This window comes from Nicotiana tomentosiformis, chromosome 1, assembly GCF_000390325.3.
Source record: "Nicotiana tomentosiformis chromosome 1, ASM39032v3, whole genome shotgun sequence".
NCBI classification, from domain to species: domain Eukaryota; kingdom Viridiplantae; phylum Streptophyta; class Magnoliopsida; order Solanales; family Solanaceae; genus Nicotiana; species Nicotiana tomentosiformis.
In genome coordinates, this window is record NC_090812.1 from 52708530 (window position 1) to 52769477 (window position 60948).

Sequence of the window (60948 nt, forward strand, 5' to 3'; positions counted from 1 at the left end):
AGTTACTTAGATTTTTATCTTTATTTTCTTCAAATATCATAATAAGTAGCTAGATTTTTACTAGGGTTGTGACCCAACCCTAGTGTGTAAACCTTACGGGTGATTAATTTTATGCTTGTTTATGATTGGGTGTTGATTATTTAGCTTAGTTCATACTTCAATTTTAGAATTAATGGTTACAAACATTGATTCATGCCTATTTGACTTAGTCTCTACTTGAGAAAGAGGGACCTAGTCTGGTATAACTAGGCTAACAAGGAATTGGGTCAATTGAGAGATTGATTAACCCAATTAAAGGGTTCAACCTAGAGATAATAATAACCCGACTTGAGCTCTTATCAACTGTTTTGGGTAATACCCTTTTGGTCTTGAGAAAGCCAAATTGGGCAAAACCATTCTCTGACCGAGATGTAGTGAGTGGGTAATTTAGATTTGAGAGCTATAATATACCCCAATCGACAAAACAAACATTAAAGTCTTTATCCCATTAGGCAGAAACCTAGCTCAAGGTCACAACCCTAGGCCTTTTATCCATTTGGAAAAACCTTAAAAATAATTATCTCTAGTCTTCTTTCTTTATTTTGCAATCATTAGTGTAACAGTAGAAATACAAAACAAATCCTTATTGTGGAAGTGAAATCTAGATAATCCAATTGCTCAAATTGAAATATATACCCCTAACTCCTATCTTAGCTCCATGTGGATTTGACCTTGGCTCTTAGTTGGGTTTCTATTATTGCATACGACTGTTTTATACCTCTTTTGAGTATGCATTAGACGTCATCAACAATCTCACCCCTGAGAGCCTCCACCTGGAATAAGCACCCTTCTAACTAGAATTGCAGTTGGACTACTTGAGCTTGAAGGTTGCTATATTGGGCCTCCACGCCAGCCCTTACTGAGCTCAAGCTCCTCTTCTTTGCTCCTAAACATTCCCTCGAGGACGTTGCACTTTTCCACGGCCACCATCAGCTCCTCATCCCTCTTCTTCAAATCTTCTCTCAAGGCTAGCACATCAACTCCCTCACGAAGGTAACTTCAGAAATCCTGGTACTTTCCACGGTACTCGGTATACTTTCCTTTCATCTTCAAGAAAATCTCTTTATGCCTTTTCTCCCTCAGAGCACTCTCAATTTCCAAAATGACCATCTATAAATCAAAGAAAAGAGGTTAGAACTTAAAAAAGCCAAGGCATAAGGAGAAGGGCGGATAACAGTCATACTTACCCTGAGAGAGAGACCAATGATACTCTTCGACAAAGTATTGTGGATTATCTTCTTGAGGGTCTCACCCTCGATGTCAAACAGAGAGGACCGAGGGCAGAGACTACCTCCTCGGTATTTACAAGCAAATCACGATACATTGGGATCGTGATGGTCCTAGAACCTCCCTCCAACCTCACCTCGAGTTAGGTGAGCCCCTCATCGATCATCATCAGATCATCCAAGTCAATGTCGAAACTCGACTCATCACCATCCTCATCGACGGCTTTCCCTCTATCACCGGCTGGAAAAAGTAATATCTATTGATTCCCGAAAGAATGAAGCCTCTTCTCGCCTCGAAAGTACGGGGCCTCCATCAAATGCCCCCTCATCGATCAGCTCCCCCTCGGGACGTACCAGTACGGCCACATCTGCCTCTTCCAGTTATGGGGCCTCGGAGGTCGCCCCAGTACCTTCATCAATATATATTGATGTCATTTCCCAAAGAGCAAAGTCGTCCTCCAATGAGTCAACGGCCACCAGGATTTCCCCCCGGTGTCTAAAGCTCTCCTCTTACGAAGCCTTAGATCCCCATCACTGGGGGAAAATTCATTATCTTCATTGACTAACGAGAATAGCTGAGGAGCAGAAGCTGTAGTTGGGATGGTGGTAGATTCAGAGGCCGCAACAGTCAAGACGGGTGCAAGTATAGGAGACTCACCAGCCACGACGAGGGCGAAAATCGAATGCATAGCGGCCCCTCTCTTAAAAGATGGCACAGGCACCCTGCTCCTTCTAGAAGACCCTCTAACTGGACCTATGAAAGGAAGAAACATAAAAGTTAACAAAAGCAAGCCAACATACAACGAAGAGAAGCAACGATCGCGGTCAAAAAGAGAAATCACTTATGGAAGGGAGAGCCGGTATGAACTTCTTAAAGAAGCTCGGCCAGTCATGAAACACTACGGGAGGACAGTTGTTGGCTGCAAGGAAGGAAGAATCACTTAACTAGCCCGAAATAGGCGAAGAGATGCAAAAGATGAAAAACGAAAACTGGACATTTACGTGTATAATTCCAAGCCTCAGGGAAGCCGTCGGTGTTAGCCATGACGTCCTCAGTTCTGACATAAAAGAAATCAAGCCAGAATTGGTGACTGGCCTTGTCGTCCATCTTCACCACCAAGCACTTGCCTCCATAGTGGCGAAGGTTCAACATCGTCCCCCTATAGAAGCTAGGGGCGAATAGGTGCACGAAATGCTGCACTGTCACCTCGACCCCGGCGAGCTCAAAAAACTTGGTCAACATCTTGATGACCTTGTAAACGTAAGGGGCGAGCTGAGTGGGGAAAATGCCATAGTGGCGGCAAAACTCCTCCACCAGCGGGAGAAGAGGAAATGAGTAATCGATAGTGAACAGGTAAGCATACAAAGTGCAGTATCCGGGGCGGTGAACATGTACTTCATCCCCCTTAGCATGGATCAGTTCGATATGGTTAGGGAGGCCGAACTTGGCTTTAAATTCAGCCAACTATTTAGGCGCCATTGTCGACATAAATTTCCAAACACCGCGTACGGTGATCATTAGAAATTGGGCCTGGCTTCAGGGTTGCGGGGGATAATCTCCTCCACCGATGGAAAAGTTTCATCCTCCACGATGGCAGCTGCATTCTCCCCGTGAGCAGGGAACACCACCTCCAATGGAACGGTGGGAATCCCTTCACCAATATCAGATGGTAAATTCGACATATTTATGAGAAAGTGAAGAAGAATACTGGAAAGTGAGTTGAGGATGCGGTATAGAGCAACGAAGCAGAAAAGTGAGGTTCAGAGAGGAAGTTTGAAGTCTCAAAGTTGGGAAGAATAAAAGTTTCAAATTTAGGTTTGGCCATTACTATTTGTAGAGATTAAAGAGGTACCGAATCTGAAATGGTTCGTCATGATAGGCACCAAACCCGAAACGGCTCATCATAATTGGCACCGAAATCAAAACAGAAGATCCAATCATAGGTTATGCGTAAATCGACGTAATGCATCGGGAAAAAGCATAATCATGATGCATGATGTCATGACGCCACTCCCTCTCTTGGACTAGATGGTTCCAACAAATCACCCAGAAAATTTAAAGGACTTGAAATATGCGCCCCAGAGAGAGCCACGTCGCATGCTCGATACAAAACCACGACCCATATTATCTGTTCGGCAAGCTCGACCACGAGGATGACCATGAATGACATTATCCACTCATTGACCTCGCCTGTAAAGAGGACCTCAACAAGCGAAGAGACTAACTATATGGGCCAAAATTATCCTAGTTATATTTATGCCACATTAGCACTGGGAGAGTCTTCGAAGGCTGCCACATGTCATCAGTATGATTTCAATGAAAGAGGGATTTAAGGCCAAAGTGATCTGACAAAAGATAGGGGCTAGGTCGAGGAGTTAATAGATATCGAGGTCAAGGACGAGTACTCTTCTCAACGGAGCAGTAACGGCTAGTTTTGTTGATCTGACTTTAATGTTATTTACTTCGTATTTATGCCATTAAGTGTTGTTGTAACATTTTGTCACGGCACTAGTTAAATAATCTAGTATATGTTGTTGGCTAAGATTAACCCTATCTTGTTAAGAAAATCTAATTGTTTAAACCTAGATCTAAATTTGGTCCAACACTACGGGCCTGCAATATTTTGGGGCCAAACACATTGATATTTTGGGAGTGACAGTGATACTCAAAGCCACGAAGCGAGAAAATCTTAACCAATTTGATACTATGTTGAAATATTTATTGTTAGTATTCTGTATTCGAAAATATATTCAAAAAATTGAAACAATGTAAAACCAGAAATGCAGAAGAACAGAATTAATCCGAGCGATGACGATAACGGCGCGAGGCTTGCCTTCTTCTCAACTCTTTAAGAGCTAGAAGAGGAGCAATTGTTTATATACCCATCAAAAGTTTTTTCCTCCTCCAATATGGGACAATGTTCCTTTGTCAAGGAGGGAAAATCAAATTTTCAATCTTCCCTCCATTTCCCATTGACCCTCTTTTAAGCTCTAAGAAGCTTAAACCCAACAATCTCCCACATGAATGGGGAATGGCTATATCACGGAAATATGCATGAAAAATGTGTGATTTACAAGCAAGGATTAATCGCATCTGGATAAGTAGGTTTCCCTTTAAACTTTCCGTAGTGAACTTATGTCGGATATACTCGATCAATCGGTAGATTTGATATCTTTGAACCGTCAAAATTTGGTGTATACTTAGACAACCATAAGTCACACAACCAATCCTTAACCATCTCTGGTTCTCATTGTTGTGTTCGTTTCAGCCATGAACACCGCCTGGTTTCATAAGTGCGTAGAGAACTGGCCTTGCAAAATTCTCCTTGAAGCGGCTAACACTTCTCACTTACATAGGTGATTCCTAAACGTGTCATCCCATAGATACACTTTTTGATATACCCCGTATCAAATTTAGAAACCATTAAAAATCCTTAATGTTTTATCCTTGGTACTGAACATTGTCTCATCACGAGAATGGACCAAAAACTTTAGTTAACAATGTTGAACCAATTAATGATTTTGTTTGATCTCCTTAAACCTAGATCTTGGGATCTCCAGTCTTCTAGGTAGAGTTGCCGCCACAATGACTTATCCTCAGCCATAGTCCCATTCCCCTTGATGATCTTTCAACTACCTCTCTAGTTAGGCCTTTTGTAAGTGGATCCGACACATTGTTGCTTGACTTTACGTAGTCAATTGTGATGATCCCTATGGAGAGTAGCTGCCTAACAGTTTTATGTCTTCGTCATATATGACGAGATTTACCGTTATACATAATGCTCCCATCCCTTCCAATTGCCGCTTGACTATCGCAATGTATGCATATTGGTGCCAACGGTTTGGGATAAAATGGAATATCTTCCAAGAAATTTTGGAACCATTCAGCTTCTTCACCAGGTTTATCTAACGCTTTAAATTCAGCCTCCATTTAGAGCGGGCAATACACGTTTGTTTGGATGACTTCCAAGATACCGCTCCTCCACTAATAGTGAATACATATCCACTTGTGGACTTAGAATCAGTTGAATCGGTGATCCAATTTGTATCACAGTATCCCTCAATCACCGCAGGATAATTACTATAGTGCAAAGCAAAGTCTTGGGTATGTTTTAAATATCCCAAAACTCGCTTCATCCCCATCCAATGAGAGTGACCTATATTACTCGTGTATCGACTCAATTTATTTATAGCACAAGCTATATCTGGTCGAGTACAATTTATGATATACATTAAACATCCCAGCACATGAGCATAATCCAATTATGATATGCTTTGGCCTTTGTTCTTTGCAAGTGCAAGATTCACGTCAATTGGGTCTTTGCAACTTTAAAATCTAAGTACTTGAATTTTTCAAGTACTGTTTTAATGTAATAAGATTACGACAATGCCAGACCTTGAGGAGTCTTATGGATCTTAATACCCAGAATTAAATCGGTAACTCCCAAGTCTTTCATATCAAACTTGCTAGTTAGCATTAATAAGTGGGGATTTTGACTACTTATTAGCGCCTTTTAACTTTTGTTTTAGACTAAAAGCATTGAATTATGCTCCCGGAACTAATGAAATTGTACAAAATTGCATGAATGCTGGAAGATGGGTTCTCGAGATGAAATCCGACTCAAAGAGGAGTAGTCCAAGCACAAGGCAACAAAGGGCACAGAGGCACACAATGTACAGTCCGCAGAAGGAATTCTGCAACCGCAGAAGAAATTGCAGACTGTAGAATTCCACCTGCGGCCGCAAACAAAGAAGGAAAACTCAGCAGACATTTGGGCAAATTGTGGACCGCACATGAATTGTGCGGCCGCAAGAGCTGGGCTAGGATTCAAAATCAGAGAGTATGCAAATTTCCAAGTCCCGAGTCTCTGTGAATTGCGGACCGCACAAGAATTGTGCGGCCGTAGAAGAAGTGCCTTGCGGCCGTAGACCTAATTATGCGGACCGCAGAAGATTGGCTTGCAACCGCAGACCTAATTGTGTGGACCGCAGAAAACTGCCTCGCGGACACAGTTCAGAAATATGCGGCTGCAAAACTCCACTTCCTGCCAAGATGAAGAAATCTGCGGACCGCGCATGGAATTGTGCTACCGCAGAACCTCCCGAGGGGCATTTTTGCTCGAGATTTTTAAACTTGTATAAATAGAAGAGTTTCACGAAATTAGGTCAAGTTTGAGCCTCTGTAAACATTGTAGCCAATTTTTCTTTGCCATTTTTGGAAGTTTGCTTTGCTTTGGTGTAATTTACAATATATTTAGCTATTTTAATCTTTTATTATGAGTTTAGTTAGTCTTTCTTCTTCATTGTTTTCAAACCCAAGTATGAGTAGCTAGATTTTCACTAGGGTTGTGATCCAACCCTAGTGTGTTAACCTTATAGGTAATTCCATTAGAGCTTATTTATGATTGAGTATTTACTATTTAGCCTAGTTCATGCTTTAATTTGAGGAATTAATGGTTGCAAACATTAGTTCATGCCTATTTGACTTAGTCTCTTCTTGAGAAAGAGAGACCTAGTCTAGGATAACTTTGCTAACAAGAAATTGGACCAATTGAGAGATTGATTCACCTAATTAAAGGGTTCAACCTAGAGATAGTAATAACCTGACTTGAGCTTTTATCAACTTTTTTGTGTGATACCCGTTTGGTCTTGAGAAAGCCAAATTAGGCAAAACTACTCTCTGACTAAGAGGTATTGAGTGGGTAATTTAGAGTTGATAGTTATAATACACCCCAGTCATTAGAACAAGCATTAAAGTCTTTATCCCATTAGGCAAACTCCTAAGAAATAGTCACATCCCTAGTCTTTTAATCAATTTGGAAAAAACCCCAAAAAGAGTTATCTCTAGTCTTCTTTCTTTAATTTGCAATCAATAGAGTAAAATTAGAAATAAAAAACCAATCTTTTTGTGGAAGTGAAATCTCGATAATTCAATCACGCGCATTAAGATATATAACCCTTACTCCCATCTTAACTCCCTGTGGATTCGACCCCGACTCTTAGTTGGATTTCTATAATTGCAAATGACCGCTTCATATCTCTATTAAGGTGTGCAATTGGACGCGATCAATTTTTGGCACCATTGTCGAAAAGTTAAAAACGGTGTTAGCTATATATTTGGGACTTTTTTTGTAGTATCCTTTTTTCCTTCCGTACTACTAACTTGTTTGAGTAATCATAGGTAAAACCATGGCCAATAATGATCTTGGAAATATTGCTTTGGGGGATGTGGACATTGAGGATGACCAAGTAGATAAGGTTCCTCTTGAACCTCAAGCCAATAAAAGAGGTCGAGTGCCCCATGACAATATGCTCGTTCCACCCCCACCTCCACCATGAGCGGCTGCACACCAGGTGTAACCCAATGAAGGATATGCAAGTGAAATAAACCATCCCCGTATTAGGGCGGACAACTTTCAAATCACCAACGTGATGCTCACTTTGCTAGAGAAATGAGGTTTCTTTACCGGTGCTCCAAGTCAAAATGCTTACAAACATTTGAAGGGGTTTGTGGACACTTGTTGGGGGAGCAAACAAACAAATGTCTCCGAGGATGCTTTGAGGCTAAGGCTTTTTCCTTTCTCTCTATGGCGGAAAGCTTTAGATTGGTTGGAATGTTTGTCGAACCATTCCATTCACACTTGGGATGAATTGGCGGAAAAGTTTATTTATAAGTTCTTATCTCCGGGGCATATGGCTACACTTCGGGATGAGATTCTAGCATTCAAGCAAGATCCCAATGAACTACTACACGAGATATGGGAGCGTTCTAGAACAATGGTCAAGGAATGTCCCAATAACGATATGACGGAAAACATGATTCAACAAACCTTCTATCGTGGGATTAACACGACCAACCAATGTGTGGTGAATCAACTTGCCAGTGGAAATTTTTTGACTACGCCTTATGGGAGGCATGTGAAATTCTAGATGTAATGACAGAGGGAGTAAACAATGCCATGGAGGGAGTGAACAATGTGATGAACAAAAGAAGAACAAAGGGTCCACAACTGCAACATCAGGTGGATAATTTTGAGTAAGAGGGTAGTAGTTTTGATCAAGATGACTCTTACAATGATCAAGAAGAGGAGGTCCAATATGTGAACAACTTTCTATTGCGACGAAATAATTTCCAAGGCCTAAATCAACAACAATGGCGACCTCAAAACAATCAAGGAAATTGGAATTCTAATAACAAAGGTAATTGGAGTGGTGGAAACATTTAAGAGAATTGGCATAACAACAACAATCAAGGAAATTGGAATGGAAATAATCAAAGAAATTAGTAAGGTAACAATCAAGGCGGATGGAACCATAATTAAGGCAATCGGGGGTCGGGTTTTCAAAGGCCCTCGATGTATCAACAACCGAACAACTCGCCTCCCTGTCCTTCCCATGGTAATAGTTCTTCAACCAATGAGATGGGGCGTATTGAGTATACGTTCAAGCAAATGATGGAATAAATGTTGATTCGGATGCCCAACTTGCCTCACACAACACATCGATCTGCAACTTAGAAGTGCAAATGGGGCAAATCTCTCAAGCTCTCAATTCTCGTCCTAAGGGGGCACTACCAAGTGACACGGTGGTGAACCCAAAGGGTGGGAACAACACGGGGCATGCCATGGCCATTACTACAAGAAGTGGAAGAGGTGGGAATGCACCCACCTCAAGTCAAAGGCAACTTGTGGATGATGATCAAGTGGTACAAGAAGAAGAGGTCCCGAACGATGTGGTGCAAACAAATGATGAAGTTCGGATTAATATTGATGTAGTTTGGAAGAGACTCAAGAGGAGGTGAAACCGTCTAGGGATCACGTTATTGACATACTGGAATCGGTAGTGCAAAAGGCTAAGGCACCATTTCCTAAGACTCCAGCTCCATATCCTCAAAGGCTTGCCAAACAAAATGGCGAGAATCAATTCAAAAAGTTCATTCAAATGATGAAGAGTCTCCCAATCAATGTGCCATTATTTGAAGTTTTGGAACAAATGCACGGTTATGAAAAGTTTATGAAGGATCTTGTGACAAAGAAGCGGTCAATGAATTTTGAAACTATCAAGGTCACTCATCAAGTGAGTGAAATTGTGCACTCAATGGCTCCTAAATTGGAAGATCCTGGTGCTTTCACAATTTCTTATACAATTTAAAGTGCCGAGTTTTCTAAAGCTCTTTATGATCTTGGGGAAGTATCAATTTGATGCCATATTCGGTTTTCAAGACCTTTAGAATTGGGAAACCAAGGCTCACCTCTATGAGATTGCAAATGGCTGATCGTACCATGAAGAGACCTTTGAGAGTGATTGAAGATGTCTTGGTTCGTGTTGATAAATTCATTCTTCCGACGGATTTTGTCATTCTAGATTGTGAAGTTCATTATGAGCTGCCAATTATTCTTGGAAGACCTTTCCTTGATACGGGGAAGGCTCTTTGTGATGTTGAAGCGGGAGAACTCAGCTTCCGAGTGGGAGATAAAAAAGTGGTATTCCATGTGTGCAAGTCCATGCGGAAACCAATTAGCAACGAGGTATGTTCTTTTGTGGACTTGGTGACCGATGTTATTGTTGATGATACAAGTGCCATAATCAATGTTGGTGATATGTTGGAGGTCGTCTTGCTCAACTTTGATGATGGTGAGATGGATGGCTTCTTGGAATGTGTGAACTCTTTGCAAGGAATGGGGTTGTACAATTATGCACCCCGAAAACTATCTTGGATCTTGAAAATAGGAAAACTCCTCCTACAAAGCCTTTCATTGAAGAGCCTCCTACCTTGGAGTTGAAGCCATTGCCTCCACATCTTCGGTATGAATTTCTTGGCCCTTGTTCTACTTTACCGGTTATTCTTTCCTCTTGTTTGACTAACGTGCAGGTAGATTCTACATTGGTGGTGCTACAAAAAAGGAAGAAGGCTATTGGGTGGACATTGGCGGATATTCGGGGAATAAGCCCCTCATTTTTCATGCATAAGATCAACTTGGAGGAAGGTGCCAAACCATCTATTGAACATCAAAGGAGACTAAATGAGGCTATGCAAGAAGTTGTCAAAAAGGAGATTATCAAATGGTAGGATGCCAGGGTTGTCTACCCCATTTCCGATAGTTCATGGACTTCTCCGGTTCAATGTGTCCCAAAGAAGGGGGGCATGACGGTGATCACCAATGACAATAATGAATTGATTCCTACAAGAATGGTGACCGGTTGGAGAGTGTGTATGGACTATCGTGAGCTCAACAAAGTCACAAGGAAGGATCATTTTCCACTTCCCTTCCTTGACCAAATGCTTGATAGGTTGGTCGGTCATGCTTTCTATTGCTTTATTGACGGGTATTCGGGCTACAACCAAATCCTTATTGCTCCGGAGGATCAAGAGAAAACAAACTTTACATGTCCCTATGGTACTTTCTCCTCCAAGAGGATGCCATTTGGTTTGTGTAATGCACCGGTGACTTTTCAAAGGTGTATGATGGCGATCTTCACGGACATGGTGGAGGATTACCTTGAAGTTTTCATGGATAAATTTTCGGTGATTGGCGATTCCTTTGATAATTGTCTTGCAAATTTAGATAAAATGTTGGCAAGATCTGAAGAAACGAATTTGGTGCTCAATTGGGAGAAGTGTCATTTCATGGTCGAGGAAGGCATTGTCCTTGGCCACAAAATCTCAAAGAATGGAATTGAAGTTGACAAGGCAAAGATTGAGGTGATTTATAAACTTCCACCTCCAACTTCGGTGAAAGGTGTGCGGAGTTTCTTAGGCCACGCGGGGATTTTGTCACGAACCAGAATCACGCCACAGACGTCGTGATGGCACCTAGTCTCTAAGACTAGGTTAGCCGATTTCAATTTTATTTTTGAAGCCATTTTTTTTAATAAGAGATAAATATGTAATCATAACCAACAGCAGAATAAATATGAATATACAACATCCCAAGACTGGTAGTACTGAGTCATGAACTCTAACTGAATACATGGAATGATCACGAGGACCGAATATACAATATTGTTTGATTAAAAATTAACAGTACAATGAAATGAAAAGACTCCAAGGGACTGCGACGACCAAGCAGCTCTACCTTGAATCCTTACGATCCCGCTTTAACTCTGCTCAAGTCCGATATCTCCAATACCTGGCTCTGCACAAAAATGTGCAAAAGTGTAGTATGAGTACACCACGGTCAGTACCCAGTAAGTATCAAGACTAACCTCAGGGGAGTAGAGACGAGGTACAGTCAAGACACTCACTAGTTTAATAGCCTGTGCAATATAATATGAAACAAATAACAATAAGGGCATCATAAAACAACCAGTGATATGCACAGCAAGAAAACAAGAACACCATTAATAAATACAATTACACCCAATTAAACCAAGTCCTTCAAATAAAATATCTTTCGCATAAAATTCTTACGAATAAAACTCTTTTCCAAATATAATTTCCTCAAATAAACATCTTTCGAATATAAAATTCTTTCACTAAATCTCTTCAAATATAATTTCTTTCATATAATTCTTCTTGAAAAAAATCCTTCCAAATAAATATTTTGAATATAATTCTTTCAATTTAAAATCACCGTGTGACACCTCATTTCAAAATCATAAAAAAAATATGGGTCTCAGCCTATTTTCATATTTTTCGTAAACACGGGTCTCAGCTCATTTTCATATTTCTACGGCACTTCGTGCCCATAATTAAATCATCATATTTCTCCGGCACCTCGTGCCCACTTTTCATATCACAGCTGCACGGACAGTTCACGTGCCAATATTATTATCAATTAATCACAGCACCTCGTGCCCACATTTCATATCACAACTGCACGGACAATTCATGTGCCAATATTTCCATTATTTACTCACGGCACCTCGTGCCCACATTTCATTTTATAATCCGCCTGGCAATAGACACAAGCTCTCAATTTCAATATAAATCAGATTGTTATCAATTTACCAACAACAAGACAAATTACACAAGGTATAAAATAAATACAAGAAAATCACAACATCACATGAAAATCACCAACACCACAACTCCACATCATCACATATCGTAACTGATAATAGACGCCCTTATCGCTCCTATTGCCACCCTTATCGCTCCTATAGCCACCCTTATCGCTCCGTCCAGACAATATCAATAGCCACCCTTATTGCTTCTATTACCACCCTTATTGCTCCGCCCAAACAATATTCCAACAAATAAAATAATAGTGAAATGCCACCCTTATACCCACATAATATCAATGGTGAAATGTCGCCCTTATCTCCCCCAAAATAATAACTCACACAACACAACAATTTATACGGAAAATTATCATGGCATCATAACAAAATCAATTCATATCACAATTTGCCCAATAGCCACAACCAAAGTTCCAAAGATACAACCAAATCAATTAATTTCACAACAAATAGCCGAAGGCTCCACACAATATGTATATCACCACAAAAATAATCAACCGGGATAGAAATTATTCAACATAAAGTAAAGCCTTCATTAATCTAAATTTAGATAATTATATTAACACATCTTCTTAAGCCTGCTTAATTAATTATTTGCGGAGGGAAAATCCATAATGAGATTAAATTCCAAGAAATATCAAACCGACAAACTCATGGAATTACATAAATATTCAAATAACAATCATATCAAATTGTCATATAAAAACAAGTTCAACCAACAAGGATTTAGGCATAGCAAATAGATGATTAAATAAATGCCAACAATTATCCAATTTACTACACAATATGCCTAAGACTTAAACCCAATATATTTTGCACATATAAGCCCGAGTACGTACTCGTCACCTCGCATACACGACTTTTCACATTTCTCAAACGGCACATAAGACTCGATGCCTAAGGGGTAATTCCCCCACTCGAGGTTAAGTAAGACACTTACCTTTTTCAAGTTATGTCGATATTCCAAAATCGGCTTCTTGCTTGAATTGACCTCCGGACAACTCAAATCTATCCAAATTAATTGCATAACTTCATTAAAATTCATCGAAAACAATTCCGGATAATAATACGTCGACTTAAAAATTTATTCAATAAGGTCAACAAAAGTCAACGCGGGGCTCGCCCTCAGAACCCGACATAATTTTCATGAAATCCGAACGTCATTTCGATACGAGTTCAACCATAACAATTTTATCTAATTCCAATAACAACTCGACCTCCAAATCTTAAATTTTTATTTTTGGAAGATTTTACAAAATTTTGATTTTTTTCTCCATTTAAATCTGAATTAAATGATGGATTCAAAGGCATAATCATGGAAATTAATCAAAATTGGATAAGAATCACTTACCCCAAACACCCACACAAGAATCTCTCCAAATATCGCCTTCTACCGAGCTCCCAATTTGATTTTTGTGTTATGAACTCAAAACCCCCATTTTTGGGACTTTTAATTCTGCCCAGGCGTCAAAGCATCACGATCGCGGAACATCAAACGCGATCGCGAAGAAGGAAAAGAGTGTTGCCCAGATTGTGCTTCGCGAACGCAGAGAAGAAAAGTCTGATGGCTCACGACTGACCTACGCGAACGCGAGAAATAGTACGCGAACGCGAAGAATGGGATGGCATACCTTCGCGAACGTGGAATGAAGGACGCGAACGCGAAGAGGATGTAGTCACCAGTGCCCAGCTCCTATTTTCTTCTACGCGAACGCGAAGAGAGAGCTGCAAACGTGAAGAAGGGAAAGGCAGAAGTACGCGATCACGGAAGTAAGCTCACGAACACAAAGAACAAATAATTCCCCTTCCAAAATAACACTACGCGAACGCGGACTGGGAGACGCGAACGCGATGAAGGAAATGTTACTGCCATCCAAATGCACTACGCGTTCGCGACACTTGCCACGCGAATGCGATGAATGATTGAGGCACAAGATATCAGCAGAATACAGCAGTGGAAAATGAAGGGAAAATGGTCCGAAATCAATCCGAAATACGCCCGAGCCCCTCGGGACCTCAACCAAACCTAAAGACAAGTCTTAATACATCATATGAACTTAGTCGAATTCTCAAATCACATCAAACCACATCAAAAACGACGAATCGCACCTCAAATCAAAATCTATGAACTTTGAACTTTCAAATTTTATATCTTGTACCGAAACACATCAAATCAATTCAGAATGACTTTAAATTTTTCACACAAGTCATAAATGACATAACGGAGGTATTCAAATTTTCAGAATCGGATTCCGATTCCGATATCAAAAAGTCAACCCCCGGTCAAACTTCCCAAAAGTTCATCTTTCGCCATTTCAAGCCAAAATCTTTTACAAACCTCCAAATAATTTTCCGGACACGCTCCTAAGTCCAAAATCACCATACGGAGCCATTGACATCATCAAAATTCCATTCCGGAGTCGTTTGCTCAAAAGTCAACTCTCCGATCAAATCTTTCCATTTAAGCTTCTAAATAAGGATTGTTCTTTTAATTTAATTCTGAATCTTCAGTAAATCAAACTCGACCACACCCGCGGGTCATAATACATATTGCGAAGCTGCTCGAGACCTCAAGTCAATGAGCGGGGCATTAATTCTTAAAATGACAAGTCGGGTCGTTACATTCTCCACCTCTTAGACAAATGTTCGTCCTCGAACATGCTAAGAATTATTCTGAGGTTACCAAATTGATGATTTTTACTTGTACACATATACTCGCGGTTGATCCCACGTTACTGCATTTGAGATAAGTCCGACAACACCAACTCATTTGAGATTATTTCTTTTATCTATATTTGTAAACTTTAAGACCAATTTCTTACACTCCAAATATTTTCAAAAGGCCTGATTTTCACAATAACGCACGGTATTAGTCTCAACTAGCTATAGCAGCTCATGCCTACGCACACATCAACTTTCTTGATAGTGTGGAAGTACTTCAAAATTTTTCTGAGGTGTTATATTCTTCCCCGCTTAGGATCATTAGCCCTTAAACACATAACATAATTTATCTCTTCTTTTACATATATCAATCTCCCAAAATTTTTCTAGCTCCCAAAATTTTTTATTTTTTTTTAGAAATTTCGGAAGAGTCTCCCCTGTAATTGGGCCTAACCACCTGCCAGAGTAACACCAAAACAACTCCTAACAACACATCCACAACCCAACAAAACACCACAAGGTATATATCAATAACACTAATCTCAGCATTACAAGCACTTCATTATCACAATGATATCAGGACATGAAGCACACCATATGTATGTTCATCACCACATCTCTGGTCTTAAAAGTTGTTCATAATTAATTTCAGCATCATCAATTAATCTCATATTAACCAACACCTCGTTTCGAATTTTTACAACATTGATGACAGAATATGAGGCATGAAGACCTCATAACTATTTACCCGAATTAACGTGTCACATTTAACGCCACCTGGGCACTCATCTCATAGGCTAAAATTCAATGTTTACAGCACGAAAATGGCTGAATATACACAGAAAATATACAAGAATTATCAAATAAGCCTAACAGGCATGACTCCCTATTAATATTATTGTACAAATTTAAATTTCACACAGGGAGAATTTTAAACTCATAAATATTTCACCACAAAGACCTCGTCCTTATATAACTTCAACCGCAGCTCGTAGCCCAGTTTAAATATTTCATCTTATATAAAAAAAATACGAGGATCTCGTCCTCAACTCCGAATCACAAGTATTTTGCACATTGTGCCAACTGAAATTTCAATTTCCTTTCTTTCTTCTTTTCAATATATTTCATAAACAGTTTTCACAACACATAATGAACCCTCATACCGGTAGGGCATATAATTCATAAATATTGGAATCAATTATTCCAAAATACATTAAACCCGCTGTAATGAATAATAATAATTACTTTTGAACTTATAGCCCTCAATGGTGTACAAAAATAAAATGACAGACACGACTCACATCTTCAAATCTCCAAGAGGGATAAACATGTAAGTGGGTCACAAAATTACGAAGCTCACCCATAAGCGGAGCATAATAGGAGGACTCACCTCAATATTCAGAACGAATCAAATTAAAGGAAAATATCCTTTTATAACAGAATCAGGATCGTACCTGTAACGACACCATCTGGTGTATCGGCCTCAGCTAAATCATATCGATTATATCAACGGGTCAGGCCTCCACCTCTTAGGCGCCCACTACCCGCATGTTCTCCACCTCTAATTGACTGTGCACGTGGAGTATTAACTGGAATAAAGCTTGTAGCAGGAGTGCTCTGAAGAAATCCACCCCTCCCGAGTCTGGGACAATCTCTCATGATGTTCCTAATGTCACCACACTCATAACAACCCCTCTGAGATCGTGATTGCTCGAACTGGGTCTGTGTCGAATAACTGAAATAGTCATTATAGAAATCTCGTCATGGTGGTGCGTTGTAAGGACTTACTTGAGCACTCTGAGTAATCTGATGTGCAGACTGAGTTGGCCGACTGCTCGAGCCTCTGCTATAATAGGTCCTAGCTGAAGAGTAAAATTCACTGAACCCTCCAGGTTTTCGAGACATTTTGGCCATCTTAGACTCCCTTTCCTCGCCTAAAACACCCTCAATCTTTCTCGTAATCTCCACTACTTGTTGAAATGGAGTATCAGTTTGCAATTCTTGAGCCATGCATATTTTAATATCATAATCGAGCCCCTCAATCAATCTGTGGACCCGCTCTGTGATTGTAGGAACCAAGATAGGTGCGTGACGGGCTAACTCACTGAACCTAATAGCATATTCTGACAATGTCATAGTGCCCTGACGTAACCGTTCAAAATCTATGCGCCACGCATCTCTGAGAGTCTAGGGAACAAACTCTTTCAAGAACATTTCCAAAAATTGAGCCCAAGTTGGTGGTGTTGCATCGGCTGGTCTACCTTCTTCATAGATTTTTCACCACCGATACGCTGCGCCTAACAGTTGAAATGTAGTAAAGGCAACTCCGCTCACTTCCACAATACCCATGGTGTAGAGAATACAGTGACAATTTTTTAGAAATCCTTGGGCATCCTCTATAGTTGTACCACTGAAAGTAGGTGGACTATACCTCTTAAACCTTTTAAGTCTCTTTTGTTCTTCTTCTGATGCCTCTGGCCTGACCTCAGGCCAAACCGAAATAACAGGTTGTACCAGTATTACACCCGAAACCTGACCAACGTGAACCTGCTGCTCTGGAGTTGTGGTAGGAGTCTGAGCTACTCCCCCAATATGCAAAATATTTGGTGCAACAGAGATCAATCCCGCTTGAGTTAATGTACCAAACATACTCAAGAACTGTGCTAAAGTATCCTGAAGTTCGGGGGTAACAACAGGTGCTTCTGGTACCTGTCCCCCAACTGGAGCTACTGGCGGCTCCTCAACTGTTGTTCTGACAGGTGCTCTAGTCGCGACACGTGCCCTTCCTCGACCTCTACCTCGGCCCCGGCCTCTTGCAGCCCTAGAAGTATGTGCGGATGCCTACTCTGCTAACCCAATAGTGCGTGTCCTCACCATCTGTGAGAGAATAGAGATACAAAGGCTCAAATTCTACAATCAACAAATTCGCCCGACAGGAATAAAAGAAGTGGAAATTTCCTAACAGTTCTGTAGCCTCTCGAAGATAAGTACAGACGTCTCCGTACCGATCCGCAAGACTCTACTAGACTCGTTTGTGACTCGTAGAACCTATGAACCTAGAGCTCTGATACCAACTTGTCACAACCCAAAATCCCGCCACAGGCGTCGTGATGGCACCTAGTCTCTAAGACTAGGTAAGCCGATTTCAATTACATTTTTGAAGCCATTTTTTTTAGTAAGAGATAAATAGGTAATCATAACCAACAGCGGAACAAATATGAATATACAACCTTCCAAGACTGGTAGTACTGAGTCATGAACTCTAAGTGAATATATGGAATGATCACGAGGACCGAATATACAATACTGTTTGATTAAAAATTAACAGTACAATGAAATAAAAAAACTCCAAGGGACTGCGACGACCAAGCAGCTCTACCTTGAATTCTTACGATCTCGCTTTAACTCTGCTCAAGTCCGATATCTCCAATACTGGGCACTGCACAAAAATGTGCAAAAGTGTAGTATGAGTACACCATGGTCGGTACCCAGTAAGTATCAAGACTAACGTCAGTGGAGTAGAGACGGGGTACAGTCAAGAAACTCACTAGTTTAATAGCATGTGCAATATAATATACAAAATAATATGAAACAAATAACAATAAGGGCATCATAAAACAACCATTGAAATGCACAGTAAGACAACAAGAACACCATTAATAAATACAATTACACCCAATTAAACCAAGTCCTTCAAATAAAATATCTTTCGCATAAAATTCTTACGAATAAAACTCTTTTTCAAATATAATTTCCTCAAATAAACATCTTTCGAATATAAAATTCTTTCACTAAATCTCTTCAAATATAATTTCTTTCATATAATTCTTCTTGAATAAAAATCTTTCCAAATAAATATTTTGAATATAATTCTTTCAATTAAAAAGTCACCATGTGACACCTTATTTCAAAATCATAAAAATAATACGGGTCTCAGCCCATTTTTAAATTTTTCGTAAACATGGGTCTCAGCTCATTTTCATATTTCCACGCCACTTCGTGCCCATAATTAAATCATCATATTTCTCCGGCACCTCGTGCCCACTTTTCATATCACAATTGCACGGACAGTTCACGTGCCAATATTATTATCAATTAATCACAGCACCTCGTGCCCACATTTCATATCACAACTGCACGGACAATTCATGTGCCAATATTTTTATTATTTACTTACGGCACCTCGTGCCCACATTTTATTTTATAATCCGCCTATTGCAGGCTCTCAATTTCAATATAAATCAGATTGTTATCAATTTACCAACAACAAGACAAATTACACAAGGTATAAAATAAACACAAAAAAATCACAACATCACATGAAAATCACCAACACCACAACTCCACATCATCATATATCGTCCCTGACAATAGTCGTCCTTATCGCTCATATTGCCACCCTTATTGCTCCTATCGCCACCCTTATCGCTCTTATAGCCACCCTTATCGCTATGCCCAGAGAATATCAATAGCCACCCTTATCGCTCCTATTTTCACCCTTATCGCTCCGCCCAGACAATATTCCAACAAACACAACAACAGTGAAATATCACCCTTATACCCACATAATATCAACGGTGAAATGCCGCCCTTATCTCCCCAAAATAATAACTCACACAACACAACAATTTACACGGAAAATTATCACGGCATCATAACAAAATTAATTCATATTACAATTTGCCCAATGGCCACAACCAAAGTTACAAAGATACAACCAAATCAATTAATTTCACAACAAATAGTCGAAGGCTCCACACAATGTGTATATCACCACAAAAATAATCAATCGAGATAGAAATTATTCAACATAAAGCAAAGCCTTCATTAATCTAAATTTAGATAATTATATTAACACATCTTCTTAAGCTTGCTTAGTTAATTATTTGTAGAGAAAAAATCCATAATGAGATTAAATTCCAAAAAACATCAAACCGACAAACTCACGGAATTACATAAATATTCAAATAACAATCACATCAAATTGTCATATAAAAACAAATTCAACTAACAAGGATTTAGGCATGGCAAATAGACGATTAAATAAATGCAAACAATTATCCAATTTACTACACAATATGCCTAAGACTTAAACCCAATATATTTTGCACATATAAGCCCGAGTACGTACTCGTCACCTCGCATACACGACTTTTCACATTTCTCAAACGACACATAAGACTCGATACCTAAGGGGTAATTCCCCCACTCGAGGTTAAGCAAGACACTTATCTTTTTCAAGTTATGTCGATATTCCAAAATCAGCTTCTTGCTTGAATTGACCTCCGGACAACTCAAATCTATCCAAATTAATTGCATAACTTCATTAAAATTCATCGGAGATAATTTCGGATAATAATACGTCGACTTAAAAATTTATTCCAAAAAGTCAACAAAGGTCAACGCGGGGCTCGCCCTTCGGAACCCGACATAATTTTCATAAAATTCGAACACCCATTCCGATATGAGTTCAACCATACCAATTTTGTCTAATTCTAATAATAACTCGACCTCCAAATCTTAAATTTTTCTTTTTGGAAGATTTTACAAAAATCTTGATTTTTTCTCCATTTAAATCTGAATTAAATGATGGATTCAAAGGCATAATCATGAAAATTAATCAAAACTGGATAAGAATCACTTACCCCAAACACACACGCAAGAATCTCTCCAAAAATTGCCTTCTACCGAGCTCCCAATTTGATTTTTGTGTTGTGAATTCAAACCCCCATTTTTGGGACTTTTAATTCTGCCCAGGCGTCAAAGCATCGCGATCGCGGAACATCAAACGCGATCACGAAGAAGGAAAAGAGTGTTGCCTAGCTTGTGCTTTGCGAACGTGACAACACGCTCGCGAACACGGAGAAGAAAAATCTGATGGCTCACGACTGGCCTACGCGAACGCGGGAAATAGTACGCGAATGCGAAGAATAGGATGGCATACCTTCGCGAATGCGGAATGAAGGACGCGAACGTGAAGAGGAAGTAGTCACAAGTGCCCAGCTCCTATTTTCTTCTACGCAAACGTGAAAAGAGAGTTGTGAACACGAAGAAGGGAAAGGCAGAAGTACGCGATCGTGGAAGTAAGCTCGCGAACGCGAAGAACAAATAATTCCCCTTCCAAAATAACACTACGCGAATGCGGACTGGAGGACGCGAACGCGATGAAGGAAATGTTACTGCCATCCAAATGCACTACGCGTTCGCGACACTTGCCATGCGAACTCGATGAAGGATTGAGGCACCAGATATCAGCAGAATACAATAGTGAAAAATGAAGGGAAAATGGTCTGAAATCAATCCGAAACACGCCCGAGCCCCTAGAGACCTCAACCAAACCTATCAACAAGTCTTAATACATCATACGAACTTATTCGAATTCTCAAATAACATCAAACCAAATCAAAACGACGAATCGCACTTCAAATCAAAATCTATAAACTTTAAACTTTCAAATTCTATATCTTGTGCCGAAACACATCAAATCAATCCGGAATGACTTCAAATTTTGCACACAAGTCATAAATGACATAACGGAAGTATTCAAATTTTCAGAATCAGATTCTGACCCCGATATCAAAAAGTCAACCCCCCGGTCAAACTTCCCAAAAAATCATCTTTCGCCATTTCAGGCCAAATTCCTTTACAGACCTCCAAATAATTTTCTGGACACGCTCCTAAGTCCAAAATCATCATACGGAGCTATTAACATCATCAAAATTCTATTCTGAAGTCGCTTGCTCAAAAGTCAACTCTCTGGTCCACTCTTTCCATTTAAGCTTCTAAATAAGGATTGTTCTTTTAATTTAATTCCGAATCTTCAGTAAATCAAACTCGACCACAGCCGCAGGTCATAATACATATTGCGAAACTGCTCAAGACCTTAAGTCACTGAATGGGGCGTTAATTCTTAAAACGACAAATCGGGTCGTTACAGTTTTCCCAGCATTTCATCAAAGACTTCTCTAAGGTGGTGAACCCCTTGTGCAAGCTACTTGAGAAAGATGCTAAGTTTAACTTCAATGATGATTACATGAGCGCCTTTGAATTGTTAAAGTTCAATTTAACAACCACTCCCATCATCACCGCTCCTAATTGGAGTGTCCCTTTTGAACTCATGTGTGACACTAGTGACGTAGCGGTTGGGGTTGTTTTGGGGCAATGCATCAACAAGATTTTTCATCTGGTCTACTATGCTAAAAAGACAATGAATGGTGCCCAAGTCAACTATACTATCACGGAGAAAGATCTCCTTGCCATTATGTTTGCAATTGAGAAATTCCGCCCGTACTTAATGGGTGCAAAATTTATTATCCACACGGATCATGCGAAACTTCATTATCTTATGAGCAAAAAAGATTCCAAAGCTCGGTTGATGAGATGGGTGCTTTTGCTGCAAGAGTTTGATATTGACATCCAAGATAGAAAATGGAGTGAAAATCAAGTGGTGGACCACTTGTCTCGTTTGGATGAGAAGGGGACGCCGCATGATGGCCTTGAAATCAATGACTCCTTTCCCGATGAGCAACTCTTGGATATTTCAATGAAGGAGGTGCCATGGTTCACGGATCTAGCAAATTTTCTTGTGTGTAGATCATCCCGGATGAATTCTCTTCAAACCAAAAGAAGAAGCTCAAACGGGATTGTCAAGATTATTATTGGAATGAACCATACCTTTTTCGGATTTGCACGGATGGGGTGATTAGAAGATGTGTACCAGAAGAAGAGCAAGGTAAAATTATTGGGTCTTGTCATTCTTCGCCATATCGTGGTCACCATGGTGGAGAAAGAACGGTGGCCAAAGTGCTAAGTTGCGGTTTCTCTTAGCCCACTTTTTACAAGGATGCAAGTGATGTAGTGAAAAGATGTGATGAATGTCAACGGGCCAGTGACATCTTGAACAAAAATGAAATGCCCCTCACTACCATTTTGGAAATTGATATCTTTGATGTGTGGGGTATTCACTTCATGGGTCCTTTTGTGAGTTCTTGTGGAAATACCTACATCTTGGTCACGGTTGATTATATGTCTAAATGGGTTGAGACCGTTGCTATACCCAACAATGAGGCGACAAGTGTGGTGGCGTTCTTGAAGAACAATATTTTCACAAGGTTTGGTACTCTGCGGGCTATTATAAGCGATGAGGGGTCGCATTTTTGCAACAAGGCTTTTGACACTTTACTTAGCAAGTATAGTGTTACTCATCAAGTTACGACTCCTTATCATCCACAAGCAAGCAGTCAAGTGGAAGTCTCCAACCGAAGATAAATAGTATTTTGTCCAAAACAGTGAATGCTAACCAAATGGATTGGTCCAAGAAGCTTAATGATGCATTTTGGGCTTATCGGACGGCTTACAAAATATCTATCGGAATATCGCCATACCGGTTGGTGTTCGGCAAAGCTTGTCATCTTCCGGTGGAACTTGAGCACAAAGCCATGTGGGCTCTAAACAAATTGAATCTTGATTGGGATGTAGCCGCTAACTTGAGGGTTGCACATTTGAATTAATTGGATGAGTTCCGGTATCATGCTTATGCAAGTTCGTCCTTTTACAAAGAAAATATGAAATATCTTCATGACAAACATATTTGTAACAAAGAGTTCAAGATGGGCGATCTCGTATTGTTGTTCAACTCGAGGTTGAGGATGTTTCCCGGAAAACTAAAGTCTAAATGGAGTGGTCCGTTTGAAATTGTGGGTATGACACCTTTTGGTGCATTGGACTTGAAGAACAAAAACAATGAGGTATTCCGAGTCAATGGTCACCGGGTGAAGCACTATTTGGGAAAGTTGGAGATGGCCACGTTGTGGCGATGATTCATTTCAACTAATGGTATTTTGCGTCATGCCGCGACATTAAATCAGGCGTTTCTTGGGAGGCAACCCATGTTTCTTTTTCTTTTCTTTGTTTCTTTGTAATTAGGTCTTATTTTTGTACTAACTTGATTTGAAGTGTGTTGTAGAGATGAGTGTGCTTTACAGGAATTGTGGACAGAAATCTGGTTAAGTGTCGAAAGAATTGCGGACCGCAATTGCATTGTACGGACCACACAATTATGGTTGTTGCAGCAAAAGGTACTCTACGGCTGCACAATTAACTTGCGGACCACACAAATTGAAGGTGGAAAATGACAGCTCTCTGAAGTTAGCCTGTCAAAGAAATGGCCGATCTACGGCCGCAACACAAAATATGCGGTCCGCAATAAGGATCTGCGGTCGTACACAATACTTTGTGGACAGTAGACAAAACAAAGGTTTAATCTCACCAGGTAACAGAGTACGGTCCGCAACCGGAATTCTACAGCCGCGCTCGCCCCTTTTCCCCTTTTGAACTTCAAGCATATAAATAAGATGGTTAGGGCTACTGTTACCCTTTTCCCTCTCTGAGCACAAAACTGGCACAAATTTAAAACCTCTTGGTAAATCATATGCCCACACACCTAGCAATTGTTGATCACTCATTTCTTGCACTCATTCATATCTGGTATGATTCAATTACTTGTTAGAATTGTTCAATTTTTAGTTTAATTTATAACTTTTTAATTAGTTTAGGCCTTTTGTTAGTAGAAATAAATTGTACAACCATGTGGGGGTAAATCTGTAGTGGTCAACTAGTACATGCTCTATGGGGACTGGTTCAATAGATTTTCATGCTTGTATGTTGTTTCCATGTCAAAATTTGTGCAAAACAAATTGCAAGCTCTAGATAAAAGGACTGACATATTCGTAATTGTTTGAAATTGTGCGGTCCATAGAAGTTGAGTCTAGGGTAACTCTAGGAATAAATGGGTCTGCGTCCGCAAGGAAAATTATGCGGATCGCATAATTTCTATTGCGGCCGCAAAACAGCTATTTTACTGTCTTTAGAGAAGTGTAATATTTGTGCTTCAATGTGCAGCCGCAAGAAACAATGTGCGGTCCGCAGAAAACATGTTGCGGCCACATATCAGCCAATTCTCTGTCATCGGAGAGTTGGCATATTTTTGGTTTATGAGTTGTGGCCGCAATGAAAAATGTGCGGACCGCACTTCATAGCTGCAGCCTCAAGAGAGAATTGTGCGGACCGCAGATACCTGTCCTGCAAGCATATTTCAATCGTATTCCTCACTATGGCCTATGTCTGAACTTGAATTGCAACTAACAATTCTTCTGGTGTGTCCTTACATAACTCATTGTATGTCTGAACTTGAATTGCAACTAACAATTGCCTTTGCTTGGTATAGAAAATGGTTCGATCTAGAGGCAGAGGCGACACTTCGAAAGGAAGTGGTGAAATCTAGGGGTCGAGGCAAGAGTGCTTTACCCCTCGGCCTACAAAAGACAATCATAAAGAAACCTACAACCGGTAGAGGGAGAGGTGAAGACCTTTCCGAGACCGGCTCTTATGTCCTATCTAGGGAAGCATCAGAGGGCAACTCTGCCTCTGTACAAGAGTAGTCGGCTGTTCAGTCAAGGCCGCCAGGGAGGTATCAACTCAAGGACAAGTCGTCCTCATCTCATAGCACTTTCGAGGGATCGGAAAGTGCTAGTCAAGCTTCTGAGCCATCTACTACACATGGCCTTAAGGCACGAGATACATCAGTTCAGGGTATCCCCGGTGATGGCAGGGGGGGGAGATACTACAGTTTCCGGCCTTGAAAGATCGAAGAAGAAAGAGGTATGGGAGGACCGGTTTGTCATCTTGTCCGCTTTCTCTAGCTTCCGTGAATGGTGGCCAGTGAGGTCGCTCACTCTTGAGCAACAGTTTTAGTTGAAAGATCCGGAGGGGTATAACCCGGCAGTATTGAGAAAGTTTAAAGAACATAAATGGTGGATGTGGTTTACCCAGAGCGTGGTAGATGCTAAGGAGTACCTTGTCCGAGAATTCTACGCCAATGTGGTGTATATCAAGAAAGGGCAAAGGTGACGAAAGTGAGAAACCTCAAAGTGCGATTTGATCAGCACACATTGAACAAATACTTGGTATTTGATGATGTCGAACCCACAGAGTACTTAGAGAAGTGTGCACTTAGGGATGCAGCTCGTCCTTGGCTAGCAGAGATTCTAGCAGCCCCTGGGCCACCACCACCATGGATCACAGCAGGGGTTTCTATTCACAGGAACACTCTGAGCTTTGAGGCAAAAGGATGGCAAACCTTTGTCTGCAGCAGACTAGACCCGTGCCAGAATGAGACTTATGTTTTGATCCCTCGGGCAGTTCTAGTTGCTTCTATCATGGTCGTGTACCCTATCAATGTAGGTGTCGTGATGTTAGCCAATATCTCTATGATAGCTCGGCAAGCTGACACGTCCTACCTGTATCCCAACACTATAACAAAGTATCTCACAGATGCGGCAGTAGAGCCGAGGGACTTTGATACAAAGGTGCGGCCGAAGAAGCCTTTCTCATGGTACTCACTGATGGATGCACACAACCCTAAGAGAAAGGGTCAGCCGTCTACCACCACAGGCCAGTCTGATGATCCATCGGTGGTAGTTGCAGAGGCAGTTGATGTTCCATCCACTTCGGCGGAGCCTTCATCTAGTGCTGCAGCTATGCCTCCACCACCATCTTCAATTCCCACTGCAGTTCCTTCCACATGTTCCACTTCGGCTTTGAAGCCGGTGCCCATGCCTACTGCTTTACTTTCTGCACTGCGAGTCTCCCAGACATTGGCGAGCCTCAACAACCGGATGTAGATAGCCACTGCAAAGCTGTCTGACTTATCCAGTACTGTTACAACACAGTCTTCTATTCAGGCACCTCAGGTTCCCCCTACTGTGGAAGAAACATTGAAGAAGCTCTTGGAGAACTAGAACACCATCATGGCTACCTTGGTCTAGCATGGGTCAGTGATCGAAGAGTTGGGCAAAGAAGTAAAGAAGATGAGAAAGTCCCAAGCTAGTAAGAACTCAGTGGACAAGCTCCAAAGGTAGGTGACCAAGCTTGCTGCAGCCGGAGATATTCCATTTGACATGTTGATTGACCCACACCCTTCAAGCCCAGAACTAGCAGCACCATCAGCACCGATGGCACAAGCTGGCAGTCTGAGGAGCTAGACTCTGCTGCAGACACTGCTGAGGCAGTGCGTCAGATGTTCACCAACCTAGTCACTCCCAGAATTGAGGATGATGAAATCCAGTTGGAAGAGACTGAGGGTGTTGACCTTGCTCTGGACACAAAGATGTCCAAGGAGCCATAGGGAGTTCTCTTCACTCTTTCCCTTCCTTTACTCTTATTTTGTTAAGCATTGGGGACAATGCTTATTTTTTTTCGGGGGGTGGAGTTTATTTTATATTAGTTGGTGATTCTGAGACATTTGTCTTGTAATAACTTAATACTATTTTCTTCTTCTTCTTCTCTCATTATGTATATATCTTCTCTTTCTCCCTCATTATGTATATTCGTTATTCTTTCGATAGTTTTTGCTTTGTTAGCTTCTTTATGTTTGCTTTCTTATTAGTTAGTGTTTAATTTAGTAGCTTCTTTTTTATTTAGTAGCTATTTTTATCTTTCAGTATATAATAAGCCTTTGGTTTTCTTAATGTCACGGTTCTTTCCAAAGGTAGTTATTGTGTGAACTGGGTGACTCGTCCCAATGATGGATGGCGTGACAACCTTCTTAAGGGAATGAGTCAGTTTTGTGTTTAGGTAATAATAGTAGTAGTAATGAATAAAAAGACCTAATTGAGTCATGCTCGAAGAGTCAATCGTTCTTCATTTGGTACCTACACACTTAACTATGTGCTTATGGTTAAAAATAAGGTTTTTGAAAGAAATAGCTCTAGTTAGTGACTTTGTGACTCTTGTGTTGACTTTGGCAACCATCGAGTGGTTTAATTGAACCATAGTGATTTTCAAACTTGAATGTGGTCGTTGTGGGCCCTCAACTCTGTCCTCTTTAACAATCCAGTTGCGTGAGAGGTGAGTTGCTTTGTTGTTAGTCCAAGTACCCGTGCGAAAGGTCTAGAACTTGCCCTGAATGTATTTTAAGGTGAAATCTTAAGTTTTGCTTGGCTTGAGAAGTGATTGTAGGATTTCCTAGGCCCTTTTGCGTTTTCTATTGCCTACCAATGATGCCATCCCTAGTCAACCTCTTCGAGCCTTTATCCTTTCTCATTTGAAAACAATGTTACAAGTCTTTACCCGTTCTATTGTGACCCTCTCTTGGCACCCGAGCTTTCCTTAACACTCATGTGAAACAAATGTCTAAAAACGTAAGTTTGGGGGAGAGATGAGGAAATTGAAAAAGGTATCAAGGCACAAATAGAGAAAAATAAATGATGAGAAGAAAAGGTAAATAAAAAAAAAGAACAAAAAGAAAAATGCAACAAAATAAATAAGTAGAAGAGTTGAAGGGATTCAAAGAAAATCAATGATCCCAAACATGGAGAAATATGAATGTAATGATCAAGAAAGAATGATGTTAAGTCTCTCTAGTCCCCCATAGAAAAGGAAGTGCCTCAAAGAATTGGCAAAGTGTGAGCCGAGAAATGAATGATGGAGCGCTTATGGAAGGTGTAACCACTCAACCATATTGTATCCAACTCTAATCCAAAAACTTTCATTATATCCCGAAAGAAGTCCTATTTGATCTCGAGCCGAGAGAGCTTACATTAGTGGTGATCTATATGAGGGGCAAGCCTATGGTACTTGAAGCCGTACTTGCGACATTCTCTTGAGAGAGATGAGTGAACCTTTCATAAATCTTTGGATTGAGTGCTAAATTTCTTAATTGAGCCAGGAAACCGAAGAGTAGAGGAGGAAGAGTTTAGAATCCACAATGACCTACATGATAGAGAAAGAGTCCTTGATGACTAAAGTCAACTTTTGATGCTCAAATGTCACTTTAGAACTATATATGCAGAAATGTTTAATTTGTCGCCTTGTTGATAATACATAAGCAGTGTGGGTAATTATTGGTCCCAACTGATGTATGGATGGCTCACTTTCGACTCGCTGAAATGACCCTTAACTTTTGGAGGTGGGAACTAAATTAATAAGTGGGGATAAGTGGGGGAGTTGATAAGTGGGGATTTTGACTACTTATTAGCGCCTTTTAACTTTTGTTTTAGTCTAAAAGCATTGAATTATGCTCCTAAAACAAATGAAATTGTACAAAATTGTAGGAATGTTTGAAGCTGGGCTCTCGAGATGAAATCCGACTCAAAGAGGAGTAGTCCAAGCACAAGGCAACGAAGGGCACAGAGGCACACAAAGTGCGGTCCGCAGAAGAAATTGCGGACCGTAGAATTCCACCTGCGGCCGCAAACAAAGAAGGAAAACTCAGCAGACATTTGTGCAAATTTTGGATCGCACATGAATTGTGCAACCGCAGGAGCTGGGCTAGGATTCAAGATTAGAGAGTATGCAAATTTCCAAGCCCCGAGTCTCTGTGAATTACGGACCGCACAAGAATTGTGCGGCCGCAAACCTAATTGTACTGACCGCAGAAGATTGGCTTGCGACCACAGACCTAATTGTGTGGACCGCAGAAGACTGCCTTGCGGCCGCAGTTCAAAAATGTGCGGCCGCAAAACTCCACTTCCTGCCAAAATAAAGAAATCTACAGACCGCACATGGAAATGTGCGGCTGCAGAACCTCCCGAGGGGCATTTTTGTCCGATATTTTTAAACTTGTATAAATAGAAGAGTTTCACAAAATTACGTCAAGTTTGAACCTCTGTAAATACTGTAGCCATTTTTTCTTTGCCATTTTTGGAAGTTTGCTTTGCTTTGGTGTAATTTACAATAGATTTAGCTATTTTAATCTTTTATTATGAGTTTAATTAGTCTTTCTTCTTCATTTTCTTCAAACCCAAGTATGAGTAGCTAGATTTTCACTAGGGTTGTGACCCAACCCTAGTGAGTTAACCTTATGGGTAATTAAACTAGTGCTTGTTTATGATTGGGTATTGATTATTTAGCCTAGTTCATACTTTAATTAGAGGAATTAATGGTTGCAAACATTAGTTCATGCCTATTTGACTTAGTCTCTTCTTGAGAAAGAGAGACCTAGTCTAGAATAACTTGGCTAACAAGAAATTGGGTCAATTGAGAGATTGATTCACCCAATTAAAGGGTTCAACCTAGAGATAGTAATAACCTGACTTGAGCTTTTATAAATTGTTTTGTGTGATACCCATTTGGTCTTGAGAAAGCTAAATTGGGCAAAACTACTCTCTGACCGAGAGGTATTGAGTGGGTAATTTAGAGTTGATAGCTATAATACACCTCTGTCAGCAAAACAAGCATTAAAGTCTTTATCCCATTAGGAAAACACTTAGGCAATGGTCACAGCCCTAGGCTTTTTATCAATTTGAAAAAAACCCAAAAATAGTTATCTCTAGTCTTATTTCTTTAATTTGCAATCAATAGAGTAAAATTAGAAATAGAAAATCAATATTTTTGTGAAAGTGAAATCTCGATAATTCAATCACGCGCATTAAGATATATACCCCTAACTCCCATCTTAGCTCCATGTGGATTTGACCCCGACTCTTAGTTGGGTTTTTATAATTACAAACGACCGTTTCATATCTCTATTGAGGTTTGCAATTGGACGTGATCAAGCATACGCTTAGTCGCATTTATGTTGGTAATGTCATTACTGATTATCAGCATATCATCCACATATAAGCAAAAAATGACTATGTGATTTGTAACATTTTTAATGTACACACATTTATCACATTCATTTATCTTAAAACCATTTGACAACATTGTTTGGTCAAATTTCGCATGCCATTGTTTGAGTGCTTGTTTTAGTCTGTAAAGTGACTTAACAAGTCTACATACCTTCTTTTCTTTACCTGGAACCACAAACCCTTCAGGTTGTTCCATGTAAATTTCTTGCTCCAAATCTCCATTTAAGAAGGCCGTTTTAACGTCCATTTGATGAATTTCAAGACCAAATACCGCAACTAATGCTACTAACGTTCGTATGGATGTAATTCTTGTAACTAGAGAGTATGTATCAAAATAGTCAAGACCTTCTCGTTGTCTATACCCTTGGACCACAAGCCTTGCCTTATATTTGTCTATAGTATCATCATCTTTCATTTTCCTCTTAAAAATCTATTTAGAATCCAATGTTTTATTGCATAGAGGAAGATCAACTAATTCCCATTTATGGTTGTTCCGTGTGGATTTTATTTCAATATTGACTGCCTCTTTCCAAAATAATGATTCGGAAGAAGACATATCTTCTTTAAATGTTCGAGGCTCATTTTCTAATAAGAAAGTCACAAAATCTGGTCCAAATAAAGTAGACGTTCTTTGACGTTTACTACATCTTGGATCTTCCTTATTGTACGTACTTTATTTTGTTTCTTCCAGAGGGCATTTAGATCCTTCACTAATTGACTCACATTCCTTTTTATACGGATATATATTTTCAAAAAATTCAGCATTATCTTATTCTATAACTGTATTATTATGAATGTTGGGATTTTCTTATTTGTGAACCAGAAATCGATATGCTTTACTATTTGTTGCATATCCTAAGAAAACATAATCAACAGTTTTCAGTACTATCTTTACAATTTTGGATTTAGGAACTTTCACTTTTGCCAAACACCCCCACACTTTAAAATAATTCAAGTTCGGCTTTCTTACTTTCCATTTTTCATATGGAATGGATTGTGTTTTGCTATGCGGTACTCGATTTAGTATCCAGTTAGCCATAAGAATGGATTCCCCCCACAAATTCTATGGTAAACCAGAACTTATAAACAAAGCATTCATCATCTCCTTTAATGATCGATTCTTTTTTTCCGCAATCCCATTGGATTGGGGCGTGTAAGGGGCCGTTGTTTGATGAATAATTCCATATTCTAAACATCTCTCTTCAAAAGGAGATTCGTATTCACCACCCCTATCACTTCTTATCATTTTTATTTTCTTGTTAAGTTGCGTTTCAACTTCATTTTTGTATTGCTTGAATGCATCTATTGCTTCATCTTTACTATTAAGTAAGTAAACATAGCAATATCGAGTACTGTCGTCAATGAAAGTTATGAAATACTTATTTCCACCGCGAGATGTTATTGACTTCATGTCGCAAATATCTGTGTGAATTAAGTCTAAAGGATTTGAATTGCTTTCAACTGACTTATAAGGATGTTTGACATACTTAGGATTCCACACATATTTGACATTTTGATTTGTCGCATTCAAACTTAGGCAATACTTCCAAATTAATCATTTTTCGCAAGGTTTTATAATTGACATGTCCCAAACGTATATACCATAAATCATTTGACTCAAGTAAGTAAGAAGAAACAGAAATTTTATTATTGTCAATAACCATTACATTCAGCTTAAAAAGGCCCTCAGTAAGGTAACATTTTCCTAAGTACATCTCATTCTTACTTATTACAACTTTGTCTGAAAACAAAAACACACTTAACCCGTTCTTGACGAGAAGTGAAATAGAAACTAAGTTCTTCCGTATTTCAGGAACATGACAAACGTTGTTTAGAGTCACCGCTTTGCCAGAGGTCATCTTCAGGAATATCTTTCCATAACCTTCAATTTTAGCCGTTGCAGAATTTCCCATAAAACCGGTCTCGTCGGGTCCAGGGGGAGCATATGAAGCAAATGCTTCTCTAACAACACAAACATGGCGGGTGGCACCAGAATCAATCCACAACTCCTTAGGATGTCCTACTAAGTTGCATTCAGATAACATAGCACACAAGCCATCAATATCATCATTATTTTCAACGATATTTGCTTGACCCTATTTCTTCTCTTTCTTTGGAGCACGACATTCTGCAGTTTTGTGTCCAACCTTTTCACAGTTGTGGCAGTTTCCCTTGAATTTCTTCTTGCTGGGATAGTTGTTTGGTCCAGAAGACTTCTTCCGCTTATTTGGATTAGTTGGAGCAGTTTCAACAATATTTGCTCTCATAATTATTGAGTTCCCACGTGTCTTCTTTTCTGCAGCTTTATTATCCTCTTCGATCCTCAATCGAACAATGAGATCTTCAAGTTTCATCTCCTTGTGCTTGTGTTTCAAGTAGTTCTTAAAGTCCCTCCATAAAAGAGGCAACTTCTCAATCATTACTGCAACTTGAAATGCCTCATTGATGACCAAACCTTTAATGAAAAATTCTTAATTAGTAACAAAATTAATACTTTCAACAAAAGCATTAATTCGGATTATACCTTCAGCAAGGAGATCATGAATTATAACTTGCAGCTCTTGAACTTGGGTAATGAAAGCCTTGCTGTCTACCATCTTATAGTCCAAAAACATGGTTGCAACAAACTTTTTCAAACCGGCATCCTCGATTTTATACTTCTTTTTCAATGCATCCCATAGTTTTTTAGAAGTTTCTGCATTACTATAGACGTTGTAAAGATCATCCTCCAGTCCGCTAAAAATATAATTCTTGCACAAAGAATCTGAGTGTTTCCATGCCTCAGTCATAATAAAACATGGATTATCAGGAGTTGATTACGGCAGAACCGGAACGTCCTCCTTGATGAACTCCTATAGACTCAAAGTAGTCAAATAGAAGAACATCTTTTGTTGCCAATGTTTGAAATCAATCTCGAAAAAATTTTCGGGCTTTTCCGCCGGAGCCGGTGGTGGCACAGAATGACTGGAAGTAGCAACATTGCTCGTAGAGCCAACCACGTGTGTTACTGTTTCTGTCATTTCTGTTAACAACAAAACAGAAACAAAATTAATTAACGGTGAAGTATTTAAAATCTTCAAACCAAATAACTTTAACATAAACAGATTAAATACCACGGTGAAGATTTTATTTCTTCAAACCGAATACAGAACGGGTAGAAAATCATAAAGATTTTAATCTTGTAATGTCAACCAAGGAGTAGAAAATCCAAATATTTTAGTCTCCAAACTGAGAGTAGAAATCACTAGGATTTAGTCTCCCAGAAACAGAATATAAGATGAATACGGAAAAAAATATTTAAGTTCCTTAAGTTTGTTAGTATTCTGTATTTGAAAATATATTCAAAAAATGGAAACAATGTAAAACCAGAAATGCAGAAGAAAAGAATTAATCCGAGCTCACTGAAGAACAGAATTATTTTCTCTCATGATAGAACGGATAACCTCACTAGTGTAGCGGTACTTCAAACCGTAGTGACAATGAACGTAAAGAATAGTAGTAAATCACACTTACTACTTTCTTTTCTGTTAAAACAATGCAGAAAGAAGAAGGAGAAATCAGAATTTTCGTAAGGAAAATCTGAGGGAATAGTCTGCTATTTATGGCCAACATGTTGAGTTTAAACGAAGAGATGCAACTCTTCAGAATGTCTGTTATGACTGTTCGCATAAAACGGCCATTACGTAAGTGGCTATTTACGCAAAATAAAATGGGAAATCAAAACGCGGAGGAAAATTAATTTACCGTTACAAGAACGGCTAATTTGGATTAAAAGAATATTACGTTAATCTTAATATTAATAAATAAATTTGGTCCAAAAAATTAATCAATCAATCATTTGACCGAATCTGAATCCGTCGAAGTCGTGCGACGACGACAGCGCGAGGCTTGCCTTCTTCTTAACTCTTTAAGAGTTAGAAGAAGTGCAATTGTATATATATACTCATCAAAAGTCTTTTCCTCCTCCAATATGGGACAATGTCCCTTTGTCAAGGAGGGAAAATCAAAATTTTATTTTTTCCCTCCATTTCCCATTCAACCTCTTTTAAGCTCTAAGAAGCTTAAACCCAAAATTTGTCTCGTCTTGAAGCTTATATTGTTAAAGATAGGACACTTTTATTTGTTGTCTAAGGACTGCTGTAATAACTAACCATTATGGTGGTCTTGCTTAATCAGTTTTCTTGGTTCTCTCGTTTGCTAATTCGAGAGCTTTTCTCAAATTTTTGCCAGGATAATTGGAAAGATTTCATCATTGTTTCAGGTAGGTGAAGATCAGTTTGGTCATAACTTATATGCTAGCTGATGACTTAAAAGAGAACCGTGTTAATAATTCAGGTATCTGTTTTGATCCCAAGGCAAGGACAGCCTTGGCCTCCTGTCAACTTAAGATCAGATGGTGAGAGTGAGTTCATTTTTCCAAGTGCTGAAATGCTCGTTACTGAAGCAGAGCTAGCCAAATATCTCATTCAGAAGGTAAATAAACTTAGCTTTCTCTAGGCTGAAAACTAATTGTACGAAAGATGTCCTAGTGCGTTTTTCATAGACGAGAGGTATCGATTCAATTGGTGAGATAGCCCTCTTTCAACTGGATTGATCGGGATGCTTATAGTGGTGTGAGCTGATAAGAGAGCAAATATGCTCTGCTCCACTTAAGGCAGCGAAAGCAGGCAAAAATCTTGCTGCCGTGGAGATTGCAAAGAAAGCAGATTGCATTCTTTGTTACGACCCCAATCTAAGATTTGCATTTATGGCCATCAGCAGAGGCTGCTTGGAAAGGCATCATGAGCACTTGGGAGCAAGCTGGCATACATAATCAAAGGTAAATGCGGCATACAAACAATTTAAATCAATGCTTTTGCAGTAAAAGTCCTTTATCTTGTGCTTGCATGGAAATAGCAGACAAGCAAGGACGAAATCACTTTGTTAACTGATGGTGAAAATGCATTTGATGACAATGTTGTGATAACTAAACTTTTCAACCAGAATCTTAAGCTTTTGATGGTAAATGAAGGGGGAGAGGGCTGCAGATACTACACCAACGTTAGGGTTATAATATTTGCAACTTGGGTATAAAATCAGTAACACTTTAAGAGCATCACTTCTGATATTGTTATCACAAATTATAATATGCGAAGATTTAGGTATTGGGGTTGCTCAGTCTAGCTCAGGTATTGTTATTTCTCAAAGAAAATATGGTTTAGACATTCTTGAGGAGACAGGGATGATAGGTTGCAGACTTGTTGACACTCCGATGGATCCGAATTCCAAACTTCTGCCAGGACAGGGGGAGCCGCTTAGCGATCCTGCAAGCTATATGCGGCTGGTTGGTAAATTAAATTATCTCACAGTGACTAGACCCGACAAGACTACATTATACATATCTGTAAACTAACAGCTAGCATTAGTGTTAGTATGGTATCTTTTATTCATAGATGGCTATTACTACCTAGAGTTTGACTGCATTCTTGGATTCGATCTTATTTTATCTTGCTATTATTCCTACTTGTTGCAATTATCTTTTCTTTTTCAGTCGTTCTCTAGCCGAGGGTCTATCGGAAACAGTCTCTCTGCCCTTCCAGGAGTAGGGATAAGGCTGCGTACATATTACCCTTCCCAGACCCCACTTGTGGGAAACTACTGGGTTTGTTGTTGTTGTATTCATCTTGGCAGGGAAGATAAATTTTTGCAAGAGTTTCACAGAAGAGTAGGTAGAGTTAAACTTGAGGCTGTCGACACCACAGGGGCAGATGATGCATGAGTTGGTGGAGTTCTAAACGCCTCGGCCTCAGATTCATAGGTATAATTTTTAATAGTTCACTATACTGAACATTGTGTAACCAACTTTAAGCCATAAAGTTGTATTTATGGGGCAAGCTTTAAATTGTCTTTGAATTTTGGCTGCCAGAAGAGAAGAAATTAAAGAAAGCCCTATTCTTTGCAAATGGATGTGGAACTATTACTGTAACACAAAAAGGAGCTATTCCTACTCTTTCTACAAAAGAAGATGTGCTTAAAATTTTGGATGGTGCCACAGCTGAATGATCACATAGAGGTCTATTTTTGAAACTCCATAGGAGATGATCTAAGTCTGGTCCTCGGCAAAATTATCCAGAAATTGTTTTTTTCATATGTTTATCCTCACTCCTCGTTTTATTTGCACAGCTTGTGGTAACATTTGATACTAGATGTTAACACATGCTATAAGTAATTTTTATTATGCAAACTCGTTTTGATCTTCAAGAACACAAAAGCTTTGTGTTTTCAGGACTTCTATCCCATATATAAAACTAATAATGCAACTGTTGGATCGCAACATGAAGCACCATACAAATAAAGGTCTACGATTCAGATCGCAGAAGGGGATAAAACTAACCTCCCCATTGTCAGAAAGTTCTCTGATTTATATGGTTTTGAGGCAAGAGATACACTAGCAAATGAACAAGAGCCAAGCAAGAAAGTCAATATCCATGTTGCTTAAGATTTTCCTGACATAAACAGTGATTAGAATATTGTTGAGTTGTATAGTTGTCCCACAAATATGGAAGCAGCTAAACTGGTACAAATCAAAGGAATTGACCAAAAGTGCATCAGCTGCGCCTAAGAGACATACATCTTATTAGTTGCTTGCTCAAAAATGCACAATTATTTAGCATGAATACTAATATACTATTTTCACAATTGATTTTATACCCTGGAACTGCAGATAGTCCAAAGATTTTTCACCTATCAATTCTGTAAGGGACGCCTTATTCTGCACTCGGGTGGTCCAATGAACAATTCAGTCTCCACATCTGATTTTTCGCTACTCTCTGTACAAAGAGCTTCCCCTTCCTTTTCTCCAGTTGATCCTTGTCTCCGTTGAAGGCCACCAAACTAAAAAAAGACGCGAGAGAATTACTACTTTCCTTTATTATGATTTTATACTCAACTATGAACTATAGAGTCGAAGAGTTGAAAAAAGAAGACTTAAACTAAGGTTTGAGGCTAAGGAAAAGAAAAATATACCTTCTCCCTCAGTATTGCATTTTCAGAAGCAAGGATTTTCTCCTGGATTTGTTAGACAGGAAAGAATTAAATAAACTAGTAAAACAGTTAACTGACGGACAGAGACATTGACATGCAGCGAAGTTATGCCCATATGTAAGTTGTTTCGACTTTGCAATCCGAGTTATCTTGAATTCACTGTTTGAATGATTGCATTATGCATGAAAACACTTATTGTGTACCTTCATGGGAATTGCAGCTCAAAATAAATTAATAACTGTGGTGTTACCTTTTCTTTTAGTCGTTCAATTTGTTCCTTAAAAACTTGAATCTGAAAAGAACAAGCAAAGTAAATTAAATGATAAGTTCCCAAAACTTCATAAGAACAGATCATTTCTTGGACTTTTATGAAGAAACCTTTCGTGCTCGGATGGTACTGACACTCCGCTCCAACTGTTTTTCTATCTGTTGTAGTTCTCCAAGGGTACAGGACTGCAGACCTTCTCCTAAGAGTTTCCTGATGCAAATTCCATTTGTTTTAGAAGACTTTCAAACTTACTAGGAAAGGGAGAGAAATGACAATGAAATGACAATGCAACAACTTTTGGAGTGGGGTTTGATTGAACCTTTTAGATTCTTCAAGGAGCTCTATCTTCTTCATCAAACTTGCTGCCTCATGCTGCATATGCTGCATTATTGTGTAAGCTACATTAAACCGGTTTTTCCATTTTTTGCAAGAAACTAATTGCTTGTCAATTCACCCTAAGGAGGAGGCATAAATCCAAGGCATTACCTGCAGATTCTGTTCCCCAACTTGGTTTTCAGGTTGAACTTTGTCTTTATTATGCCTCTTATATCGCTCTATTATCTCCTGCGTGCTGCCAAATTCTCCCTATTACTCCCTTTTTCTTTCTTTTGATAAATATACCCACAGGCGAATAGCATAAAGAATTTTGAGTGACAACTATTCTAATAAGAACATAAGCAACTCTTGGACTCCTCAGGTAGTTGAACCCACAGGCAAATTGCATAAGAATAGACCTCTATGTGATCATTCAGCTGTGGCAATTTATCTAGTACATAAGACTTTGGAGTGTGGGCAAACATGTATTAAAATACCAGTGTTTAACACAAGACTCACTGGAACTTTTTTCTTTTTTTCGCAGTTCATTAATTAGACAGTTGCACTTCCTCGTGCTGACCTACAATATAATGCATCAGAAAGAGGCATGTACAAAGAATTACAGCCGTAAATCTACAAAAATCCAATAAAATGAAGAATCTACAAAATCCTATATACAGCTATCTAATTGTCTCAGTTAATGTCTATGGGCTTCTTCAAATAGCAGAATCCTCCCCCCAGGCAGTATAATGGGCAAATTTCCAAATCCGAGCATACGTCACTATGCACGGCCACTTCCGCGAGGCATTTTCTTTGAGCTGGAGTCTTCAACATCTTTCAACTGATAGTAGCGAGGAGCTATTTCTACAAGCCATTCTATTCTGGTTTCAGTTCAGTAATCTGCCGAATGTACTCCTTAGTCGTCAGGACCAGCTCGTGGTAGACAACCCATCTAGGAAGCCCCTGCGCTAAACCAGATCTGGGGTGAATGTAAACTGTCTGCGGATGTTTAACAGTTCGATAAAATCTGTTTTTTTGTAGTCTTGCTTTGTGGGGAAAAAATCCTGATGCTATAGACTTCTTCATAGCATCCCAGTCATTAACATTTGAAGTCAACTCAATTTCCACTCTTTCTTGCCGGCCTTCCAATTGATCTCAGATATCCCTAGCTCTCTTCATGCTTCTAACCTGAATGTAGTTTGCGTAGCACCACTCCGTGGAAAAGTTTGTTTCCTTCCAAGAATTGTAAACATTTAGCAGAGTGATATGATCTCCCATGTTGCCCAAAAGAAAATTCATCTGTGCATTGTCTGCATGGACTTGTTTGTCCTTTGGACGATAGAATATTGAATTCCCCACAGAAAGCATTGCAGCAATACTTATTATTTCATCAGAGCACTTGTACTTGTCAGACGCAACAATCATCTTGGATAGCATGGGATCTAGGGGAAACTCGGCCATTCTTCTACCTATTTTTGTTAACTCGCCAAGCTTATTAAGGGCACCAAGGGCAAAGAGCAGTTCCAGCGCTTTAAGTATAGCTTCTTCCGGTGGGGGATCCATGAAGTCAAAATTCACCAAGTTAATAATCCCAAGGCTCTTGAGACAAAGCACCACATTTGCAAGGTTGGTCCTTTGTATTTCAGGGACTGTGTTATCTTCCAAATCATTCATGTAGTTATATGCAGTGCATAATCGAAAGCACTTTCCAGGACCTGTTCTTCCAGATCGTCCAGCTCGCTGGTTTGCAGAGGCCTTCGATATAGGAGTGACCATTAATGACTCCATTCCCGTCCGAGGGTTGTAAGACTTCATCTTAGAAAATTCTGGATCAATAACATATTTGATCCCATCAATCGTCAATGATGTTTCAGCAATATTTGTAGCTAGGACAACCTTGCGAGCCCCTTCAGGAGTGGGCTGAAATATCTTGGCTTGTAATTCAGTTGGCAGGTTTGCATATATTGTGCAAATTATCAGCTCAGGAATTTTGTCCCCAAACCCTTTATCCGGTGCTTAATAATCTCCGTCTGCTGTTTCACTCACTGCATTCCAAGGCAAACTCCTACTAGATCCTACTATTCCTGATATTCCTACTGGATTTGAGCAACTCGCATCTCCTCCTGCCCAGTCAAAAAGATTATGATATCACCATCACCAGGTGGTTGAGTTACATGGATCTGAAGAGCAGTGACTAATGCTGCATTCAAGTAATCCGCCTCTGGTGCTTTCGTGTAGTGTATATCGACTGGAAACCGCCTTCCAGGAATTTTAAAAATTGAAGCACAGTCAAAATAATCACTGAACTTCTCTGGATCTAGTGTCGCACTTGATATAAGCAACTTTAAGTCAGGCCGAAATCGAGCAATATCCTTAACCAACCCAAACAAAATGTCAGTTGATAGTGTTCTTTCGTGAGCCTCGTCGAGCATGGTTACACTATAGCTTGCTAGATCAGGTTCTCCAACGAATTCCCGTAGCAACATCCCACCAGTCATGTATTTCAGAATCGTTGTTTCAGAAGTGCAGTCTTCAAAACGAATAGAGTAGCCAACCTCATGACCAAGTTTGACTCCCAATTCATCAGAAACACGTGCAGCAACACTCATTGCAGCAACTCGGCGAGGTTGAGTACATCCAATCTTCCCACACTTGGTATATCCCGCCTCGTGTAGATACTGCGGAATCTGGGTAGTTTTTCCGGAACCCGTTTCTCCGACAATAACAAGAACTTGATGATCATTAACATCTTTGAGCAAATCATCCCTGTAGGGGTAAATGGGCAGAATCTTCCTGTCCTCCTGAAGTTTTTCTAATGCCAATTTAGCCGTAGATTTTTCTCTTGACTCAATGGGAGGCTCCTGTTCAACATTAACACCATCCATTACTGTTGCTTCTATGAACTCAATTTGATCTTCAAACGCAAATTGATAGTCCTCAGATCTTGGGATTCTATTTTTCGATCCAAATGTAAGTGTTGCCTTCGTAATCTGATGTTCTTCCCATGCTTCTTGTTCCGCGAAAGAGCTCATATTTTGAGCAGCATCTGGATCCCTGTAACGCAGCTTTGCAACTGAAAATCTCTTTTTTTGATTTTCACCACCTTCAACACCATAGGCATCAGGCATTTTATATTCGCCCATGACATCAGTATCTTCTGATTGCTTCTTTAACTTGTTCATATACTTTTTGCTTATATCTCAGTCAACTTTGCTCTACTTCTGTCAACTTCACTTTGTCAAACAAGTATTGCTCATCTTCTATATCGTCTTTGAGTTCCTCTACGTTCTTCTTTGTTGGGCACCAGCTTGCACCACTTCAGGCCCAAAGCAGCATACTTAAGTTTGGCTTAAGTTGGCCCCACTATTTATGTTTAGCCCTTTTGTTATTAATAAGCCATTCTTTGTTAATATAGCATAGTAGTTACTCATTTTAGTGGTTAGCCATTTTACATTGTATAAACAAGATATAAATAGAAGAGGCCACATCTGTTAAGGTTTGGCCGATTGTTTTGCATTCTCTCTTCGTTTGTTCTCTCTAATGAACTCTCTAGAAAGCCCTAACCTCCATTAACGAGCTTCCCTTTCTGATCTATTTTCTTCATGGTATCAGAGCGGGGAATCCGTTAGATTTTGCTCATCTACGTCGAGCGGTGTTACCCCTGCCTGATTTCACCTAATTTTCATAAGGATTCGTCTTCGTCGGAGCTTCGTTATTCTTTTGTGATTTTCCGGCAAATACACTATGTTCCTTTGCGACTGATTCTATTTTGCGGTGCAGATTGTACTGAAACTTTCTGGTGTTGATTGGAGGCTGAGATTTCTATTTTGTTGAAGCTAGAGTTTCGTCGATTTCTCTCGGAGCTAGGGTTTCCTCGTTTTTCATTACTTCTTGCAGCTGCTCTACTATATCAAGGCTTTACTTCTTCAGGTTGCGAAGAAAACCGGTATTTTCACCTCTCTTTTGCATATGTTGGATTCTGATTTTAATCTAAAGTGTTTGTTGGTAAGTTAATTGTTGTAACCATGACTTCTTCCGCGTACACTCCTAACCCTACATCTCCTCTATTCCTTTTGTCGTCTGATGTACTTGGTGTGTCCTTGGTCCCTGTGCCATTTTCGAGGAGTGGGTTTGGAGGTTGGAAATGAAGTATGATAGTGTCGTTGTTTGCTAGGAACAAAATTGTATTTATTGATGGTTTGTGTCCTAAACCTGCTCCAACTTCCACTGATTATAAACAATGGGACGGTTGTAATAATATGGTGATATATTTGGTTAACAAGCTCGTTTTCACTAGATATAGCTGAAAGTGTTCAATACACTGAGACAGCAAAAAGTATATGGAAACAATTAAATAATAGGTATGGTAGTGTAAATAGGACCAAAGTTTTTGAACTAAAAAGGGAACTTGCCTCTACCTATCAAGGATCCCTTGATATTGCTTCATATTTTACCAAACTTAAGAGAATCTAGGATGAATTGGGAGTAATGTGCAGCAGCTATGCGAATTCTTGCAATTGTGCTGCTAAAAAGGGTCTCCAAAAGGAGAAAGAGGAGGACAAAGTTCATCAGTTCCTCATGGGATTGAATGAGGTTTATGTTGGTGTGAGAAACAATATGTTGATGATGCAACCTCTACCATCCCTTGATAATGTCTAACATTTTTCTTCAAGATGAAAAGCAAAGACAAGTCAACCCACCTCCTCAATTTACCTCTGAAGCCGCCTCCTTCAATGTGAATTCCCTTAATAAAACTACTCAACCCCAACTGAATATGCAATTCCAGGGGAAGCAGAGACAGTTTACTCGAAGAGTGAACTTTGATAGTCAGTTCAGGGCCTTTAATCTCTTCTGTAAGTATTGCAAGAAGCCTGGGCACTTAATTGATAAGTATTACAAGCTTCATGGCTTTTCTGGTAACTTTAAGTTTACCAAGGGTAGAAAGGTAGCTGCTAATATGGTGACAGACTCTGATTTCTCTGCTTCTGAGTGCACGTCTTTCAATCAAACCTCTATTGTGTCTGTTGCTGAAAATGTTTCTATGGTGCCTGGGTTAACAAAGCAGCAATACTCTCAACTGCTCTCCTTGTTGCAGCAAGCAATCTCATGTCTCTGATCCTGCACCTCAACTCAATATCATGAGTTCTGCCAACTTTGCTGGTACTCTATTGCCTAAGAATGTAGTATATGGTTTCAACTCTACTTTGCTAAACCAATCTGATTCCTTAACTTGGATAACTGACTCTGGTGCTTCTGACCATATGACTGCTAATAAAGAATATCTCATTAATATCACACCTTTACTATTCCTTTCTTAGTGTCTCTTCCAAATGGTTATAAAGTAAAAGTTACTTATACAGACTCTTTTGTTTTGACTGATTCTATAATTCTTTACAATGTCCTTTATCTACCTTCCTTTAAGCACAATCTCATATCTGTACACAAACTCACAGACCAATTTGATTGTATAATTCAGTTTACTAGATTTTCATGTCTCATATAGGGTCCTTCTCTGAAGAAACCTCTGGATCTTGGTAAACTGGACAGTGGGTTGTAAAAATTTGTATGGAAAAAACCCTCTCAGCCTCAGGTTACTTTGTCAACTGCCTGCAGCAGCTTGTCATCTCTGTCTATTTCTGATCATCTTCCTTGTACTATAAATACTGTTTCCCCTTCTTGTAATAAAGCTGCTATGAATAAAATGGATATTGTTTGGCATCATAGACTTGCACATGTTCCTTTTATTAAAATGAAAATTATTTCTGAAATTTCCTCTGATATTTTCTCTACACAGTCTTTTCCATGTACTATTTGTCCTATGGCTAGACAAACTAGATTACCATTTTCTGATAGTTCTATTCATAGTTCTAAGCCTTTCCAACTTTTTCATGTTGACACTTGGGGACCATATCACACTTCTACATATTCAGACTCAAAATATTTCCTTACCATTGTTGATTTCTCTAGATGCACTTGGACTTATCTAATGGGGTCCAAAAGTAATGCCTTTCCTCTCCTAAAGGCCTTTGTATTGATGGTTCAAACTCAATTTCATGTTACCATTCAAAGCATAAGGTCTAATAATGCTCTAGAATTGAGAAATAGCAATGTTGCAGTTTCCTTCTTTTCTGAAAATGGAATCATCCATCAAACTAGTTGTCCATACACACCTCAACAAAATAGTGTGGTGGAGAGGAAACATAGAACCCTCCTAGAAGACTCCAGGGCCTTACTTTTTCAATCCAAAGTACCAATCAGATTTGGGGGAGATTGTCTCATCACAGCCACATACATCATTAACAGACTTCTCTCTAGGTTACTATAGAATAAATCACATTATGAGTTGTTATTTGGAAAGACACCTAGCTATTCACACTTGAGAACTTTTGGCTACCTCTGTTTTGCCACTGTTCCAATTCATCAAAGAGACAAATTGAAACCTAGAGCTATCCCATATGTTTTTCTTGGCTATCCTTTTGCAAAGAAAGGTTATGAGTTGTATAACCTTCAGTCAAAGCAGTGTTTTGTCTCTAGAGATGTCATTTTTCATGAACAACTATTTCCTTTCTCTTCAGATTTTTCCCTTCCAGTTATGTCAAAGGACTCATTGTCAACTACTTCACCTTTTGTTCCACCTTATTGGTCTGAACTAGTTCTACCTCCTGCTGCTACCACCCCTTCAACTCCTACTGACAACCATCCTTCACCTTCTCCTCTCATTACTGATGCTTTCTTTGACTTTGTCCCTTCTACTTCTTCTTCTACCACCTCTGTTGCCCTACTTAGAAAATCTGATAGAACATACACTCATCCCTTTTATCTGAAGGATTACATTTATAAACTGCCTAGTTCTCTTTCCTGTTCTGCTATCCAACCTGTAGAGTTTGAGTCATATACTTATTCTCATGCAGCCCCTATTCCAGCTTGGCAGGATGCTGTGAGAAAAGAGTTTGAAGCTCTAGAAGCTAATAACACTTGGGATATTATTGAATTACCCCAAGGTAAGAAGCCTATTGGGTGCAAATGGGTCTATAAAATTAAATACAAAGCTAATGGTAAAGTAGAAAGATACAAGGCTAGGCTTGTCATTAAAGGGGACACACAAGTTGAGGGGGTGGATTTCAATGAGACATTAGCTTGGCAGGATGCTATGAGAAAAGAGTTTGAAGCTCTAGAAGCTAATAACACTTGGGATATTATTGAATTACCCCAAGGTAAGAAGCCTATTGGGTGCAAATGGGTCTATAAAATTAAATACAAAGCTAATGGTAAAGTAGAAAGATACAAGGCTAGGCTTGTCATTAAATGGGACACACAGGTTGAGGGGGTGGATTTCAATGAGACATTTTCTCCAGTAGTGAAGATGTCTACTGTCAAGTGTTTGATTGTTGTTGCTATTAAGAAGAATTGGTATTTATTTCAACTTTATGTTAATAATGCATTTCTTCAAGGTGAGTTGGATGAAGAGGTCTATATGAAACTACCTCCTGGCCTTTCTGTTTCATCTTTTTCTTCTGCCTCTTTGGCTTGCAAGTTGAAAAAGTCTCTTTATGGGCTCAGACAAGCTTCGAGGCAATGGTATGCCAAATTATCTCAAGCCCTTTATTCTAAAGGTTTTCATCATTCACTCAATGATTAGTCTTTTTTCATCAAAGGGTCTCCTAGTCATCTAGTCATCCTGGTTGTTTATGTTGATGATATCATCTTCATTGGTGATGATTTGCATGAGATTTCAGTTTTAAAATAATTTCTAGACTCTAGACTCTGAATTTAAGATCAAAGACTTGGGTTTTCTTCATATTTTTTGGGAATTGAGGTTACTGTCTTACCTGATGGTGTTGTATTAAATCAGAAAAAGTTTACTTCTGACGTGCCTTTCACCATCCACATTCCTAACTACCTCGTCTTCATGAGTCTCAACCCTCCTCCTGAATATCTTTTTACGGGTATCCTCTTTCCTAGTCTGAGAGGGCATAGAACTACTTCCCTCACCAACATTATTGTCAACATCATCAGCCTCTAAAAGTGTGCAGGTCTTTTGCTTCCTCGCCAACATTGCAGCCTCCTTTTCTTGTTGTAAATAAAGATTTGGCCATGTCGTTATACGCTCAACTCTAGCAAAAATTTCTTGAGCAAACACCCGTATTTCGTCGGAGGAAGACTTTCCCATATCAACAAGCTGATTTTTTAGATCAGCAGCTGATGAAGCTTGCTTAGAAAGATTAAGAACATAAGTAACAACTGTGGGCTGTGAGACATTAATTTGTCTGAAACCCACTTCCTTAATTCAGACCCCATCCCATCTTTTAAGGTTGATATCGCAGGAGAAGAAAATCGCACTATAGTTTGAAATTGGCGGGCTAACGGAATTTGGGTTCCATCAATCAATTATTGCCAACCGAAAAGGGTTTGGGGCTTGCAAATATAAATATCCGATTGATGTTTACCCAATCCTATTTGGACTGGGATTCATGCAGGTATATTTGATTGATGTTACCGAATCCCACTTGGACTGGGATCCATTCTCACTTAAAAATAAAAATTATGTTTCAACTTTCAAAATCCTTTTGAAATGTGGAAAAGCTTAATGAGAATACTCTTTGATATGGAACTCCTCCTTATAAGTCCAAGCCCAAAACATTCATTAGATAGTCTTTTATAAAATACAGAAAACTTCTTAGTCAATGGATATATTTGGAACTCTGAAAAATAAAAGAATTTGGATATTCAAATATCCAAACTAGAATTAGCAAACATATGATCTGCTCAAAACGTCAAGCTTTTTACATTGATAAGTAACTTTAGTAACAATCGTTAAAACGAAAACAAAAATAAACTTTCATCGACTAGCAATTCAACAGTCATATGAATAAACGACTGCATCCATGTATGGAGATATTCTGCCACTTTGTAAAGCTCCAATATAGTTCAAGAAATGCTGAGTAAATTCCCTATTTGTGGAAAAAAATCTTGATATTTTTTATTGACACAGGTAAAAAGCAAAGACATAAACTAAACTATGATCTAGACTGATATACTTTCTAGTTCTCATATGATTTAGGGCCAACCTCAACAGTTTATGTGCTCTCTATGTGCTGCGGAATCAGCTAGTTTGGACAAATTATAGCATTTGCGCTGATATGTCACGAGTAGTATTTTAAAAGGCGTTTTTGAATCAATCCCGTGGCAAACCCTGGACGAGGCATAGTAAATATGCACCGGGGCTATCCGCAGGCGAAAGTATCACAAGACATAAGGCTCATTTTCTAGGCGTACGCCTAGATGTTGGGCAAGTTTTTATTTTATGGCATAAGCCGAGAAACCTTTCCAAAATAGAATTAAAAGCTAAATGAGTCCTTAATTTAATACCACAAAAACACTAAAGTCAAATAATTATTACATTCTAAAAATCTTAAATAGTTAAAAGTCAAAAGATTTTTATTCCTAGCCCTAATTTTTACTCTTTCTCTTTGTCTTCTACCGCACAAAGGAAATAATTATCAATTTGCAATACTATAAAATCAAAACGCATCATCCTTCATGATTTGCTCTGGTTCAACGTTTCTGATGGTTTCTTCTTTTTTTTCTTTCTTTTCAAGTTATTTTGCTATTTCACTTTAGTTTATAAATTTATACTCAATTTTTTTTTTCCAAAGTCTCATTAGCTTTTGTCATGAAACAGTTTTGATTAGTTTTTTATAGCCTGTTTGGCCAAACTTTTCAAGAGGTCAAAAGTGTTTTTTTCCCAAAAGAACTTTTTTTTCCTAACTTCAGGTGTTTGGCCAAGCTTTTTGGAGGGAAAAAGTATTTTTGGGAAGTTTCTGAGAAGCAGAAATTAAAAAGTAACTTCCTTCCAAAAGGAGAAACATAAGCATTTTTAACTTTTCTTCTTACCAAGAATACCCTTAACAAAATATAGTGTATACCAAAATAACCGTTAAACCTAATACTTAGGATATTAATGTATAAATATTTCTTATTATTTTTAGGATAGTTTTCTAATATATAGTGACTTTAGAGATGAATATTTTTATATTTGTTGAATGATTTTTAATATATTTAACTTATATCAAAAGAATTAAGTACTTTTAAATTTTATTTTCATATTTTACTTAAATAAAATGAAAAGATTTAATTATCGCATGTAATAAAAAAAATTAGATTATTTATTTACTTATAATATTAAATATTTAAATTTATTCACGTCTTTATTCGTAATTTGATACTTAAAATCACTTTCTGAAAAACTTGGTCACACACAAATTATTGCTCAAAAGTTTTTTTAAATGATTAGCCAAACACAAACTACTTCTCTTCAAAAGTACTTTTTTCAAAAGTACTTTTTGAAAAAATACTTCTCAAAATAAGCTGATTTTTTCAGCTTGACCAAACAGGCTATTAGTCAATTGCTTATTCAAATTTGCATTTTAAGATGAACTAGTTCTATATGCATTTCACTTCTTCTATCTTTTCTTCAAATTTCTATAACTTTGTGTAATTTTATCTTTTTAATATATATTTTTATAATAGTAATATATAAAATTTAAAAAATTAAAGATCCATAAGCTTAAAGCATAGTGCTTCGAGGCTAAGGCATCGCCCCACATCAGATAAAGCACTTTGTTTCACGCCCGCGTTTTTTAGAACTCTGGCCAGGAGCAACTATGTTTACATGATTTTTAATTTGGATCCAAATTAAGTTCCTATTTTGAAAACTACCTAGGAATTTGATTTGGGTCTAATTGGGTGTAATTACAAAGTTTAGCATGTTTATTTAGCCAAGTAATTACTTGATCACCGTGAAATTGGGTGTAATTGAAAGATTGCAATTACACTCTCCAATTCTCAAAAGAAATGTGAGAAATAGTGGTAAGGTAATGTAACTCTTCTGATCTTTTTTTATTTTTATTTTTTGAATATATTAAGTACTATTCTTTTTATAATATTTCTTTTTTATTTCTCTTACTCTCATTTCTTAACCTTCAAACGTGTTACTTAAGGTGTGCTTCCATATAATTTCGCAACCTCTCTTCCTTTATTATTTTCTTTATTTTCTTAGTTGTTAAACATAATTTCGTATTTTACTAGCTTTGTTTTCTACTCATTAGTATGAAATAATTATTTAAAAAATACCCCCTAAACTCATATTTATCCGTTTGTTATTTAAAAAGTACACTCACCAGACTCACTTATGGGATTACACTGGGTTTGTTGTAGTTGTTGTAGTTAAAAAGTACAACAAATTATGAATTTAATATTTTATTCATTTAAGTTGGTAAAAACTTTAATTCATAATTGAAAACTATATTAATTATTTTAAGCTAAAATATTATTTATTTGAAAGATAATCAAGATACTGATAATTCTTTCTGATATTAGTTATCAATTTATAATTATCTAATGCTTTTATTTTTAAAAATTACAATTTAAATATCTAATTATAAATAATATTTAGCTTTTCTTATATATACATTTTTTGTCACACATTAATGAGTTAGTAAGAACTTAAATCGTTTCTGAAATTTGAATTAATTAATTTAAGTAATAATATTATTTATTTGAAAGATACTTACTATTTTTATGATATTATTATAAATATATAATCATTTAATATATTTTTTGATATGTTTTGATAGGTTAATCTGAAAAAAGTTTATTTAATTATGTAATTGTGTTCTTTCAAACAAACAGGTTATTTAATTACTAATTATCAAATTGTGTAATTACACAATTTGGTAATTACACATGGCTTTCCAAGCCGACGTAAAGGTGACTATTCGAAAATTCTTACACACTCTACGAGGAAAAGGTGTAACATTTTGTACCATTAACTATATTAGTATCTATTTGTTTCTTTATTCATACATCTTAAAACGCCACATGAGTGGTCAGGTTACTTTTGAAGATATTTTTCATTACTATGCAAGTTTGGAAATCGATTAATACAAGTCACTTGAACTTTTGTTGAAGACTAATTTAAAATTGGAGTTGAGAAATCTGAATTATTCAGGATTTGGTATTGATTAGTTTTTCTTAAGTAATATCTAGATAGGTTTTGTAGTCTTAGGATTTTCGGAAAAGGGCCTAAAATGCCCCTTTACTATATGAAATAGAATATGATAGCTCTCCGTTAAAAGTTGGTCTCTATTATGCCCTCGCTGTCAATAAATGGGCTCGTATATACCCTCCATCACTAACGGGAGACTCATAAAGCCACGTGGAATATATGTGAGGACAAGTTAGACCTAGTTCGAATTGTACAGGGGCATATATGAGTCAGTTATAATAGTCATTTCTCAAATACTTCACAACTCCATATCAGTTTACTTAAACACCTATTTGACAACACCAAACTAATTATCACAGCAAATAAACTAAGTCATAGACACAAACATTCAAATGAACGGCAATGACTTCATTAAATCCTAGTAGTTCAAAGGGGTCGAATCATAATAAAAGACAATGTCAGAATGTTCTAGTAGCTTAAAGGGGTCGAATAGGAGGTGTCATTGCGGACTTGCTGCCAATTATTTCATAGCATGGACTCCTTTAAATGCTGGGACAAGTTTTTTCAAGTGCCCGAAGCATGAGGTAAGTAAATTTTTTGATGGGTTCTTTTAATTATCCCGATTTGCTTGTAAATTTATTTTTTTTATTTTTTATTTTTAGGACGAAAAATATTCCTATTGGAAATGGCAAGATAAAGAGCTACCTTCTAGAGTTTCAAATCTCATATGCAGTTTAAAGAAGGAAAAAGAAGCTCTAATCCATGAAAGAAATACTCTCCAAAGGAAAATTTGATCTTGAGAATATTATGATGTTTATCGATCATGGAGGAATAGAAGCCTTGGAATTGGAAAAAAATGTTCTAATGAAGAAAGTGACCGATTTAGTGTAATGACCCGACCGGTCATTTTGAGCATTTATGCTCCTTTCAACTATTTGAAGTTTTGAATAACTTCCTACGATGTATTATGACTTGTGTAAATTGTCGGTTGTAGTTTTAAGGTATTTCGTAGTTAGCTTGGAAGAATGAATTTTCATGTTTGAAGTTTAAGTTGAAATAGTTGACTGGTTATTAACTTATGTGTAAACGACCTAGAAATTTAATTCTGATGATTCCAATAGCTCCATATGGTTATTTTGGACTTAGGAGCGTGTCCGAAAAATTATTTAGACATCCATAGTGGAATTAAGCTTGAAATGCCGAAAGTTGAATTTTGAAAGTTTGACCGGGGAGTTGACATTTTGATATCGGGGTCGAAATCCGTTTCTGAAAATTTGAATAGCTTCGTTATGTAATTTATGACTTGTGTGCAAAATTTGAAATCATTCCGGATTGATTTGATGTGTTTCGGCACAAGACATAGATTTTGATTTGAGGTGAGATTCGATGTTTTGATGTTATTTGATGTGATTTGAGGCCTCGAGTAGGTCCGTGTTATGTTATGGAACGTGTTGGTATATTTGGTTGAGGTCCCGAGGGGCTTGGGTGTATTTTTTGATCATTGGTTGAGAGATTAGTAAAGTTAAAAAATTTGGGAGTTTGGCCATGGTCAATATCAGGTCAAGACAATCTCTTTTCAGTGTTTTGAGTACGCGAGAAGGTCCGTAGCATGTTTTATGATTGAAATTCATATATGGTTTGTGTCTGGGAGGTTCCGGATGAGTTTCGAGGTGAGTTTTGAGCGAGTCCGGGCATTTCGGCACTTTGGGGGGTGTGGACCGCACATTTTGGGGTGAAAAATGTGGACCTGGGAGGAGGAGTGCGGACCGCACAATTCTGTCTGCGGCCGCACTCCAGGGAGTTCTGCAGATTCGCCGGTCCGACTTCAGAAGCTTATATCTTTTGATCTACAAAGAATTTTGAGATGATTCAAAAACAAAAATTATAGCTCTTCGTGTCTAGTTTCCAGAAAGGTGAATAAGTATCATTTAGACATCTGTAGAGAAAGTTATGGCTAATTTACTGAAGCTTGGTAGTGGAGAGGCTGCGAAGTGCGGACCGCACAATTTTTGTGCGACCGCAGGAGCTGGGATGTGCGGCCACACTTGAAATTGTGCGGACCGCACATAGTGAGTTCAGAGAATATACTATATAACCGAGACTTAGGTCATTATTTTATTTTTGGACCTTGGGAGCTCGGTTTGAGACGATTTTTCGTGAGTTTTCAAGAAATTCATCGGGGTAAGTAATTCTAACTCAGATTTGGCTAACATACATGAATATATCATTGTTTTCATCATGTAATCAGTACTTTGAGATGGAAATTTGTGGAAAATTGTAGAAATTTCATAAAATGAATTTTTGGGATTTGAACACCGATTCGGAGTCGGATTTGAGTGAAATTAGTATGGTTGAACTCGTAATTGAATGGCTTGTCAGATTTTGTAACTTTTGTCGGGTTCCGAGACGTGGGCTCCACGGGCGATTTTTTATGAAAAATTAGCATTTTCTTATGGAATTAATTCCAATGAATTTTATTGACCGAAATAAATTAATTGTGACTAGATTCGAGGCATTCAGAGGCCTATTTGCGAGGCAAGGGCATAGTAGAGTAAAGAATTTTACACTCTAAGGTAAGTAACAATTTTAAATCTGGTCCTGAGAGTATGAAACCCCGAATTTTGGTGTCATGTGATTATTTTGGAGGTGACGCACATGCTAGGTGACGGGCGTGTGGGGGTGTAGGCGTGCACCGAGGGGATTGTGACTTGGTCCGTCCCGTGGGATTGTGACTTGGTCCGTCCTATGGAAACTGTAAAGCTCAATAACTTGTTGATAGTTATATGCTCTCTATGTGTTGTGGAAACTTGACTATAAGTTATGCTAGAAATCATGTTAGGCTATATGTTGGTATTGTTGGGACTCGCAGAGGTCGTGTACATGTGAATTATCTGCTTAAATTGTTATTTTGTACTCGGTCACAACTTACTTGATTATTTTATCTCAGTCTCTATTATTCATTTCATTATTGATGTATCATATCATTGTTGTTTGGGCTGATTTTATGATTGTGGAGAGCCCGAGAGACTGGAGAGCTTTATGACTGAGTTGGTCGTGCAGCACGTGAGTTGGCCGTGCGGATCTTTAAATTATACTATAGCACGTGAGTTAGCCGTGCGGATCCTTATATTATACTATAGAACGTGAGTTGGCCGTGCAGCATGTGAGTTGGCCGTGCAGCACGTGAGTTGGCGTGCGGATCCTTATATTATACTATAGCACGTGAGTTGGCCGTACGGATCCAGATATTTATATTATGGCACGTGAGTTGTCCGTGCAGATTATAGCGCTTGGGCTGTAGGAGCCCCTCCGAAGTTTGTACACCCCGAGCGAGCACAGGTACCCATTGAGTGTGAGTGCTGAGGGCTGAGAGCCGAGTGATTGAGTTATTGTGACGAGTTGAGTGACTGTTGCCTGAGAGGCTGTACTTGCTTTCATTTGTCGTTGCACTTAGTTGCTATCTGTCATCATTGTGAAACTCTCTGAAAGATTTTATATCCAAATTATATGAACTTGAACTGTATAAATTGATTTGACTTAAACTGCTGGATTTAAAAGCATATCTATTCTCTGTTGGAATTATTGAAAATGAACTATAACTGTGTAGCTCGTCATTATCTTCAATTCCTTAGTTATTATTGTTACTTGCTGAGTTGATTGTACTCATACTACACCTTGCGCTTCGTGTATAGATCCAGGTATTTTCGGACATAGCGGGTGTTGATTCTTCGAAGATTCAGAGGTAGCTGCTGTGTTTCGCAGACCTTGCCCCTCCTTTCCTATCTCCTTATTTACTGCATTTGGTCTCAGACTATTATGGACCGTATTTTTCAGACTTGTATTCATATTAGATGCTCATGTACTCAGTAACACCCGGTTTTGGGAGTGTTTATATATGTATTTGTGAGTTTTTCTTCCGCTAAATTTAGATATTATGTTTTCAAACTTATAAGATATGGTGGTTTATTGGGATTGTCGGCTTGCCTAGTATTGAGATAGGTGCCATCACGACGGATGAGATTTTGAGTCATGACATTTAGAGTACTCAGTTGTGCTTGATGCTAAATTTCGGAAGAAGATGTGGATTTTCATGTGTGTGATATTGGGATGTTTTATTATGTTCTTTGGATCAGTGGAAAATGATTTATAATTTTAGTGTTATTGTGGCTTAATTGTTGTCTTTTATTATGTAATGAAGCATTATGTTTTTGTACAAGGATTTAATGAAGTCATTGTTGTTCATTTATTGTGTCTATGACTGAGTTTATTTGCTATGATAATTAGTTTGGTGTTGTCAAATAGGTGTCTAAGTAAACTGATATGGAATTGTGAAGTGTTTGAGAAATGATTATTATAACTGACTCATATATGCCCCTGTACAATTTGAACTAGGTCTAATTTGCCCTCACATATATTCCACGTGGCTTTATGAGTCTCCCGTTAGTGATGGAGGGCATATACGAGCACATTTGTTGATGACAAGGGCAGAATAGATACCAACTTTTAACGGAAGGCTAGTATATCCTATTTCATATAATAAATGGGCATTTTAGGCCCTTTTCCGTAGGATTTTTATTTTCTACTTAAAATAAGTTTTGTATTATTATAAATAGGAGTTGTGCTACTACCCATTTTCTCTGTTGTGATTTATGTTTGTGCCGAGATGTATGAGCTTATGAGTGAAGGTAATAGTATCTTTTAAATTGATATTATGTTTGCTCAGAGACGTTTGTGTGTAAAACATTTTCACTTAGAATTTCAAAGATCTCTAAAATTTCTGTTAATGAAATTTAATACGCTTTGCAAAAAAAAAGGTGGACAACTAGAGATGAGAAAATAAGTGAAAAGGTCTTTGTTGCGAAGTCGCTTTGGGCAAACTATAGCAAGACTTCTCTGTGAGAATACTCGGCTATCTCCTACTTCAAATAGAGAAAATTTCTGGAATTCTCTGATGCCGGGGAAATCAACCAAAAAAGAGAAGTGTTCACCTTGTGGTATATGCAAAGTGTTTTATTTGTAAAAGATCTGGACATAAGTAACAAAGATTGTAGGTTTAAAAAGGAGCATGCAAATATGTCACAACAAAGAAGAAACTTTTTTTCTAAAAATTGGAGAGAAATGCTCTAAAGAAAAGTTAATGAAAGATAATTGTGAGAAGTGTATCAATCAATAACTGAAAGTTGATGACAAATGCAACAATAAAAAAATTCCAATCATTATCTGTATGGAGTTTCTCTCAAGAAATATTTTTAGTGACATCTCTTCTACAAGAAATGGGATCCTATAAAAACTGAAAAATCATGGTCAATGTTATCCTATCTATTCTTCGCATATGACTTAACCCTAATGGCAAGGCTTGTTAGGTGTGTGTGAACAAAATTCTACATGAAAAGTAAAAAATTAAAATAAGCTACTTATAAAGAGTTGTATACTCTAAATGGTGTGAGGCCTATTTGGAAAAAAACGTGCAGGCTTGGCCTAAAGCGGACAATATCACACCATGTTAAACATATATTTGGGCTAATATAGTCCAACAACTGGTACCAGAGCTTGTGATTATATTTGATTGTGTTGATTGTCTATTTGAATGATAGAGGCAAATATGAGCAAGATGAAATGTTTAAATGGCAGTAATTATTACATTTGAAAAGGCAAGATGAAAGACTTCTATTTATCAAGAAAATGCATTTATCTGTGTGAGCATTTACAGGTTTGTGGTTATATTACACAATTGGTTGAAGATAATGTTTGAAATCATATTGCGAATGAGACACAAGCTAGAAGTTTGTGGGAAAAATGCGAGACACTTTATGCTTTGAAGACTAGCAATAATAAGTTGTTCCTGCTGAAACAATTGATGAATATTCAATACAAAGAGGGCATTTCTATTTCTAATCATATAAATAATTTTCAGGATATCCTAGACCAGCTGTCTGGAATATGGTGTAAGATTTGATGAAGAAATATAGGGACTCTAGTTGTTGAATACTTTACCCGACTCTCGGAAAACTCTTTTGGGTTTCTTTGACTAATTTTGCTTCCAGTAGTGTTGTAACTATGGAATATGCTAAGAGTGGTATCTTAAATGAAGAGATGAGGAAAAGATCCCAAACTTCGTCTTCTTCAGATTCACACTCCGACGTTTTGGTTACTGAAGACAGGGGGAGAAGCAACTTCAGAGGCCAGAATGACAGAGGCAAAAGTAGAAGTAAGTCGAGGTCCGGGTACAAAAATGTTACATGTGATCATTGTAACAAAAAGGGGCACATTAAGAAGTTCTATTTCAAGCTTAAGAGAGAAATGAGACAACAAAAGAAAGATGGCGACAATGAAAATCGTGTTGCTACTGTTGTTGATGATAATATTCTTTTTTCCCACGATGAAGATGTCTTTAATTTTGTTCATGATGAGACTAGCTGGTTTGTGGATTCAGGTGTTACTTCTTATGTCATGTCAAAGAAGGAATACTTTTCTTCTTATACTTCAAGTAACTTTGGAAAGTTAAATGATGGTGAGGTTGATGTATTTGGTATTTGATACCAGTTGTTGGAGAAAAACGGTCCAAAGATACTCTTAACATGGTGTGATATTGTTCATTTTGGACCAAGCCTGCACGGTTTTCCCCATCATGCCTCACACCATTAAGAGTAACAAATCCCTTATAAGTAGAATCTTTTTCCTTTCCAGTTTTTATATACGACTTTGTTCACACATACCAACAAGGCTAACTAGGAAAACTGACACTGTAATGAGCACCCTCACTAATTTCAACACGCTAGCATCAATGATTTTGCTTTTCTAAGTCTAAAATCATTTTCTCTACAAGCAAGGATGATTAGGCGAATTAATGCCATCTCAAGCACGCTATCTATCAAAGCAAGTCAAGAGTTTGGTAAGTACTTGAGCTTCCCTATGTTCAGTAAGAGACTAACTCATAAGGACTTTCAGTTATTGATAATCTTAATACAAAATTAGCTGAATGGAAGACCAACTTTTGAACATGGCAGGTCGCACTAATTTGGCTAAATTATCTCTTAATAGTATTCCGAATCATGTCCTTTTACGTGTTTATTTGTCTTAGATTTTCATATCTTGCTTCCGTCTCAATGAAATTGTGTCTTCAAGTTGATGTGGTCACTTCCTGATGAAGTTATTGGATTCAACACTTTACTATTTATACTTTTTAAAGTAAAGGGAATTGGTTAGTTATCATATATGAGGAAAGCACTTTAATACTCTATCTAAAATCTCTATATTCATCATGAAAATTAAGTCAACCGGTTCATGCAAGTATACTATACGAAAATATTACAAACTTGGAACAAAAAAGAAGTTTCAGTTAAAGTATTGCTTCCAAAAATGATGGGGATGAAGAATGAGGAAGAAAAACCCCAAGGATCAACAGTAGGGAAAATACTGAAAAGCTATATATAGGAAAGAAAAAAAGATATAAAGGGCCAAGTGTGTGGGAAAGGTAATTGGTCTTTTTACATGATCTTGGCAATCATCGCCTCATGAACTAAGGCTTGGAGCAAAATAGAAGAATTTTTAATTTCGAGGAAGCCTCAAAACCATTTTCATTGTGAACTGTGTAGCAAGTGTCCAATCTAAAGATGGAATCATTGGACAATTCAGTATTAAATTAACTTTAACAATGATAGGTAAGGATTCAATGGTTTAAATTAAGTTGCAACACATGTATCAATCACGTAGTAAGGCATTAAGGAAAGTGTAATTGGAAGTAGAGGAGTCATGTGCTGGAATATTCGTGCATTAGGTTATGGAGAGAGTGTACTAGAATGTTTGAGCATTAGGTTTTGTCAAAGTGTTCAAAGTACTTGGAGCAGCATTGAACAATATGAGTTGCCGTAGTGGTCCATATATCATCCATTTCTAAGTTTATGAGACAATGAAAACAAATCCAGTAAACAAGTAAGGATTTATCTTATATCCACAGCAAGTGCAAATATTTTCTACACTATTAATGTATTTTAACTTGTCGTAGCAGGTAACCTGCCTTATTTTTCAGTGATACTGAACTTACTTTTAATGGACAGTTCTCGTTACCTTTTAGGTGACCTTTTCTTATTTATTTTTATTAAGCCATTACGAAGGCTTGTGCCGTTGGTGTTGGGGTTAGAGGCTCGACCCTTACCATATCTATTAACATGCAAAAAATTACAAAATGAAGGAGGACATGGACCTTAACCTCCAAAAGAGACGAGACTGATGAATCAATCTTCAAAATATGTTGGAAGAGAGAGGCCTATACAACTCTTCCGTTGCTAACTGTGAATTCAACTTACAAAGAAATTACTTTTGTCGTATCTTCTTCTAATACTAGGAACTTGCCATTTGTCTAGTTGAAGATGCCCCTTGACCTTTTTTAGAAGTTGTTGTAAAGAGTAAGAGAAGGTACCGTTTCCACTAGACGAATCCATTTACCATTCAGTGGATAGCAGTTAAATTGAAAATTATTAATATAAAAATCGACTTTTGTGCATAACTGCATATAGATAGAAATCTAACTTAGGGTTAATGTCGATCTATTTAAGTTAAAGTATTTTATTGACAAACATAGTAGGAGTACTAACATTTTCTGAGAACAGATGGTACTAGTACATATCTGCCCAAAAGATTCTCAAGGTTTGTTACAAAGGAAACAGCCCAAGAGTATGGCCTTCCTAAGCAAGACAGTAAGCATGAAATCAAGTACTACTAACTTGACAACGGGCTCCAAACTTTGCTTTGAAGTTCACATTATACCTCTTTACAACACTAAACAAATCAAGAAACTCAGTTTCCTTTTAACTTTGTCAGTGAAGCATCCCTCGATTTATTATTTTTTGTCAACTGATTAATGCTTATTTTATCAAGTTTACGGGAAAGAATGACTCTGACGACTGTACTTTTAACGAAATATTAAAATTTTACACCACGTATAGGATGACGAGGCATAATTTTACTTCAACTACTGAAATAACAAACCCAAAATAAGTAACTACAAACGTGATTTATATACTCTAGTACTCATTTCCTTGGGTTGTCTTCTTATCATGATGAACAAGTTAAACTCAAGGAAATTAAAACTTTGGTCCTAAGAAGTTGATATTATTTCCCTTTTTGATTATCGCATGACGTGAACAAAACTTGGACGAAAAATTGAATATAGATCTTTATCTTGAATGATCATAAAATGACACTCTCAACAGGAATCTCTTAACTAGGGTTAAGTTGCTAGGTAGATGGACAGTACCTAGCTTGGAGAAGCAAATTATGCTTAGGAAGGATCTCTTCATGAATTAGATGTTGACAAATGAGAAGTCATTAGTTTCCTTATAATTTTGAATTTCAAAGTGTCATTTTAATTAAGCAGTAAGTCATATAATTAAAGAACTCTAAGAAAACCTATATCATTTATAAAATAAATTCGGATGAATGATTTTCTAGGTACAAAGATGAGATCTGATGAAAAGAAGCAAGAAAATCACACTTGATGACTATAAACAAATAATTAGGACTTAAACTCAATCAAGATGTTGGACATCTGAAGGGAAAAATTACTTGACACAAATAATTAAAACAACAGAAAAGTAAGAAAGAGATGGTGGTACCTAGAGCTAGCAAATTCATAGAGCTTTCCTCTTGGAGAAAAGATAATTAATCCAACCTCAGCATCACATAGTACTGAAAGTTCAAATGCTTTTTTTAGCAAACCATTTCTGCGTTTTGAGAAAGTGACTTGCCTGCTTGTCGCGTTCTCTATACGCCTCATCTGAGTTTTTCCTCTCACCATCTCCCTTCTGTACAAGATATGAAAATCACCCAAATATAAAGAAGAAGATGTCAGTGCCAACTTAGAATACAAAACAAGAATATACACACACACACACACAGATATATATATATATATATATATATATATATATATATATATATATATATATATATATATATATATATATTTGTGCAAGTATAAGGAAGATATAGGACGTCAAGTAGAAGAAATGGACAGTTATTCCAATAGGTGAAGAAAGAGAGAGTCTTGATGAAGAAAGAATTGTACAAAAAGATATGAAAACCAAATTGAAAGCCTTAATTAGTGTATATTGGAGGAGTAATGAGGACTTACAAAATTGGCAAAAACTCAGGAAGCTTTTTCCTTGCAGGTATGAGGAAATATACAAGTGAAGCTAAAAGGGGGAAGTCCCAAATCTGATGTGTGTATGTGGAAGAACAACCTGAAAGGGTAATAGGTGCAAATTTTGCTCTTTCTCAGCCCCAAATTGTGGTATATTATCAAAATGGATAAACAGCGACAACGCCAAATACTTTACTTTCCTTATTCTAATTAAATTAGAATGTGATTTATATTGCGTAAAATATTTTATATTATCAGTCTAATTTGAACTCTTTATTTTTTGGATAATTATTTTCTTATTATACACAGTTGCTCCATTTATAATTACTCTTTAGATAACCTACTGTGTAAAAAATTGATATTATCAATGCACAAAAATTAGATGGTCGTTATTCTTTAAATGTTTGTTTGGTACAATAATGGGATATCCCATAAAATTAGTTATGGCGCCTTATATATGGGATAACTAGAGCCCACTTTTGGATTGGCTTAAAAAAATTATTTTTTCAACGTAAATAGCTTTTTAGCCAAAAACGTAATAAAGTTGGGTTTGTTTTAAGCAGTTTTTAATTTATTTTAAGCAAATTTTAACTTTGACAAACATTGAAAAAAGCTAAAAAGAACTTAAAAATTGATTTTATCAGCTTAAAAGTGAATCCAAACATACTCCTAATCCT

The 60948-nt window shown here is 38.0% G+C and overlaps 3 protein-coding genes and 1 pseudogene across 5 annotated transcripts; all 4 read right to left on the reverse strand.

The window, feature by feature from the left end:
* Nucleotides 1–16394: 16394 nt before the first annotated feature.
* LOC138906493 (uncharacterized) lies at nt 16395–17024 on the reverse strand. Its single transcript, XM_070195413.1, has 2 exons — nt 16677–17024; nt 16395–16610 (listed from the first exon to the last, which is right to left on the reverse strand). The coding sequence occupies exons 1-2, from the start codon at nt 17022–17024 to the stop codon at nt 16395–16397; spliced, it is 564 nt and encodes a 187-aa protein (XP_070051514.1).
* A 15589-nt stretch (nt 17025–32613) lies between these two features.
* Nucleotides 32614–33537, reverse strand: LOC138906494 (uncharacterized). The gene is made up of 3 exons (XM_070195419.1): nt 33401–33537; nt 33042–33253; nt 32614–32972 (listed from the first exon to the last, which is right to left on the reverse strand). Exons 1-3 carry the CDS (start codon nt 33535–33537, stop codon nt 32614–32616), a joined length of 708 nt encoding a protein of 235 aa, XP_070051520.1.
* Nucleotides 33538–36971: 3434 nt separating this feature from the next.
* Nucleotides 36972–60483, reverse strand: LOC108942776 (MADS-box protein SOC1-like). 3 transcript variants are annotated; one of them, XM_018775463.3, is made up of 9 exons: nt 60263–60483; nt 59745–59933; nt 38295–38379; nt 38128–38189; nt 37919–38018; nt 37791–37832; nt 37523–37564; nt 37208–37390; nt 36972–37114 (listed from the first exon to the last, which is right to left on the reverse strand). In XM_018775463.3, exons 2-8 carry the CDS (start codon nt 59924–59926, stop codon nt 37244–37246), a joined length of 660 nt encoding a protein of 219 aa, XP_018630979.1. In that variant the 5' UTR covers nt 59927–59933; nt 60263–60483; the 3' UTR covers nt 36972–37114; nt 37208–37243. The 3 variants fall into 3 exon arrangements, with proteins under 3 accessions (XP_018630979.1, XP_070038836.1, XP_009617470.1); XM_070182735.1 differs by having other exon boundaries at nt 37241–37390; nt 60263–60428; XM_009619175.4 differs by having other exon boundaries at nt 36972–37390; nt 59877–59933; nt 60263–60429.
* On the reverse strand, nt 38610–41554 carry LOC104109807 (pre-mRNA-splicing factor ATP-dependent RNA helicase DEAH1-like; annotated as a pseudogene).
* Nucleotides 60484–60948: the final 465 nt, after the last annotated feature.

Coding starts and splice junctions, on each gene's coding strand:
- LOC138906493 (XM_070195413.1), bottom strand. CDS start 17,024: ATGACATTGTCAGAATATGCTATTAGGTTCAGTGAGTTAGCCCGTCAC. Junction 16,611..16,676: donor AGATTACTCAGAGTGCTCAA/GTAAGTCCTTAC, acceptor TATTCGACACAG/ACCCAGTTCGAGCAATCACG.
- LOC138906494 (XM_070195419.1), bottom strand. CDS start 33,537: ATGACAGAAACAGTAACACACGTGGTTGGCTCTACGAGCAATGTTGCT. Junction 33,254..33,400: donor AAACATTGGCAACAAAAGAT/GTTCTTCTATTT, acceptor TTATATTTTTAG/CGGACTGGAGGATGATCTTT. Junction 32,973..33,041: donor TCATGATCTCCTTGCTGAAG/GTATAATCCGAA, acceptor TTTTCATTAAAG/GTTTGGTCATCAATGAGGCA.
- LOC108942776 (XM_018775463.3), bottom strand. CDS start 59,926: ATGGTGAGAGGAAAAACTCAGATGAGGCGTATAGAGAACGCGACAAGC. Junction 38,190..38,294: donor TTGGGGAACAGAATCTGCAG/GTAATGCCTTGG, acceptor ACAATAATGCAG/CATATGCAGCATGAGGCAGC. Junction 37,833..37,918: donor GTACCATCCGAGCACGAAAG/GTTTCTTCATAA, acceptor TGTTCTTTTCAG/ATTCAAGTTTTTAAGGAACA.